The sequence below is a fragment of the Thamnophis sirtalis genome, unplaced genomic scaffold (genome assembly GCF_051295495.1).
Source record: "Thamnophis sirtalis isolate CommonGarterSnake01/CBP01778 unplaced genomic scaffold, rThaSir2_p1.2 scaffold_8, whole genome shotgun sequence".
Taxonomy (NCBI): Eukaryota; Metazoa; Chordata; class Lepidosauria; order Squamata; family Natricidae; genus Thamnophis; species Thamnophis sirtalis.
This window is the reverse complement of record NW_028261388.1, coordinates 31,172,788-31,233,735: the sequence shown is the minus strand read 5'-3', so window position 1 is coordinate 31,233,735 and position 60,948 is coordinate 31,172,788. Positions and strand designations below refer to the sequence as shown.

The window sequence follows — 60,948 nt, the reverse complement described above, 5'->3', positions numbered from 1 at the left end:
TGTATTAAAAAATAACTGATATAAAGATATGATCCCAGTGCAAAGAACAAGAGGATTTCCAGATGTTGCTGAACAATTCCTAGTACCATTAGGTAACATTGTTAGTATTAAGTAATATAACCTAAGTATTCTAACCTAGCAAAATCTAGAGGTTCTCTGTAACTGGACTTGTATATTGTAAAGTGTATTCTCGGTGTTTTTTTCCTGTCTTAAAACATTTTACTTCTTAAGCAACCAATTGATTACATATCTTGTTCCCCACTTTAAATTGTAATTTAGTAAACAATCTAATGTTTCAATTTAGTAATAAATTTAATGTTAATGTTCAATTTAGTTAATGTTAATTTTTAACTAAAATGAAAGATAAAAAGGGACTAGTCCACCCTTCATAAAGGGGAACAATAAAATATGTGCAATTTTTCCAATTATTTACATGGAACTGTAGGAAGTTAGCACCCACCCCTCTCCTAGAAAAATGAAATATCCTAGGAAATATTGAAAAGGCAGAATATTATATTTCGCTGGATAAGAAATGGAGAAACATGTTTTTAGGCAGGAAACAGACTCACTCTTAATAGCCCTCATCTTTGTCAATGGCCCATTAAAATGCCTGAGCCAGTCTATTCTACATAACAAATATCTGCCCCTTCAGCTCCAGGGTGATGGGATTAAGGCATGATAGTATTAGCGCTTTACCCATCTCACCACAGGGCACCAAACTTGGACTCAAAACACATGGCCCCATGGGAGTCTGACAACCAACCAGAATTCATTTCTTACACAAGAACAGGAAACAGAGAGGTGGTGGCTGAACAGAGTATAAAAAACTCAGGAACTCTCAGCAAGCCCCTTCTTTTTCTTCTTCACTCAACATCTTGAAGCATGTGAGCCTTTTTCCCCAGGACCTCAAACCATGTGGTCCTGTGCATCATTAAAACCATCTTTCCAAGCAGCCTCCATGTTTCAAGTGTCTTTTCCCCCACTTGGAACTGAACCCAGAAGGACATTTCTTCCAACACAACAGGACTGTACCGATTGAATTCCTGCTATTGTAATTGTTTCTAAGTGATGAATGGTTCAAGAAAGTTGAGAAGATTATTTGTCCACTTTTTAAAAAAGACACAGAAACCAATTTTTCCATTCTCTTAAGAAAAAAAAAAAACCCAAATCTTTTCAAACCCTTATATGACTTATTATCTACAGAAGGTATCATTAAAGCTCGTTTTAACGTTAGGGATGCATATAGATTACACTCTTGATTTCAGCACTAGATAACGCAGGGTTTGGTCCCCTATCATTTCTGAAGTTTCCCCCCCTTTTTAAGTTTAATTTTTCTTTCTTTCTGGGTTTTGATGACCACAGACCAGCAACGCTTTCCTCTTACAATATCTGACAGAAAACGTACTGGAGAAATAACCTAATTGCCCTTTCGCTGCATAGATGCTTGCAGTTTTTCCTGCGGAGAGGCCTTAATTATTTCAATGCCCTGCAACAAGTACAATAAGGGGGAAAAACTGATGAATTCTTTTGAGTCAACTTTTAAACACGTGTTCCGCTCCTGAAAAGCCGCCCCTACAGAGACCAGGAACCGGAAGGCGAGTTTCTGAAGCCTTTTCATTTCAAACGGAGGCCTGAAAACCCGGCAGCGGAAGCGGCATGCTTGACTGGGGCGGTACCGCTGCTGCTGCTGCTGCTGCGTGTGGAAGAGGCGCTTGAGGTCGTTTGTTTGCGAGGTTCCTATCCGGGGCTTTATTCTTGTCATTTGCCGAAGGAAGCTTTCCCGTCTCTATGCTGGCCGCCTTGGGATTGACGCCGCCATTATGATGCCCGTCTTCAAAAGCAGCCGTCGCGACTTTGCCTTCGGGCCGTGGAAGCTAACGGCCGCTCGGACCCACATCATCAAGTCGGCCGATGCCGAGAGGTGCGATTGGGCGTGACTATTGGGGGTGGGGAGGGGGAGGTGGCGGCCCCTGTAAGAGAAAGGGGTGGGCGGTGGGCGCTTGCCTTGTGCTCGGCAAGCGTCACAAGAAAGCCGCTTGCTGCTTTTAGCCTGGTACAGATAGTCCTCGATTTACAACAGTTCTCTTCGTGACCGTCCAAAGTTGCAACAGGGCACTGAAAAAAGTGACTTATGGCCGTTTTTCACGACCGTTGGAGCCTCCCCATGGACACGTCATCAAAATTTCACATGCTTGGCTACTGATTCACATTTATGACAGTTGCGGTATCCCTGGGTTATGGGGTTGCCCCCTTTTGCAACCTTCTGACAAACAAAGTCAATGAGGAAACCAGATTCACTTAACAACTGCGGTGTTTCACCTAACAATTCTGCAAGAAAAGTTGTAAAATGGAACAAAACTCAGCAAGTTTCTCACTTAGCAACATAAATTTTCTGGCTCTGTGCTGTCAGTTAAGGGTGCTGAAGTTTGGAATTGTGCAGTCCAGGTTTGTAGTCATAGTTGCAGGAATAGTTTGGGTTGTTAAAGTAGCAGCTTCCCAAATATGAGGTGTACCATCCTTAGGGAGGTATAGGCAGAGTGCAGGGGAGCTGTGAAGAACCTTTGAGTTTCATAAATCTACCTCTGTCAAGATGTCATTGCTTCCCCCCCTCCACTTATTATTCATCTGTGTATATTTTGGTCTTTGATTTTTAGGGGAAGTGTGTACCTTAAGATTATACAAAAAAGAAGTGTGATGGTAAAATGTTGAAGAATCCCTGCTACAAATGCATGACAATTCCCCTCCCCCATTGTAATTCTGCCAAAGATTTGTAATAATATGCAGTAAATGGAAAGTTGAGACATGGCGAGTGCAGTCTACCACTAAGATATTGATCCCCCCCCCTGCTTCTTATCTACAGAGTTAGCAGTGAAGTATTTAGTTTAGTATGATTAGTGGTTTCTTTGTAGAATACTTTTCAGACTTTTAAAATTAAGCTGTTTTGTTAGACAATTCTATAAAATCACAGTTTCTCTTAACTGATATCCCCATATCAATCTATTTTCAATATACTGTACTTTTCACTCTGTAGCGATGCTCTTTCTAAATATATGAATAACTTTGTATATATGTTTTTGTGTCTATTTCCTCTTGTATTTGACAAACCGTATTAGATTGCTGTTTTGATTTTATATTTGTTATTAGAATTACGTACTAAATACACAGAATTTTTACCTTCCATCATCCCTAAGAGTGACTCACAGCTGTCTAGGATTTGGGGAGAAAAGAGGGAAGCCATCCATCTGCTAATTTCAAATATGTAATAAATGTATACTAAAATAGTCTATGGTAAAATAGACATCTTTATTTTAAATTATAAAATTAAATTATAAAATCAGCTCCAAAATAATCTAATCTTGTGTCTGTGTAGGTTAGCTGAAGAACTGCACATGCCATGCGTTCCAGAAATGATGTTTGGTGACAATATCCTAAGAATTCAGCATGAACTGCTCTTTGGCATAGAGTTCAATGCAACTGATGCTTTAAAATGTGTAAATAACACCCAAGGAATGGTTAAAGTTGCTTGTGCAGAAGAGTGGCAAGAAAGCAGGTAATAGCATATTTATTTGTGGGTTTTTTTAAATAGTATAGCTTGATGGGCACTAAGGAATGATTTTGGAAGCTGTGTAATCCTTCAGATCTGATTCTCCAAACTGCTTCAGTTCTTATACTTATCTGAAATTCTTTTAAAGCAATTATTTGTATTTATGTTGTCCATTTGATATGTGATCTTGACAGTTATTTAGCCTTCCTTTTTTCCTATGTATTCTATGAATGGTACTTGTACTTTTAAAAATTAATCTTTTATCTTTACCTTTAAATATTTTGAAATTATGGTTAATCTGTTAACTCTGAAGCACATGTGGTCTTGCACAAATATAATTGTATAAATATATCAGATTGTCTGATGAAGAATCCTGATGAAATATCCAATATTTTGCTTCATCTTTGAACAGCTACCATATGATCCTATACATGTTATTTCTGGGTGATTGAAACTGAATTTACTTCCAGGTCACAATGCACATAATTATAAGAATAAGCATAAAAGCAGGAAGAAGTGAAGGGGGCTACGTTGCTTCTGTAGTAAAGATTTTTTTTTAATAGTATTAAAAAATACTGCAATGTCTTTACCACATTTTCTCTCTTAGCACATTAAATCTATCAGTTTACAGATGCATATTGATTTATAGAATCATCTTTGATGTATTTTGTAAAATAGATGTGTAGCAATACTTTTTGCCTGGTCCTGTATCTAATATGCTATATTTGTCTTTTCCTGTAGGTCGGAGCCCGAACACACAAAGGAAATTGTTAAACCATATGATTGGACTTACACAACAGACTATAAAGGAACTCTGCTTGGTGAAACACTAAAGTTAAAAGTATGATTGTGATGGTCAACTATTTGCAAGAATGAATTTGTTGAACAGTTGGCGAATCAATTATATAAGAAAGAACATTTAATTTTTACTGTATTGTTCTAGGTTTCTTCCACAACAGAACATATAGATACAGAAAAGTTAAAAGCCAAAGAACAGATAATGTTTTTTGAAGAAGTGCTCTTGTTTGAAGATGAACTTCACGATCATGGGGTTTCAAGTCTGAGTGTCAAAATTGTGAGTCCAGTAATCTTTTACATGCTTCTTCCATAATTGTATAAAATGCAGAAAAATACAGAATTGAGAGATTCACAAAGTTAATATTCCTTAAATTTGTTTCTTTGGGCCGTTTTCCTGTTTAAATTTCAAATAATCTTTTATTTACTTGGAATTATATAATTAAATAATTAATTAAATGATATGAGGATATAAATGAGTCATTGCCAACATGCAAAATATTGATTTTAAGATGATGCAGGAAACACTTTCTATACAAAAATTTATATAATACACACACTACCTGTATACTAAAAGTAATATCATCGTTGCTGACATTTTCCCAGACTTATAAAAATACAAAACTGATAAATTTTCCTGATCATGTATTTATGCCTGCAGGAAATTAAGATCTATTAAGATTATCTTCTTAAAAGTTATTGGAAATGTAATACTATTGACTAATGTAGGCTTTTAAGACATTTATCATGTTTTTAATTACCTGTTAGAGTAATCTATTTTAAATGTGTGCAAGTGCAAATTATTCTTGCTATGTTTGACAGAGAGTAATGCCTTCCAGTTTTTTTGTGCTGTTGAGGTTTTTCCTGCGAGTTGATGGAGTTCTTATTAGGATGAATGATACAAGAGTTTATCATGAGGTAAGAAAATCTTAATGTGAACATTTGGTTGAAAAATTCATAAAAACGGGGTATACCTTGATGTGAACTGACATTTTATTTGCTAATAAACGTACACTATTGTCTCTAATTTTAGAAATATGATAGTTGCAGCTTTGTTAGCCGTTTTTTGTATAACCAGTTGAATAGACTTCTATAAATCCCAAAGATCTCTCTGCCTTGTTCTCTGTACCTGGCTTTTGTTGAGTAGGCCTAAAAATATTAGGAATGAGATATGCCGCTATTAGTTTTTTAATTTATATAGTGTCTGTAGTACAATTATTGTAATACTGTGTACATTCCATCTGTACAGTATATTTTAAAATACAAATATTCAGTATATAGAAATATACTACCCAAGTACATCCTGTATGGATCTTACCAGATTTAAGATGGCATGTGGATCCACATATGTTATTTCCAGCATGAATGTAGTTGGCTTATTAGTATCTGTAAATAATACTAGATTTACAGCATCTTTATTGGATATCATAACAGGATTCTTTGTTAGTGTTGCAATAGACAACTTTTGTACTACAGAAATTTCATTTTATTTGAAACAATATGTACATATTAAATCTGTTTCACTGTTATGAAAATACAATTTATCTGCTTTCTTTTTAATAGGCCAACAAATCATACATATTGCGGGAATATACTTCTAGGGAAAGCAAAGTATCAAATCTAAAGGTATTAATATTTTTGAAAAATAGAAATATATATTCTACCTGATATCTTAAAACTTCTAGTTATATTCTATTGAGATTACTGAGTGGGTCCATTTGTATGACTTGAACAATTCAACCATTTCCTCTTCTAGTTTGTTTGCTTTTGTGTAGCAACTGGCATGCCACATGGCCTCCTGCCCCGTTGTGGCTGCGAGCAAGCAGAAGTGGGTCTCCTGTACATGAAAGAAAAATAAGGCATCCCCCCCCCAATAAACCTTACTGCTTATTTTGGAGTAAAATATATATAAGACCGGGTCTTATTTTTGGGGAAACACTGGTAGTAGCTCTTCATTCTTGTGACCACTCAAGTGTATTTGTGTGTGCAGGGCTAGTATTTATTCAAAAGATTCAACTTTATTTCCTGTTGTAATTATTTATTCCATTATTTAATCTCAGGCACACAGCTGAACCTCTAAAATTATATAACATGGGAAAAGATTTGGTAAACAAATTCTTACAATTCATATGATTCTGTTTCTAGTCAGTGGTGTATATTGCTATTGTGACATTAATACTAAATGTCTATTGCCATCACTATTCCTTCGGTCTACTGGCTGTGGAACAGTGCATGCTAGGCATTGAGGCTCATTTCTGCTCTCAATCACCTCACAAAATTCCAGAAATTCCTGTTCTAGCACACCACTATCCGTAGTGTAATAATTTGTTATGTAGCACAATTTCATTCCGAGTTGTAAATGCAAATTGGGAGACCATATAAATAAGTAAGCAATTTCATTTCACTTTTCTGTAGCTGTCCGGTTTTCAGAATAGAAGAGGAGGAAACATTGGAAAGCAAAAATCTGTAATTAAAAGAATATTTGCCAAACATGTTAATGTAACATTAACCTACATTTATATTTAGATATACTTTCTCTTTTGTTGCTCTCTAAATACTGATCTCTCTCCTATTTCAAGCACATTCCCCCAACACTGTTCACGGATCCTAATGAGATTGCCCAGTATTTGCCTGTCCAGGAACATATTTGTGAGAAGCTGGAATTTCCTGAGAACTCATGCCATGAATCTGCAGCTGCACCAGAAGGCACTTAATGAGATCGGCATAATCTGATGAACTTGATATAGATCCTGTTCTTATCTTCTTGGCCCTTAGCAGTGAAGATGATGGGTAAAGAGGCCTGGCTAAAATGTCTGTAGCCTTGGAAGTTTTTCCTGTACCTTCATTGTGTCTCTGTTTTGAAAATGCTCTGATGTAATAGGAAACTGCTGTTTCTGATATTGGAGATTAAGATCCCAAATCAGGATCACTTATATTAAAGTATGCAACATTTCAAGAAACTGCAGAGATGTTCAAAAATCAAAACAACACAATAGTCCTTCATAAGCGCAGTAACTTTTAAGGATGTTGTTTTAACATAGTCTTTTGTTATAAAAGGACTTGTGTTTCATATAGTGTGAAAGAAAATAATTATGTTTCTTCTCTAGGTTAAATTTGATTACTTTGTTGAAGATCATTGATGCTTGAAATTTCAGTTCATTACATTTAATGTATATTGAATGGTATTCTTAATAATCCTCATTTGCTTGCTGCCTGTCTTATCAGATATGAGCTTTGTTACATTCTAAACAAAGCTAAATCATTCATTAATTGTAAAACAAACAAGCTACATAATAAGTTGACTAAGTACAGATAACAATAGGATCCATTTTTGCCTGATTCCTACCATTTGGTCATAAATTAGATGTTAATATGGTATCATAGATTAAAATTGTTAATGCTCCTTCTTGTCAACCTGAAGTTACCTCCTTTTAAAAAAATTGCAAGTTTATATTGATTACATTGTTAACAAAAAGTAAACTCATAATATTTGTAACAATATAAAATACTAGTATTGGCTATTGCAACTCTGACAGACATGCATACTTTCAGTTATCAGTATTTTTGATAAAAATTATTGCACATATATTTATAAAATAGTTATCAAACTGCACCATTCATATATTTCTTATAGAAGATAAACTGAACTGTTGTAGAGAAGTTGTTTCATCAGTTTATTTCTAAAACTTATTTTCAATTCCTACATTTTGGTATATCCATCCTCTTATATTTGACACAGGGAAAATAATATTTGAGATTTGGTAATAACAGAATAATAAATTTTAGGTTTGTTTTCATATATTATAGTCTCATACAAATTCTCAGTCTGATACAGTGTAAATACATACATTTCTCTGATATGATTTTTCTTATCTATTGCCTCAAGAGAGAAGAATTTGAAAATCAATAAGACTGCTTGTTTCATCCTTTTTTATTCTGTGTTTCAATTTTCTTACTTGAAAAAGCCAAATAACTAACCCTTTCAGAAGTACTAATATAAGGCAGTCTAATTCAGTGTCCATTAAATTAGCAACAAATTGCATTGGGCCTTATGTAGTCAGTGTGTTAAGATATTGGTTAGCTTCTAGGTTTTTAAACTTTACTAAGCCTTACCTGAAACAACATTGGATGTTCACTACTTTAACATAGATGCATAGCTAAGAAATCAGCCAGGCAGGGATTTGTTTTGTTTTGAAAAAGAGTATTTTTCCCAAATACATATGTTGACTACATAATTTATTAAGAAAAATACATCAATCCTATATTTTGAGAGAGCTTTAACTGTTTATACTTCATAGCTAGTTATGCTTGTAGTCATATAACAAAACAGAACTGATGATTAGACTACAAAAGTGATTGGGATAAAATAGAAGAAGAAACAAGCAAAAAGATTTCAAAAACAAGGGCAAACAACACTTAACAAATATAAAATTAGTCATATTTTAAAAAATTTCAAGAAGCTAAATTTATTCTATTTGTCCTACAACAATAGTTGCATATAACAGACCAGAAAGGGAGAGAAAACTGGATCCTTATCCCTGGATCCTTATCATGCATGTTCTACTTGACATTTAACAGTAGTGAAATCTCCTGTGTGGGATTTGTTCTTGTAAACATTTCTTTGTGAAATTAACCAAATTCATACCTTCAAAAGGTACAATATACCATCAATATTTACAACTTTAAAGTTAATGGAAGCTATATTGTATATCCCTTCATTTCAATAGCACTTGTGCAGAACTATTGGCTAAAGTTGTACTCTTGTAAGCATGAAAAAGGCTTATATTGTTTAGTCAGAAACATGTAATGGGTTTGTGTTCAGTCACAAAATAAAAAAGTTGCATTTAGCATCTCACTTTCATTTTAGATATTACCATAAGAAAGGGGTTTTTTAACTTAAAAAAATATTTTCTTCAAGTTGATTTTCTTCAGATTTGTTGGCATGTAATTCCTGTAATAGAGAATCAGTTTGGTGTAATGGTTAAAGTATCAGGCTAGAAATTGGGAGACATGAATTCTGGTTCCAGCTGGGTGACCTTAAGCTGGTCACTTTCTGTCCATGCTAGGAAGGAAGCAATGGTAAACCACTTTTGAAAAACTGCCAAGGAAGCTACAGGGACATGTCCAGCCAGTCTCTGAGAATTGGACACAATGGAATGGAAGAAAAAATTTGTTTTAAGAGTCAGGTTGATCTTTAAGCTTTAATTGACTTGCTCCTTGGCTGTCCATGGAGAAGAAACTTTTAACTCACGAACTTCTAAGTGAGTTAAGATGATCAATATTCTTTTGCTTACTGGATGTTCTCAACAAGCCTAGACAACTTGGTGAAGAGTCATTGATGGGGAAGGCCTTACGTTACTGCCAACCATACCTTAATTCCAGAATGGTATTCCATTCCCTGGTTTGTCATCATTTTACCCTGCTGGCTAGAGTAGAATTGAGTTTAATATCCTCTGGAGAACTCTTGCTTAATTGTAGCTAACCTAGTTCTACAATATTCAAATAGTTATTGATAAGAATTTATGCAATATGTGAAGGTAGGTTACACTAAGTATGGAAAATCACCATACTTGTTTCTCCCATACACGTCATTAATATATAATTATGCTAGAACTATTGATTACATCAAGAGGAAAACTCACACCATCATTGATGGGTGTTGAAGAGACTCAATGGGATTTCAGCTACAGTGTTGCATTTGAACATTGAAAGTACTGAATGTTTTTCCGGTAGGACTGGTCTATCAGGGCAGCCTGATCTACCCAATTATGGGGCGGAGCATACTGCTTCAGCTTTCACCTTTCAGCCCCAATCCAGAAGCCTTCACAGGCAGTCGCTTTCGCGCTAAACTATTTTTGTGTTGAATTTAAGTTTACCGACAAACATTTCGGTTCGCATCCCAGAAGGGTACACAGCTAGCTGATGATAGCTAAAAAGCTTGAAATAGTTCTATACTAGTCACCCTTTATTTCTTTGTCAGTAAACATAAATTCAACATTGAAAGTACTGCACACATTTTATCTATTTTCCTTGGACTCTGCTTCAATTTTCAGATAAAATTGAAGATAAAAACATTAAAAATATGAAGGGACTCCATAGGAAAAATCCATTCAGCGTGGGAATAGAGTATTACAGTATATTAAAGCTAAGCATGGCTTAGTAACCCTGTGTTCTTACTTTCCTTCAGTATGACATAATAAATCATGAATATGTAAAATGAACAATAATTTTGTCTTGGAGTATAACCTTATTGATAATTTGTTGGATAATCCATTATTGTGATTGTCACCAATGGAGAAAAATTTTATATTACAGCAGTAATGGTGTAAATTTTTGATGCTAGTAGTCTCACTAAAGAATATAGAGGTGTCCATCACATTATTCCCTTCAGGGTAAATAATTTTAAGCAAAGCACAGAAAAAGGTAAAAAAATAGCAAGTTTCTGTAGTCCTCTCCCCTAATGTTCTATCCCATTGCCTCTCCAGCAGTATCTGCTGCCAAACCTAGAAGAAAAGCTCTTTTCCATATACCTGCTGACGTATTTTTAATACTGTACTTTAATTCCACCAAATCTATGTAACAGCTTGCTTATGATTCTTTAAGGAGTTCAAACTTTTTATTTTTTGCTGTAATTGTCTATATGCCTAAACTGAGCATGTAGTCAGACCATCAAGAAGAAAAGCATCCTTGACTTTTTGCACATAAAAATCTCATGTCACTTTGTCCTTCCACAATGTAGTAAGAAAAACAAGTTAACACTAGGTTATACGAACATATGGTTTTGAACAATGCAGAGTCCTCTTGAATAAAAGAGTTTATAAATTCATAAATATCACTTCGTAAATGTTTTATTTTTACAGATCCTTATTTTATCATAGCTGCTTCTACCATAACTTAATCACTGTTTATTGTTTCAAATCTAATGGAATATTGAAAATAAATGATATACAGTAAAGTACATTTGGAACTCTGTCAGTGGGGTAAGTCTCCCAAAACAGAATGGGAGCAAATTTGGTTCAGGGGGAGAAACTGATAAAAAGTATGAATATGAATATATCCCAATAAATAATGCAACATACAGAAATAATACATCAACCTTTTGCTCTCATTTCATAACATTCCAAGTCAAAATCAGTGTAATAATTGAAACCTAAAACCAATGTTTCATTTTCTTAAATTTTGAGAAAAGTCAAAAAAAGTTTCTAACTAGAAATAAAAACTAAAACAGTCAATTTTGCCATCCCTCCTAACTCCATCACCTTTACCATCCATTGTGAGAAGTGTGTCTCTCTTCATTTTTGTAGTAATATAAGATTCTTCCTGCTCTAAAAATAGATAATAACAACATTCCAAATTTCCTTTCTAGTTGTTTATCCATCAAATAAAAAAGGAAATCTGGGCTCACCTTTATATTTATTTATTTCTTCTGAATTAAAGATTCAGTAACAGATTCAGTATAACAGTATTGAATGGGACCTTGAAGATCTAGTCCAACCTCATACTCAACCCTATACCATTCCAAACAAATGGCTTTCCAATCTCATTAAAAAAAAATCCAGTGATGGAGCATCCACAACTTTTGGAGGCAGGTGCTAAAAAATTGATCCCAGGATATTTTTAGTTTATCACAAGTCTATCAGAGATTATCAAATCTATTCTTTTTACTGTTGTACTTCCAATATTCCCTTATACATTTTTGACAATTTATTCTTCCATATATAGCTCTCACAGCATTCTGCAATTAACCTTCAATTCATATAAAACATTAATCTTATTCTCTTTATCATAAACTTTGTCTAACCAAAGCAGTCAAAATAAATGCGCTCAATTATAGTCCAGAACATATACAGTACAGTGTACCCATTTCCTCTTACAAGCAAAGCCGCGTCAGACAAACCAGTGTTTGTCAACCTCAGCAACTTTAAAGTGCAGATTCCGGCACTTAAAATTCACCTGTTAGCATGCTGGGAGTTGAAGTCCACACATCTTACAGTTGCTGACGTTGAGAAACACCGCGCTAAACGTCTGAAGAAAAGAGCATTGTCTTCAGGACTAAAACTTCTACGTGCATAAGTGGGAAACACCCCAACTACATTTCCCGACCTGCATCGCAGCGGCGGGACGGGATGAGTAGCTCTGAAAGGCACCGGGCGGAAGACGGAAGCTTAAGGAATATCTGAACGTTCTGTCTGCTGGGAGCTGTAGTCTTGCGAAGCTGGAGAAGGTGGTTTGGTGTGCGTAGAATCGACATCGGAACTGGCGAAACTCGGGAGTGCCTGGATCAGGAAGAATGGATAAATTAAAGCGAGTTCTCGGTGGACAGGACGCGGAGGACCCGGGACCTCTGGCAGAGGTAAGCTTCTCTTTATTTCAACAGGTTAAGGCGATGCCAAGTTACCACCTGAGTCGTCGTCCTCTTCCGTTTAGGTTGTGTTGTCTTTTGGACTGCCTCCTTTGTCTGTTTCATCGTGTTTTGCTGCTTCTGCCCACCGCCAGTGCTCCGTGTAGTCTCCCAAGTGAACTCTTTCTTTCCGTCCGCCTCCTCCTTTACTTTTCCCAGAGCTTTTTCTGAGTCTGTTTCTTACTGCTTGATACTGACAGCTTTTCTAACTAGGCTGGCAGGATATATGATTTACATTATTCCAGCTGATATGGTGAAAGTTGTAATCGAAAACCTATTTGCAGGTGTCATTCTCTTCCTTCTGAAAGTTCTCATGCTTTTAATTCTAGTGTGATCATCCTAATTTTAAATAAAGCCATTGTGCACCCACGCATCATGGGTGTATTAGCAAGATGTATTTGAACCCTCAATAGTCCACCTTTTAGCCTAGCATGCTGAGTAAACACTTCCTCCAGTTAGTTTAAGGTACTGTATTTCCAGAAAAAATGTGAAGAGATAGTGATTAGGGTAAACATGGGTGGGTCGTATATGCACACATTTCTGTCAATGCTTGAGTATTTTACTTGTTTCTTTATTACACTTCCAACGTTTTTAGTTTTTCACATTACAGTATAGGTATTTTTTTAAAAAAGACAAGAATTGTTGCTCCTTAGTCTTAGAAAATATGCCATTTCTCCTTTAGTACTTTATTTTGGTGAAGTGAGTGTCTTTATAATTTCACAAGCACTGAAAAAGTGCAAAGTCCCATTTTGATAGATATGACTAGAGAATTAAAAAAGGGTTTTTAATTTTTACCAAATTTAAACTATGTCTCTGGTATACTGAAGACGTATCTGAAGCACTGAAAACAGGATAGGATCTCAGGGGAAGAAATTATGAAAAGGTTGTACCAGTAACAAGCAAATCACTCTGAGCAGTATTTGCAAAGCACAAGCACATAGGAACAAACAAACAACGAAAGCCTTCACAACTTAAATTGATTATGAAAGTTATGGCTAAATTTGTGGTTTAATTACTCAGGGGAGTTGTTTAAAAATTAGAGCCTATGTATAGCAATGATTAACCAGTTTGACTAGCATCTGGAAAACCCAGATTTGAATTAGCTTTCAGCTTTGGAAGCATAATGGCTTTGGTCAGTCTTATATGATGGGCCACAGATCTTTTCATGCCAGGAATTAGAAATGAATAGTATTAAAACACACACACACACACACACACCAACCTTACTTTGGACTACTTTAAATACTGTACATTTATTTACTACATTGTTAGATTTATATCCTACCTTTATTTGTACAATTCAAAGTGGTGTACACTGCTGCCTCATGTTTTCCCCATTGCTCTATCTGGAAGATATTTTATTTTTCCAATTAAAAATTAGAAACTCCAAAAACATATTTAGCAGGTAGCTTCTAGCATTATAAAAAGCATTATTTTAAATTTAAGCTAAACATTAAAACCAGCAGTGGTTGGGCATAGTATATAAGCAGTAAAATAGCAGAAAGAGAGTAATTTAATTAATATTGGTAGTATGTAAGTGTTAAAGTGTTAATCTTATTAGCCTAGCGGGAAAGAAAATCCAGGCAACAATTGAGAGTATTTTAGAACTGAGAAAGTCACTAGTAAAACAACTCAGTCCAGTGTTACTACCCCTTAGCATGGATGGAACTTAAAATGGAACCATTTTATTTTTAAAACTTTTTAAAGATGTTTGATACTTCCTTCTGTTACTAAACTGCTAGGAAGAAAAGAGAAAGCAACAGCTACTGTGTTGCTTGACACTGATCTTTGCTTATTACAAAACTAAACAGAATCTCCTTGGTAATGCATGGGAGACCTAGGACACTTGGCTATACTGGGAAATTGAAAAACAATCCTGGAAGAAGACAGTGGCAAAACTCTGCCAAGAAAGTTTCATAGATGCATTCATCAAGAACTGAATTGATTTTTTATCATCGTTATTTTACCTTGTAATATTTCCAGATAGCTGATGCCACTTCCTTAAGCTGGAGTACCAGACTGAAAGCCTTCATAGCTTGTTTTGCAATAGGAGTTGTGTGTTCTATTCTGGTAAGTATTTGATTTCTTCTATTCTTATCATAAAATTCTGCTCTTTTGGGATATTTGTCACATGCAGTGCAAAATATTGTGCTGACACTTATTCTCAACTGCTTGTTACTGTACATCATGGGTGTCAAACTTGCGACATGTTGTCATCACATGAGGTATCATAACTTTTCCCCCTTTGCTAAAATGGGGGAGGGCATGGCCAGCGCATGATGCATTTGGCCCGCGAGTTTGACACCCCTGCTGTACATGGATATACCCTAACTGAAGTAACACCTGTGTTTTGGTGAGTGAGTTTTGATTTATTCCCCATATAATTTTATATTAGTTAAACAGTTGCAAACTTATGCATGTACATTGAGAATTGATATATTTTCAACTTTTATAATTTAACTCAGAATAGCACAATTTCCAGGTTTAGGACTACCTGCAATCTCTTAAAGTAAGAATTCATCGAAAGGGTGCTGTGAAATCAGTTTATAATCTAACAAAAGATAAAAATAAGGATTGGATAACATTGATACACAGACCCTACACACACACACACACACACACACACACACACACTCCTATAACTTTTAGCCTTTTTTAAAATTCATCCTGCACCCTAGCTTCTATGCATTTATTCACGAGTTCCACTCTACAAAAGCAGACCACATCAAATATATCCTTGATGTTTTTCTTATTTTTAATGCCAAATATCTTTTTTCTTTCTTTTCACATTCTTTTTACTATTTTCTACATTCTAAACTGCAATTACCATATAAAATAGTCCAAATAAAACTTGCTTATTGAACATTAAAAGACTTTAAAGTTTAATGCCCTGGAATTAGGATTCTCTGTACTGAAGGGACGATAAAGCGCATGCTATGCTTATTTGTTGTGTACTGAAAGGTCAACAAACAAAAAAATTATAAGCAAACAAAAAATAAATTGTATTTCAGTGAGTGCACTCCCAAGTAAGTATACTCTGCAGTATATCATCTTAGCATATTTTTTCCTAGCCAAACCATACCTCTTTGTTTCTTGAAGAAAACTAAATTAATTGCCAAATAATTAACTGAAGGCATGAATCAGAGGTGCCTGCAGAATACTTTTTTTCAGCCTTCTAGAGACTCTTTTCTATTAACTCCCTGTTTGTGATTGCTGATCAGGGCATCTTCGGTGTCCACGAGGTGTAATTAAAACCAAGTTCCCTCTCCACCCACTTGTACATGGATTATGCTATTTTGGCTAACCAAGGATTAGCATTCAACAAGTTTGAGTTTGTTATTATATGAAAACAAGACTGTGCATTATACATAGTAATGTTGTCTTAAGTTGCTTTATTTGAATATTTAGTGCTATAACAAACAGACTCTGATAATTAATAAGAGAATCTGAATTTAATAGCCCCTTATACTTTTATCTACAGGACAATATATACATTTTTTACAGGCTCCTTATTTCGTTTTCTCTTTTTTAGGGTTCATGTCTACTATGGGTTCCCAGGAAAGGAGCTATCTTGTTTGGAGTATTTTACACCCTGGGAAATATCTCCTCCCTTGGAAGGTAAAAGATTCTTATTTTGAACTTGTAGATGATAAAAGACTTTCAAATGTGTTAATGAGATTAGCATTAGTAATACTTGAAATACATAACTCTGTTAATTTCTGCTGCTATGTGATTAAGTCAAAATATTTTTATTCTATATATTTGTGGAAGGTTATGTTACTCCTTTTCTTCTTCTGTAGTACTGTCTTTCTTATGGGACCAATGAAACAGTTAAAAAGAATGTTTGAACCCACTCGTTTGATAGCTACAATTGTTATGCTTGTAAGTCATTTCTCTTTTTTATTTCTTAATGACTAATAAGAATGTTCAGTTCAATATTGTTTGTACAGAGGGGTATATATGGCTTCAAAGCTAATTTTTTCTGGTCTTTAAAATCTCCATTTCCAATAGCACTGCATAAATTAAAAATTTAAAAAAAGAAGAGCTTTTGCAGAAAAAAATATCAAAATTGTAGTATTCAGTCTTTAAGAGGTTTATATATTTGGCATATCATTTCCTTAAAATGACAGAAAATCCCACCACCCTATGATGCCAGCACCATAGTTCTCAGAGCCAGGTTTTTTTTTAAGTTCATCTCTTTGCCCAAAAAGTTGTCCCACATTTTTTAAAAGAAGTTTAGATAAACACCATTTTGCTTTTTAAAAATTGCTTTTGCTCATAACTATAAATGGATATAGATTATTGTAATTGTCTATGGTTCTTCAGGGTTTTATAATACATGAGGCTTAATATAGGAAACTGTCTTTTTCGTTGTTGTTGTTTGAAAGAAATATACAAGATTTAGATACAGAATACACTCTAAACCATGGGAATCCAGTTATTAAGAATAATTGGGATCTTTTATTTAGAAGCTGAATTTGGGAAAAACAATCTCCTTTTAGTTCCATCTAGATTTCAGATGAAAAGTTATTCTAAGAACAAGTGGGGGCAGTATCAAATCTTTTACCTGGGGGAACAACCAGGAATGGGCTTCAAAAATTTCAGCAATGGGTTTCCAGCCTCCAAGTAGCAGTGTTATTGTTGTACCGTAATTTTCTTTGTTCCTTTTTGTATCTTTTTTGTATTTCAAGTTAAAAAAAAGTCCGATTCTTGAATGAGTTAGAAGAATACCCACAGTAATGAAAGAGGAGAATTTTAGTCCATAGGTTACAAAGAATAATAAAAGAAAAGATAGAAGAAAACTTAATCTATTCATTTTAAAAGGCTTGCATAAAATCCATCCACAAAGATAGCATTTAAAAAGTAAGATAACCCACTGTCCAAAACCATTCCAAACTTAATTCGTCCACTTATTTCTTCTGTTCTCCAATTTAAATTAATTTTAAGTTTTTTATAGGTAGTCTCTTTTAAAACGGTAAAAATTCATCACCAGCTGGAAACACTTTCTCTTTTCATATCCTTCCATTTTGGAGCCGCCCCGACTTAATCAGACTAATGGTTGGATTTTATTGTTGCCAGCTTGAAGAACTTTTCTTGGATCGATCAGGGACTTTGCGATGTCCCTGAGATCAGCAAGACATATTCTTCCTGTTCACCGTCTCTGCAGGACGGTTTAGGTCCGATTGGACCACCAAGCGTCAAAAGTATCGGCTGTGGTCTCGGAGCATCGAGACCGCACGTGCGTATCATCGCAACGTTGGCTCCTCCTGAACCCGGGCGAACCCATAGCAACCCACCCTTGGGAACAACTATATCAATACACTTTAGGACCATGGAAAGAGGAGGAATATATATTTTATTACAATGATTTATATGACTACTAAATTCAAATAATGTGACTCTTGAGTAACATACATCAAAATTAGACAACCTGTAAGAAAAAAAGGAATCAAAACTATAGAGCTTTAAAAAATAACCCATATATTACATAGCTAACAATACACTTCCTCTAAAGAACAAAGAAATTTAATTTTGCCACCTATGTTTTAGCAAGCAGCATGCATGTTTTAGCATGCAGCAGCTGCTATGAAGCAAATAGGGAATCTGCAAATAAGATATGTACTATATCAAAACATTACAGAAGAACATAGTTGAAAGGGACATTGGAGGTCTTCTAGCCCAACCCTTTGCTCAGACAGGAACCCCTAGAGCCATGAGAAGGCCTAGAAAACCTCCAGAAAAAAAACCATTTTTTCTGTATTTCCCATTTGGGGACAAAAATGGAAAAAACCCCTATTTTCCCCCAATTTTTCTGAATTTTTTTCCAGGCGTTTACATCTCTATTAATGGGAATAGAATCAAGATCATGTGAAGTATTAATACCACTTTATAATGACTTGCTAAGACCACACCAATGCTGCATCCAACTTTGGTCACTACAATGTAAAAAAGACTTTTAGACTCTAGAAAGAGTGCAGAGAAGAGTAACAAAGATGATTAGTAAACTGGAGGCTAAAATATATGAAGAATGGTTGATGGAATTGGGTATGTCTAGTTCAGGGGTGTGAAACTAGATTTCATTGAGGGCTGCATCAGGGTTGTGTTTGATCTCAGGTTGGGTGGGTTTATCCAGGGTAGGCATGGCCAGCTTGGTGTCACTCGTGTTGGGGCCCCTTTGGTGACCTGAGTGCTCTGCCAGCAAAAACGAGCTCCTGAACTCAATTTCTGGCTATGATGGCCTCCTGCATCCTTCTGCCAGGGAAAATAGAGCCTGGGAGGGCAGTATGTGGCCCTCCCAAGCTCCATTTTCCCTGGCAGGGGCACCGTAGGATGGTCCGCTGTTTCCAGGGCAGCCCCACAGGCCAGATCTAAGCACCCCATGGGCTGGATCCAGCCCCTTGGCCTTGAGTTTGACACTCAAGTTTAATGAAAAAAAGGACTATGAGTGACATGATAGCAGTGTTCCAATATCTTGGGTTGCCATGAAGAAGAGGGGGTCAACCTATTTTCTAAAGCATTTTCAGGCAAATGGGAGGTTTTAGGTTAACCCTAATTAATTTAGAACTTAGAAAGAACGTATTTGCAAAAAAGAAAAGTTAGATTTGGCCTGATCCAGAGACTTTTATGTTGTATGGGGGTAAAGAACAATTACAAACACACCTGCTTTGTAATTGTTTACTTCAAAATTAACTATTACTATTAAAGCAATGCTTATACACTTCCTTAAATAAATTAAATTTATTTAGCCCATTTATTTATTTCCAACTATTAGGTTAGATAGCATTTCTTATTCAAAGACTTTCTCTCTGTATATTTTTTTTTAGTTATGCCTCATATTAACTCTGTGTGCAGCTTTCTGGGTAAGTAAACAAATTTACAATGTCACTGATATGTCTTAATAAAATCATTTGTAAATAATTATTGTCTAAGTCTATTTTTTTCTTTTCAGTGGCATAATAAGGGGCTTACCATCCTCTTTTGCCTTTTACAATTCTTTGCCTTGGCATGGTATGTATACCTCATTTTTCTTGGCTTGTTTTTCATAGATCTTTGGCAATAATTCGAAGTTCTTGTGCATATGGGAAGAAAAGCCTTTCTTATATCTTCATAGACATTGAATCCTTTTCACATAAAGGATATTATAATGAAGCCAAATTATTTTCTCCTAATCGCTAGGAATTTTGAAGGCATTGCCCTAAGTAGCTGTTTTCATTGGATTTCACATGAGAAACCATGCCCACATTTGCATATAATGCAAAATGATTTGCAGGATAGCATGAACATTTGATCTCTTACCTGATGAGATATGACTCATTCTACATGTGAACTCCTGGTTATTCCGGGCATATGAACCTTAGTTCTAAAGTTTTATTAAAGAGTCAGTTTGTGGCAATACTTGTGCTCAATCCCGATAAGACTGAGTGGCTTTGGATGTTGCTCCCGAAGGACTGCTTGGACAGTCCATCCTTAACCCTGGGGGGTGAAAATTTACGCCCCTCAGAGAGAGCTCGGAATTTGGGAGTCCTCCTGGATTCACAGCTGAAACTGGAATATCATCTGTTGGCTGTGACCAGGGGGGGCCTTTGCCCAAGTTCATCTGGTGCACCAATTGCGGCCCTATTTGGATCGGGAGGCACTTCAAACGCACTTGTCACCTCGAGGCTGGATTATTGCAACGCGCTCTACATGGGGCTACCCTTGAAAAGCGTTCGGAGACTGCAGTTAGTTCAAAATGCGGCTGCGCGAGCGATATTGGGTGTGCCGTTACATCTGTCCTCCGTGAGCTGCACTGGCTACCAATTGGTCTCCGGACTCAATTCAAGGTGTTGGTTATCACTTTTAAAGCCCTACATGGCTTAGGGTCAGGGTACCTTCGAGACTGCCTGCTGCCACATACCTCCCAGCGGCCAGTAAGATCCCACAGATTGGGCCTCCTTCAGATGCCATCAGCCAAACAGAGTCAGCTGGCGGGCCCTCGGAGGAGTGCCTTCTCTGTGGCTGTTCCGACTCTCTGGAACCAGCTACCCCCGGAGATCCGGACCATACCCACTCTCATGGCCTTCAGGAAAGCTGTAAAAACTTGGCTGTTCCAGCAGGCCTGGGGCTGTTGACCTCACTGTTGAGGTCCAGCCCGGATTAGAATGAATGTATGAGGGTGTTGCTGTTTTTAAACTGTTTTCTTTCATCGTTATGTGTTTTTTTTTTCTTATATTTTTTGTAAGCCGCCCGGAGTCCTTCGGGATTGGGCGGCATATAAATATATTTAATAAAATAAATAAAAAATAAAAATTTAAATGCAACAGCTTAGAAACTAGAAGACTACTCAGCCTTAGTTATAAAACCAGCTGGGTGACTTTGGGAAAGTCACTCTCTCTGTCATTCTCTACAACCCTAGAAAAAAGGCACTTCCAGAATCTTGAAGGGGAAAAACCCCTACATGGATTAGACCATAGTTTATTAATTTAAAATCTTTAGTGTTTTCCAGTAAAACAAATAGTTTGTGGGATTCAGAAGGGGAAAAACTGAATAGTAAAGCAGATTTCAAATAAATATATAAGCCATTTCCAAATACTTCTTGTAGTAGTTAAAAAGGCAATAACCTAGTTTAAGGTACTAAACCCATTTGCGCCTATGTTCATTAAAAAAAATCTGTTATAATCTTTACGTTACACTCATCCAAAGTATGAGTTTTTCTTGTAAACAGGTCTCAGAATTAAACTTCTACCCTAAATCCTCCAAATATGTTTAGTAGACTACTAGGATAAAAGGAACTCAGTCCTAGCTAAAAGAGAAATCAAAATCCAACCAAGATTTTATGAAGATCAAATAATTTTTCTATTATAGTCAAAACTTTTTTATTTAAAAAACCACTTGAATACTAAAACTATTCCCAGTGATAGCAATGAAAATCCAGGAGATTAAAATTTCCTTTTTCATATGAAGATGGTAATTTAGTTAAAGAAAACAGTGAATCTTCTAATCCCATTAAAACTTTCTCAATGGCTTATCAAGCTTCTTAAAAAACTGAAAATGAATTAACATTGGATTTCATATACCTGCATATGCATGTATGAAAATCAGTTTAGAGGCTGCATTCATTTTAACATTTTTCTTTTCTGTAAACTCATTAGGATATGCAGCCATCCATACAAATATGATGACTCAAACATTTAATAATGTTCAGCTCACCAAAGCAGTTTTTATTAGAATTAATATTTGAATATATTTAAGAACATATGAATAATAAATCAATTCTTATAGATTTCCTAAAACAATTTGGATTTGAATGAAAACATATTACTTATTTCTTTGAATAACCTACTAATTTAGCAATGTTGAACCAAATATACATTAGTAATCTGTGTTTAATTCCAGTCACATTGATATCCCAGATCTTCTTTGATTATCTAATAAATAGGCCATGGTTCCACTATCAAATTTTATGTGAATGGAGATGAATTACTTTCTTGGGATAGTTTCTCATTTCCACTCACTCTCTTCATCCAATATAATGAAAAATTCACATCATCTCTATAGAATGAAAATCTATGGAAGAAATAGTTGCGTATAACACTTACATTTCTGCTTACATATCTTCCCACTTGCAGTGATATATGATATTACAAATGTTCTGACCAAGTTCATTTCTTGAATGCACAACATTTATCTTGTTGATCAGCCATGGCCAAAGTGACACAGAAAAAGTTATGTTGCCCTTGTTCCCTGGAACTTCATTTCCCCTGTCCCTGTGGTCAGTCATTGCTACCCTAGAAGTCATCCATATGTAAATTGATTTTAAAATTTTTGATTTTGATTTGATTTTATTGACATTTGTAGGCCGCCCTTTTCCCTGAGGGGACTCAGGGCGGCTCACATAAAATCAGGGAGGGGGAAATGCAAACAGTAACATAGACACATATAATAAAACAGTAAGCAACATACATTCATCATTCATCATCAAAATTAAAGCAATGCTTAGTCTAAGTCTAAGTTTATTTCAGCATGGCCTAACTTGGCGCAATACAGTGTGTGCGTGTGTGTGTGTGTGTGTATCTGCTGCCCGGCATCTGTGTTTAGCCATGTCTAATGTAGAGTGTTAACAATGTTGAATTGTGAGAGGAAAGTGATTTTGTTTGTTCTTGCTAATAAAGGAATTTGTGCTATTCCTTTTCTAGGTACAGCATTTCCTACATACCATTTGCAAGGTAATCTTGATTGCCCGCATTTTGTTCATGGGACGAACACATTTCCTCCGTGATCCATATGGGTTGGAAAGTCAAACTAATCTTAATGAAAGCCTGTTCTGTGTGCCAGAAATCCAAAAATTACTTATAAAAACTATATACTTTCTGGCAGGAATGACAGGCACATGATTGTTTTAGTGAAATACTGCCATCAGTATAGAGAGTTGCTTTACAAGTGAATGCTGAGAAGTTTTAATGTGAATGCCAAAAAGTTTTAATCTATATTATGACAAGGGAAGATGAAGAAAGGAAAGAATATTGAGACCTATAGATATGTGATTGGTACGTATAGGTAGCATTGGACAATTCTAGTTTGAATAAGAAAAGAATTAACAAATATAGAGTTATGATACTGATGACTTTCGGGATAATAAATATCAAGATAGCTTCTTGTCAGGATTTCATGGAAGAGTTTTGAGATATGATTAAAAGGAAATATAGAGAGAGTTTGTTTAGTGTGGTTGGCTTAAATGATGCAGTTCCTAGGTTCATATACTGCCTTAAGTCATAATATGGATCATTGTGCTTAGCATAACCCTATCAGTTGTGACTTTGCTAATAAACTGTGTCTAAATATTTTGGTCTTGTCTAAATCTAGTCACTCTTAGCTTCATCAGCATTTCTTTCCACAGGGATGCTGTGAAAAAATGTTTTGCTGCATGCCTCACATAACAGGTAAACAAACAACTAATAACATCCAGAAAATACAGTGACTGGTATGTTAGAGTAAAATGGTTATATCCTTATTTTTAGCTGTGTTCATCTTCATTTATAGTAAAGAAAAGGACTCTACAAACATTTGGAAGGGCCTTGGAGAGATGTTTTGACATAACATGCAGCATTTTTAAGGTAGTTTGAAGATGTTATGGAAAATTCAGAAGTACAGAACAAAACCATATGTATTGCAATACCCTAGGCAGTGATGGCTAAGCTTTTCTGGACCGAGTGCCCAAAGCACATGCCCAAACCCCCAAAATTCAATGTGCGCGTCCCTCCTTGCATGTGCTCTGCCTGCCCGCACCCATCCCCCTGCACATGTGCCCCCTGCATGCATGTGTGACTCTTGCATGCCCCCCACACATATGTGGCAGAGACCCCAAGACCAGCTCGCCAGCAGGAGGAATGCACACATGCCCTGTGAGCTGAACTGGGATGACGCCCCACATGCCATCAGAAAGGGCACTACGTGCCATGTCTGGCACACGTGTCATAGGTTCACCTTTGATACGTGTCATAGGGATCTGATTTGCTGTCCAGGTTGGGGAAGATGGGAAAGTCCTCATCAATGTTCCTTGGATAAGTTCTATTAGGCAAAGTGGTCCTTTCAGGAGAGCAGCAGATTTGGGGAAGTCCATTGTAAAGGAGATAGAATATTGAAGTCATCAGCTAGTAAGCAGATGGAAGGTTGAGGTGTTTCAGTTTCTTACTATGTTATGTTCCTTTATTAGGACTGGTCTTGGGCTGTTCTGTTAGCTGGCAAGGAGACTTCTGCCCTCTGTTTTAGGTGGGAGCTTTGGGGCCAGGGAGGGTCAATTTGGGTCTGATGGAATTAGGCAAAGAGAGGAGCTGGATTTGAATCTGGTAATGTTCAATTTCAGGAATTTAAAGGATGCATCCTCCATTTTGTTAGTTATATTTTCTCCACTCCAGAGAACCTGCAGTTTAGGATATGTTTTAAAAAAAAAGTTGGGAAATAGTCCCCAATTCACTGTGAGGCTTAAGATGATATCCTGATTCAAAACAGGTTTATTAAGGTTTAAATCCCTTTAATTAATCTCTACATAAAATAAGCCAGTTTTACAGATGTTATAATACCTATCTAAATGTTCCCATTTTCTTCATTTAATGCTATGGAATAAGCAATTGTAGATATGACGTGGATATTTTACACTCATATTATGGGGGACAGTAATAGCTAAGATATTTCTAGTTAGTAAACTTTTTTTTCATTTTCAAAAGCTTTTCTACACGTGACTTGTATCAGCAGCTGAATTACAAACTAAAGAACAGATTGTTGGAGGGATGCATTTAAAAAAAAAAAAAAGAATATGCATTTCTGCTTATTCCCAAAGAGAATGCCTTCTGTTACTGCAATTAACATATTCTACCACCAACAGTATTCCCATTTGAAACTGCAATATACTTTTAATAAAAACAATTTTCTGCCTTTCATAAGATAAACCAGATAATTAATGGAGAAATTACTTACAAAACTTTTGGTTTGGTTACTTTTTGCAGGCTAAGTTGGCTATCTTCTTACACTGAGGACTACAACACCTGCACAACCAAATGATTCTTGAAACAGCACACAGCTGCCTAAGAACAAAGCATTAACGTGTTAGGTTAACATGTGACTCAGAAGACAAAGCTACCATATATTCTCCTGAAGATAACACATTTTATGAAAATTTCAAGATAAATTATGTTTCGTCTTCACTTGCAAAACTAATACTTAATGTATGCCACAAAAAAAATCTTTTTTTCAGATGATTTTATTTTGGAAGTAAAATTGATATTCTAGTAGGGATGGGATTTCTATTAACAGGTTTCTATCAAAAAGTCCATAGGACAGATTATATTTTTGGAAATATTTGCTAAGCATATAGTAAATTCTTTCATTCTTTTAGTTACTTGCTACCAAAAGACCATTTCTAAATGTCTCTTTTTCCATTCTAAAAATCATGATTGCAAATTGTATGAGGAAAGTTCCTGGAATTAATTTGTTGTCTTAACAGGATACCAATTATAATTCCTTTCTTTAAATTACATGATTTAGTGTCTGATAAGCAAGAGAATCAGTAACTGGAGAAAAGTAGGAATCATAAAATTAGATAAGATGATTTCTCCAAGCATTTCTATTTATGGACTTCTACTCATGTGGCCTTGGAATGAAATAAAATCTAGACTTCTGCCTTTATTGGTAACTTATATTCTGAAAAAAATTCTCCTTATTGATGCCACTGCAGTGCCTCTCTCATTTTTATTTTCATGTTGGTCAGATATGGCTTGAATAACTCAAAAGTGTACCACAATCTAACTGGGGAGACAAACATCTAAGATTTTGAGTATCTTCTTTTCTCATCCTATCTTTTCTTTCAATATGTTTCCTTGTATAATCACTGTGTATAATCTTATTATGTTTCATGCTTTGATTTCCCAATTTACGGATGGTAGCATATTGGCATTTTTTGTTGCATTCCTTTTTTCTCCTATTTGCATTGGCATATTCCTTGGTTATTTTTCATAAGAAGTAAAATTAGTGTGTGTACATGTTAAGAATTATTTGAGAGTTTTTGCAGTTGGTTATCTTGATATTGTGCTATGCTTATTTAAAAAAAAATCCAATAATTTTGCCTTTGGTGGAATTCATGAACTGTAAGCACTTATTGCTAAAAGAAAAAATATTTACTATCTATGTTCATTATACTGCCTGTTCTGCTCTCTTTTGCCTTTTGAAAGAGACTAATACAGGATATCAGAGCACAGAAATTTTCCAGTGAGAAGTAGCCAAATTAACTCTTATTTTTTACACAATGGAACCAATGTTTGTATCTAACTAGTTTAGTATAGCTTCTTTGATAAATATTGTTGGTTGTTTTACTCCAGAGATCTTGGAAAGTTAATTGTATTGCACTGCTTACCAAACAAACATATTTATAGATTTGTAAACTTGGCATTTGTGAAATAATTCACTTTTATTATAACTCTCATTATGAATGAAGCACAGAATTGTATACACTGATTTTAAATGAATACAGGTCAGAGAACTCTAAGTAATGTATTAAAATTAGGTCTGCAAGACCTTGGTTTTAAGAAATGAACAGATATGATTTTTTCCTACATCTGCTTTTTGAGGGAGCATTTAAAATTATCACTGCTTAAAATATAAAACTGCCCAGATTATAAATTTTGAATATATTCTATAGATATTTAAGTATATATATATATTTAATAGGTTTTTATAGTGAAGCAATGTGTAGTGCTTAATGATAGTGGTAATTGCAGACTCTCTCTTATAGTAGACAGTTGTGACACAAGGAGGCTCCTGAAATACAAAAGTCAAAATTTTAAACTTGATGGCGTCTCTTCCTGATGCATTTCTGAAGCATTGAAAAAGACAGTGGGGACAACATTCTAAAAGATACAAATCTCTTACTTGTTTCTGGCATAAATTGTGACGAAAAATTTAAATATAAGCATCATACATTCTGTCTTAGTTTTAAAGTCACTTGAATATAAAGTGGTGAGAAATTATTGTATAAACTTAAAGGATTTGGTGAAGCTTCCTTGATTCCCCCCTTGTGCTCCCCCCTCCGATTTCCTAACTATGTGACTTCTTTCTTTTGAATACCAGCTGAGATAATCTTACAATTTTCCTTGTTGATGTCTTCAGAGAATTGAGTTTAAGGTAACATGCATTGCTGCTACTGATGTGCAATCCATCTTACGTCTATTTCTGTTAGAGTAACAGAAGGGTAATTATATAAATGCTGGAAGATGCAGACATCCACATTAAGAAATTTATAACTCTGTGCCAACTACTGAATTGAATCCCACTGAGTCATACAGCTCTCAGTTCCTGCCTTTACATCTTGCTGCTTCATGTTAGCCTTTTCCAACTTGATGGTCTCCAAGTTGAAACAAAATTTCCTAAGTTCTTAATCAGCATAAGGTCCTCATGGAGTTGTCAAATTGGGAAACAGTGCTTAAGAAATGTAGCAAATGAGAAACCCAGCTTTTTAAATCTTGGAAGAAATAACCTTTTGTTACAATATGTCTGTCTGAAGTAGGAGGCTTATTTTGGGGAGAGACTAAAATAATTCTCACAAATTCCAGTTGCAATTATCTCCTTGCTTACAGAATGTGAACCCTGCTAGGCCAATAGTAAGATCTTGCATTTTAGACAAACAAATGTTCTATCTTGTCTGACTCTTAAATTATTACAGTACATATCCAACACTAATTGAGTAACTTCCAAGTTTTGATCTTGTTGAATTCTTGTTAGGGATATTTTTTATGTTTAATAAATGAGCCGAGGTGGCGCAGTGGTTAGGGTGCAGTACTGCAGGCCACTTTAGCTGACTGTTATCTGCAGTTCAGCGGTTCTAATCTCACCGGCTCAAGGTTGACTCAGCCTTCCATCCTTCCGAGGTGGGTGAAATGAGGACCCAGACTGTGGGGGCGATATGCTGACTCTGTAAACCGCTTAGAGAGGGCTGAAAGCCCTATGAAGCGGTATATAAGTCTAACTGCTATTGCTATTGCTATTAATATAATATTATTAAAACTATTGAATGTCTTGTAAGAATATCATCTCTGAGTTATTGTTTTTCCCTGCTAACGTGTATTAAGGAAGCTGTCTTGATATGGTTATATGGCCTTTCAATAACTTTTTCTCTGAGCCAATGTTCAGCCTTTATGTTGTGGCAAATATAGAATAAGATAGCTTTTCTTGTAATTTTTCCCACCTCCTCACGTTGTCAGTTTGTTAAATCACTTATCTCTGTGCATTATTTCTGTACTCTTATGATAAACTCTGCCTTAATTGCAAGTGTGCTATTGCATCCTCTGAAGTATTTCCACCACTAAATATAAATAATGTGAATTGTTTGAGATATATGTTTATTTGAGTGGGCATGGGAAATGAAGTGCCTATCTCTATAGACTGACCCAGTCATGTTAGCAGGGATTTCCATAATAGAGTTGTGCAAAGTGTTCAAAAGAGTTACTTTTGAAGAGTGCACAGAATGCAGAAGAGTGCAAATGAGTCACCCTCTTCAAACTATTAAACCAGTTTGTGCAAAGCTTAAAGACAGAACTTTAAAAAAAACTCTTTGACTTGAAGCAGTCATAGAAGACTTGTTAAAGATACGACTACTTTAATAAGCCAAAAACTGGTTCTTATTTGTGTAACAGCAGATAAAACACATTTCTGTGTTTTGCAGAACCCTTGTAATAAGCTATTGATTTTTTTGTTTGAAAAAACATTCCATTTTTGTACACTGGCTTTTGTAACCTTTTCTCTGTGCTGGAAATGTGGTTTGCCTTAGAAGAAAATATCTTTTGAAAGGAACTCTTTTTCAGTACTATGTCTCCTGTAATAAAAGTGTTTTCACAATGCATGTCTGTATTGTGTTTTTCCTAAAGTCAGTGTTCAGAGTTGTGAAACTGGAGCCATATCTTCTGAGAACACATTGCTGTTGTCAATATACTGTCATAGAGATTATAAACATTCTTTGAATTCAACATCTATTTTGAAGCTGAAGCTTTGAATTTCTCTTTTGAATTTGAAGCTAAGAAATGAAATGTAGAATCTAGAATCAAGGAAAAAAACACCAAATAGTAGAAAAGATTAACCAAATGATTGGCATCACTGTACATTATGTGTTTTATTTAATATTATAACATACAATTTTCCAATTGTGAAAATTGAGGTAAAGTGTTTTAGAGTCTCTTGGAAATAAGGATACATTTTATGAAAATTCTTATTTTGTCCCTAGAGAAAAGAGAAACTTGTCAAAAATAATGATGTTGATGTTGATGTTGATGTTGATTTTATTTATATGCCGCCCTTTTCCCCAAAGGGGACTCAGGGCGGCTCACAACTCAACCAGGGAAGGGGGATACAAACAAGAATTTAAACGACATAAAAAACAATACATAATTAAAACACAACAGTCATACCAATTCGAGGCGGGGGCAACAGTTCTTTAGCCCCAGGCCTGTCGGAACAGCCAGGTTTTAAGGGCTTTGCGGAAGGCCTGGAGGGTGGTGAGGGTTCAAATCTCCACGGGGAGTTCGTTCCAGAGGGTCGGAGCAGCCACAGAGAAGGCTCTCTTCCGAGTAGTCGCCAGTCGACATTGGGCGGCGGATGGAATTCGGAGGAGGCCTAATCTGTGGGATCTAATCGGTCTAGTGGAGGTAATTGGCAGCAGGCGGTCTCTCAAGTACCCAGGTCCAATACCATGAAGGGCTTTATAAGTGACGACTAGCGCCTTGAAGCGTATCCGGAGACCAATAGGCAGCCAGTGCAGCTCGCGGAGGATAGGTGTTACGTGGGTGAACCGAGGCGCACCCACGATCGCTCAGGCGGCTGCATTCTGGACAAGCTGTAGTCGCCGAATGCTCTTCAAGGGCTGCCCCATGTAGAGCACGTTGCAGTAATCCAGTCTAGAGGTCACAAGGGCACGAGTGACTGTTGTGAGAGCCTCCCGGTTCAGGTAGGGACGCAACTGGTGCACCAGGCGAACCTGTGCAAATGCCCCCCTGGTCACAGCCAACAAGTGGTGTTCAAAAGTCAGCTGTGGGTCCAGGAGGACTCCCAAATTGCGAACCCTGTCTGAGTGGTGTACTGTTTGACCCCCCAGCCTGAGAGATGGAACACTTGGCCAATTAGTAGGAGGGAAGCACACCAGCCACTTGGTCTTATCTGGGTTGAGTACAAGCTTGTTAACCCCCATCCAGTCCCTAACAGCTTCGAGGCCCTGGCACATCACGTCAACCGCGTTGGATTACATGTGTTTACGAGATCAGCTCCAGCCTCATGTTGACTTTCATGTTTATGAGTTGGAATATGAATAGTTGAAATTATCCTGAAATTCCTGGTTCATAAAGAGTATTATGTGTGAAAATAGATCCATTAAAGCCCTCTGGATTTTGATTATATTAAAAAATGATATACAAGTATGTATGTATGTGTGTGTGTGTATATATATATATGTGTGTATATATGTGTATATATGTGTATATATGTGTATATATGTATATATGTGTATATATGTATATATATGTATATATATGTATATATATATATGTATATATGTATGTATATATATATGTATGTATGTATGTATGTATGTATGTATGTATATACACAGTGTTAAAACTTTATATAAAACCTTTTCAAAATAAAACTTCATAGTTTAACAATATTTCAAATCAACATTACTAATTTTGATCGCATATAAACTAGGTATAAATGAGGGAATTAAATGATGAATTAAACTGAAATCTAAGTTGTTGCTATATAAAATTAAACTTAAAACAATTGGACAACAATTGGTTATAATGCAAATTTGTCAGTAAAGCCTAATGCTTCTGTGAAAGTAATTTAATTTCTACATAATACTTAGTTAACTTAATGCTTAATGCAGATATGTGTTAACTGCCAGTAACAATCTTTAAAAGCCTGTGACCTAAATTTAAAAAGTGGATTTTAATTTTTTTTAAAAATATTTAACCCGAAGCTGAGTTCTGTTTCTACATAATTGCTACTCCATGCGATAGCCAATTTGGTGTAATGGTTAAGGCATCACAGTAGAAACTGGAAAACTGTGAGTTCTAGTCCTGCCTTCGACATGAAACTGAGTGACCTTGGACTAGTCACTTTCTATCAGTCCGAGGAAGGAGGCAATGGGAAACTACTCCCAAAAACTTTGCCAAAAAAATTGAGAGATTTTTCTAGGCAGACTCTGACAATTGAAAACAATTGAAAGGAAGAAAAAAAATGAACATGTTCTGAACAAATAGGTCTCTTAATAGTTTACACTTTGAATACAAGAATTCCATCTTGATGTTCAGTTCATCCTAGGCAAAAGTGAGTGAGGTTTATGTAAAATACTGGAAAATCAAACCCAACCTCTGGCACTTTTATATACATGGCATTGACCATGTAATTTATTTATTTTTTGCTAACTATACAGAAAGGATTTGCCACTGCCTCATTCTGGGATGCTTTTCAATTTTCTAGTACGCTTTGGACCATTGATTTTCTCTGCTGTTTTGGCAAATGCTAACGAAGTTTACCCTGCTTACCTAGCTGGTTGCACCAATGCTCTGTAATTTATTATTATAATAGGATGAGAATACAAAAAGTGTGTATCCAGGATACATCTTGTCTTAGTCATCCAAATTATGTGTCTGATAAGATCTAAGCAGAGATCTAATTTGCAGAGGATTTTCCCCTATTAGATTTGTTCAACTATTTGTCACTCATATAGTTATAGCACAAACCTGATATATGGAGTTTTATAAGTAGATTGAGGCAGAGAAACATTTTCGGACATGTGTTCGGCTTGGTTCAGCAGAACCAAGAAATAATCAACAAATCAATCTGAAACTCTTTGATGCTAACAGCTGCTTACAGGGAAAAAAATCGTAAATGACATGTTTCCTCTTTAACTGATATTTAACAGCTGTACTTTCCTACAAGTCTTTCTACTGACTATAATAATATAATATAAAATTCTTGGTCAAATGAAATCCATGAGAAGCTAACTCATTCTTTCCATCTCCTGTCCCGTTTGAATGGATTCTCTTCCCTGAACATTCAGTTCCAGAAGCTAGGAAACTAAATATCTATCTAGCCATGACATCCAATGCCGAGTCATAATTACAAAGGACAAAAAGACAGCAGGTTTTCTGGTGTTCTTTAATCAAGGTTTGACACCATCAGTAATTATTGGACTGGAAGTGATTTAGAAAAGATTAGTCTTTTCATTACTTTAGCAGACATATTCAGAAAAAGGATCAATTAACTTCTGCTGGTGGCCGAGATTCACAGACAGCAGGGCTTATGTATAGCAATAATGTATAGGTAAATGTTAACAGCATATAGAAAATTCTATTTTCACAAATTTCAGAGAAGTTGACAGAGTCTGGATGAACCATCAATCCACTTATTTGCATAAAATCTGGAAAGTTTGAGTCTTGCCAAATACTTACTTTTGATTCATTCTGTTGTTAAGGAATACTTTATCCACTGAGCTCTAGAAATTAAAGGCTATTAGGTATCATGCTGATAAGCCTAATTTAAGACATCCCATTAATAATGACAGGTGTTGCAGAGTCCAACCAGTGGCAGCATCTTGCCAGCCTTGCTGATTTCAAGAAGCTTAGCAGGATTACAACTGATTAGTACTTGGATGGTAAAACCATCAGGAACATGAGGTCAGTAGGCTTTATCAGGAAGTTGAGGAATCATCTTGAAAAAAGACTGTAGAACATCGTTTTCACATTGTTCTAAGACACCTACATCATTATAGCATCACTATTATGAGCATAGTCTATTGCTATTTTCAGGAAAAATTATTTCTAGATAGGTTCAGCAAATATTGATTCTAAGTCTCCCCTCAATAAAATGTATGAAGAATCAGTAAATCCAGTTGTTAGTACCAATATTTGATGCCTCTTTAGAAAATAGCTGTCCTACTCATTAAAATAATAATTGGTAGGCTTTCTTAGTATTTTTGGTTTAGTTTAGTTTGTGATGTAATGATCAGAGCAGTATTGGGTGCAAAATTATTTCTTTTACATGGAGAGCATGATTTCCATACAACACCCTTGTGAGCATTGGGTAAAGTTTTAGGAACAGAAACAGTTTATGTGAGGTAGATAAAAATATGTTGCAAACAGCATTCAGTCTAGAATCAAAGGTTCTTAATCCAACAGACTTATCAATTCATTTTCCTTAAGACTTGTTCACTTGAAGTGGTTTATCATATTCACTTCGTATATTAGATTCATATATTTCCCCCTGCTTGCTACTACACCAAGCAGCCAGAAGCAGCATATTTAGTTAATGCCCAGATATTCAATAGAAGAAATCCAGGTATCAATTTTGAATGATACGTAGCATGAACAAGAAACATTAGAATATATCATCCTCTCTTCTCTCATTTTGTGGTTGCAGTCTCAATGCCACATGTGGTCTAAGATCACTTTCTTTTGCTCTCACCGTGGTATTTTTCTTCTGATATAACTCTGTTAGCAATCCAGATCTCTTGGTGAGTGGCAGCTGTACTGTATATACTGAATAAGTAAAATATTAAATTTGCAAAAGCTTAAAATTCTCATCACTTTAGATGGGAAATAAATGAAAACTGCGGTGTAAATCAATAAAAAAGAGTTTTACATTTTTAAAAACATAGTAATAAGTTGGAATTCCTGCTAACACAGAAAAAAACAGTATGGTGGTCTATTGTATGGCAATATCCTATTTGTTTTCTTCCAAATACTGTTCATAGTATCCCTTACATTTCCCAAAGTACATAAATTGGTCATTGCCACCCTAGAATTTGGGAATCTGGCTTGTAAATAGGAAGCTCCTATGAATTGTTCTCCAGCATATAAATATAGTTTGGTGAGGAACATAAATGTTTTTCTTGACAGTGATATAATGAAACGGGAATATACACTTGCCTCAAGAAAGGCTAATATTGTATATCATACAGTTTGCTTTTCAGTGCCATTTGTATCTCCCTTTTCAGTTTGATTTTGCAAATCTGCACAGATTTGCTTTCCATTCATTGTTTCATTTGAGACATTAAACCATTTTCATTAATGGGAATATAGTTCTTGAGCAGAATAATTAGACCCTTCTCAGAAAGATAAAAGCTTAACAAATTGAATGGAAGATCCGTCTTCAGAAGCAGCCAATTGCCTAATCAGACTGCCTCCCACCTGACTGTTGGTAATTAGGACATGGTTGTGTGTTCATGTTAAAACCTTAACATGCAGGTGTCATCATCGTGTTGGGATGTAGTGGAGGAAAGAACAGGTCTGTGGCAAAAGGCTGAGGTGGGCACTTTTGTTCCATTGTGGCTAATTAATTAGTTTGGGCTTAGGTTCAGAGAGGGGATTGTGAAGGCTTCCCTCTTTCATTTTTTTTTGAAATAACCTGAGAAGTTTCTGACATTAGAGTCACCATGACTGATTTGGGCTGTAAGAAACACAGTGATTGCACCATCTCCAGGCTGCTCAATGTGGTGGAAAATGAACTTCTGGCTGGCAGAGACAAAGGAGACCCTACTGAGAAACAACTCCAGGTTATCTTGGAAGACTCTGCCCTGTGGCAGAGGTTCAGAGAAGTTACAAATGAGATGATTGTCACCAAGAATGGCAGGTGAGTGTTAACTTTCTCTTTTGCTACAGTGAATGGTGAAGTGAATTTACTACATAGAAAAACAACTGTGATTGATTTGCATTTCATTGGAGATGTTCTTGAGAAGATTTGTAGAAATAAATAAAAACTGCATGAGAACAGGGTTAAAGCCTTGCAATTATTCCACTTCTTTCAAGTGAACTTGGATAGTTTGCTGGCGGACTGCACCTGAATATTTTTTTATATATTTGTGTATAAATAGTGAGCCCTTTTGAATATTAGTGGTTGTTGAGAGATGCTTTTATTGGCAGTGTGGAAGCAAGTGAAATATCTTCTTTATGTGTATCCAATGGATGTGGATGCAGAATATTTACATATGCAAGTTTCTTAATAAAAGAAGCAAGGCTTCATCTTTTTTCTGAACCAAATGTTCAAGTTCTTTTCTGAAAGACTGTGTTTTATGAGACGGTGTCAATGGATATCATACATTTCCCGTATGATATAAGAGATTAGTGTTGTGAATGGTAAATACATATTTGCTCTTAAGAAGACTTAAAAGCATTATAAACTTCAAAATGAATGGAAAACCAACATAAATGACATAATGTAAACCAATTAAAATTATTTTACCTGTCACACATGCAGATCATGTAAAGCTCTGATTAGTTTATAATGCATTCTTACAATATTGATATATGATAAAGTTGTTGTGCATGGATTTGTCCAAGCATATTTAACATTGTGTCCCGTTGGGCTGTTTGCAAGTCATTTTTGCTGGAAGACCTTGCACTCTTAATTGGCTTCTCTTCTAACTCTATCTTCTCCATTACTTGTTCCATCACTTTTCTTTCCATAGAAAAAAACTCTTTGGGGTGAAAATATGGAACTATGTCACAATCCATTTTGTACATTTTTTTTCTAATAGTGACTTAAAGCGCAATAGAGCCAACAATTCTGAAATAATATAATGCCTATGCTCATTGCTGTCATGTTGGCCTCAGAATGAATGCCTGTGAATAGAAGATGCTATAAGTCACTAGTGAGTAAATGCTAGATAGTTCTAGAAGTTCCCTATCGAAAAGAATCCAGGAACTATGCTTTTCTAGTAGTTACAATAAGAGAGAAAACATAGATCTCAGTTCCAGTAGTCAGTATCATGTGAAGGCCAAATGTATTCAATATGTATCATCATCATGGAGACAATCTATGTACATGATCAGTAGAAGTTGATGGCTTGATTGTACATAATCCATCAATCAATACAATTTGTATAGTTTTGCTTATGTAAACAGTAAACCCAGTCACCTGTATAGCTTTAGGAATAATAGCACACATAAATACCCTTTTTCCCCCTAATAGTTAAAAGAAAAAATACTCTCTCCTATGATATGTAATTATAGACAGAGTATGAAACTGGAAACTGTCTTCTGTTCGGTCTTCATTGATTCTTGACATCTTTCTTCAACAGACATAAATACTGAAACACCAAATTCAGTGCTATCTTTGATACTTTAGTTTACTGATTCCCAAGTCGATTCCCCCACCCCCTTGTTGATGGTCACATTTTCTTAGATGATCTTTTGTGGTCTTTATGTTGGGAGATGGAGACAGGGCTATGTACAAATGGGAACTCATGTAAAAAATGACAAGATCAGTCATATAGTAAAGGATTATTTTTTTGCATTGTCACATTTTAAAGGGAAAATTGAGTAGAATCTGTAACATATCAGAAAAGGTGCTAAAGAGAATATAACAATTATGCAAAGGAAACTTAAGGAATAATGTGTATCTGTGTGGGAGGTCTAAGAATTTCTTTAAACTGCTAAACTGTAACTTGTTGTATTTTGATTATATAAAGTTCTGATTGGGTTTGCTAACAGTTGCATTTCAGCAAAATCAAGCGTTTACCTTCCAAAGTACAGGATTAAATATTAGCACAAATTATAAAACGCAAATTCACTCAGATTTTACCCTCAGTTGGTAAATATTTTTTTCTAAGAATATCTCAGTTGACTAAAGGGTTATGAAATATTATGGCTGAGCAAGTATTGATAATATAATGGATAAAAAGAAGAGGGGTCTTCAAGCAGTACAGAAGTCAATTACTTTCACTTCAAAGCCCTGTTGTCATAGCCCATGGGTATGGAATTTAATAGCTCTGATTTGGTTTGTGCTATTGCTCAATGTTGTCTTTCTCTAATTTTACTTCTTTTCTGATTCACCACTATTGCTTTTGCTAACTTGGTTCATTGGCAAAAATATATATGCACAGATGAATTTATGAACACTATGTTCACTAAGTTTTGCATAGCAGCAAAAGTCTTCACAATGTTTTTCCAAGAATTATAAAGAGTTATGTTGAAATAGATACTTTTTTACATCAAGATTTAATACATAGATTGTGTTTTAATTTAAGACAGTCTATAGATTGCATCTGGGTTCAACCAAGCTGTCCCAAGAATATTACATAGAGCCGTGATGGTGCAGTGGTTAGAATGCAGTATTGCAGGCTAATTCTGCTGACTGCCAGATGTTCAGCAATTCAAGACTTACCAACTCAAGATTGACCCAGCCTTCCATCCTTTCGAGATTGGTAAAATGAGGATCCAGATTTTTGGGAACAATATGTTGACTCTGTAAAGCTTAGAGAGGGCTGTAAAGCACTGTGAAGTGGTATATAAGTCTAAGTGCTATTGCTATATGTTATTATTAAAAAGCAACAGCAACCCAACCCAACTCAACGAAATCAAAACAAACTAAGAAAGAGTTTGATGTTTATTTATCTAAGCAGTCTTTCCCAATTTTGAGCTCTTTATAAGTGCTAGGCTACAACTTCTACCATCTCTGACTAATATGATGGAAGATTTAATCTCAAACTAGCACAAGGCTAGGAAAAATGGCCTAAAAAATCTCAAATCTTCTGACATTGAGTACTTTTTATTTATTCTTGAGTTTTATATCACATTTTTCCTCTGAAAACCAAAGGCAACATCCATAGCCCTCTTCAAAATTTCCCCCCAAATAAGAATTCTGTGGGATATATTGCTTTAGGAGAAACAGCAAAACCCCATACAGCCGGTGAGTTTTCATGACTCATGATGGACATGAATCTTCATCCTTGTTTCTTCATCCTCATCCCAGACCTGCTTCCAAGTATGATGTAAATGTTTTAGGTGGAGTAAAAAGAGAAAAGAGAAATTCTCTAAGTAAGTTTATACATAAATCAGACTAAACCTGTTCAGAAATATTTCTAGAAATATTCCCACAAACTTTAATTAGTGAATAATGGAACACAAACAATGCAAAACAATCAATTTGAAGATTACTAGTATAGGATAATCAATGGACTAATAAAAGGGAATTGTCGTTGGCCATATTTATCCTGCCTCTTTCTTCTCCATGCTTATCAATTTCAAGGCATAGAAGGTCCCCCCCCCCATAAACTGGTCCCAGGAAGCATATTGGTCTAAAACAGTGGTTCTCAACCTTCCTAATGCCGCACCCCTTTAATACAGTTCCTCATGTTGTGATGACCCCCAACCATAAAATTATTTTCGTTGCTACTCTATAACTGTAATTTGGCTACTGTTATGAATCGTAATGTAAATATCTGATATGCAGGATATATTTTTATGGTTATAAATTGAACATAATTAAAGCATAGTGATTAATCACAAAAATAATATGTAATTATATATTGTGAAATATTTATTTCTAATTACAAGTAAATGAAATTTTGTCTGGGAAGTTTAAGAGCAGGCTTCCGGCTCTAAGTGGAAAGAGTGCCTTTTTTTAAAAAGAAAAAAAGGAAAGAAAAAACAAAACAGCCACCAATTCTTCCTTTCTTTCTCTTTCTCTCTCTTAATATCTCTCTCTCTGTCTCTCTCTCTCTCTCTCTGTCTCTCTCTCTCTCTCTCTCTCTCTCTCTCTCTCTGTGGCTCTTTGTCTCTCTCATCCCTCCCTCCCTCTCTGTAATTCTCTCTCTGTATCTCTGTCTCTCTCTCCTCCCTCCCCCATCTCTGTCTCTCTGTCCAGGTTGTCTATTTCACTGACTCACTCACTCACTCACTCACTCACTCACTCACTCACTCACTCACTCACTCACTCTTAAAAGTACCTGGCAGTACCCTCGGAGGGCTTCAGAGAGCTTCGGAGAGCTTTGGAGGGCAGCTTTTGCAGAAGCCCGGGCACGTCAGAACAAGTTCCCGCCATTACAAAGTCTCAGAGGCTATAACTGTATGTGGTGTGTGTGCAGACCTATGTTTTCCACAGTGTGGACCAGTGGCGATGCTCTGCGCAGCCGGTGATGACTCCGGAGCCCATTGGTGCGGGATTTTGGGGAACATGAGGGGAAGTCTAAAATTTAGAGTTCCAATGGTCTTAGTGACCCCTGTGAAAAGGTCATTCGACCCCCAAAGGGGTCGCGACCCCAGGTTGAGAACTGCTGGTCTAAAGGCTGGTTGTTTTTGGTAATGCGTTTAATTGAATCTATTTTTTTTCTCTTTTTCTCATTGGCTGTTTAAATAGGTCAACAGATAGGATGTCTTATCCTATATTGTGATACAGCAAGTAAAGCCAATGGAATTGATTTTTATCTCTATTTTTAGCTAACACACATATTCATTTTATAAGTAATGTAAATAAAAACATAAGAAACAATAAATTGGCCAGGACTCTCACCCATGGGAAGAAGAGGAGGAGGAGGAGGAGGAGAAATAGTTTTTCTCCAGACATTATGAAGTTAAGGAAAGGAAAGCAAGTTACTAGGTAATTGGAAATGTAGTTGCAAAAATATTGAAAACTGAAATAAATTGAGATCGACAATAGTTGGAATAGGTTTTGAAAAATGGTTCACATACATAATAGTAAACACAAAGAATATGAAAAGTATAATTCTTTAAGCCTCTAAATGTTGTTGCATTACAACTATCACCATTGAGAGAAAAACTGAGAACTACATACATTATTTCAAAATCTAGACAGTCACAGGATTCCCATGAACAGAGTATAAACAAATAAATGCATGTACAGTATTTTTCCATTTCCAAAATGTTAACACCTATAATTTAAATATTCTGAATACTGTTAAAATTATCTTTTCTTCCTGCCTTCCAGAAACTGCTGCTTAGGAAAACTGTGAAAAAATTATTCCCATCCTTCCTGAAAATAGAAAGTTAGCCTTTCAGTGCTTTAATATTGGTTCTCCTCTTTCTGGCAAACAGAGTGAAAAAAATTAAACTCACTACCAAAACCAACCAGCCTTTAGACCAATTATCATTATGTAGCATATCCTTGAATGTAGTTTTCATTGAAGGGACTATTGGATAATGAGCCAAATATTTGTGATGACAATGTTCCCTAGTCAATTGTTTTAGGAACAGAACATGCTGTCTTGATTGCAAGACCTCATACTTCATAGCGCTATCCATGCAAAACAGAAGAGGAATGAGTGTTATCTGCCTCTCTTACTGAAAAGATGTTGTGTCATTATGTGACTCATTAATATGTTCATGTAGAAAACAAGCAACTAAAACAAATTATTCCCCAAATTTAAAAAGACTTAATTTCACATATAATTGTTTCTTATACAGGCGGATGTTTCCAGTTTTAAAGATCAGTGTTTCAGGATTGGATCCAAATGCTATGTATTCTTTTCTGCTGGATTTTGCTCCAACTGATAGCCACCGCTGGAAGTATGTGAATGGAGAATGGGTTCCTGCTGGAAAGCCAGAGCCATCGAACCACAGCTGTGTCTATATCCATCCAGACTCACCCAACTTTGGAGCACACTGGATGAAGGCAACAGTATCTTTTAGCAAAGTGAAACTTACCAATAAACTAAATGGAAATGGGCAGGTATGGCACCATGTTTTTTTTTTTTTGGTAGGCCTCTTGGCTTGAGTCATTGGCTTCTACCAATCAAGAATGATCAAGGGTGCATTTATGCAATTAGAAGGGCCCTTAGAGGCCTCTTCACCCACAGATGCCAATTATTCCATGGAGTCCAAATGTAAACAGGAATAAACAGGCTTTAATTGGAGCTTTCAGATTTTAATGGACTCCTTGATGTCAAGAGAGACAGAGTGTGCTGTGGTTTAACCATCAGGGATTTTTACCTCCATAGTGTGCCTTGTATGCTGAGTTTTTACATAGGGCTTCAGAGAAGGGAAAATGATTGGGGGGTATTGAGCCTTTGTTTTCTCTCCTTTGCCATTTGGTGTGTAAGTGGGATGTTGGCAATAGTCAGGTACTCAAATAAAAGGCTTCGTCTAAATGAAATAATTACTGTGCTTGCTTTTGCCTCATGATAATTATCAATATTCTATTGAATCATCTTTGGCCTTTGGAATAATAATACAAAGTATGTACCTGTACGAGAAAATAAGTGCCATTCTCTCTGAAGGCCCTTAAAAATGAAAGAGGAAAGTTGGCTTTGTTGGCTTGTTTGTTTAATATGCATCTAGGACTACAGTGATGAACATTTTCTTTGATTTATTTTGGAATGCAGGATTAAATCTGAAAGCAAATCCATTAGCAAGCAAAGAACGAATTTCCAGCTTTGCATATTATTTACATCCATCCTGACCTGTTTATGGCCATTTCTATACTTATCTGGGGCCCTCCAGAATTTACATGAAGAAATAAAACTGGGAAAGCATGGGCAGCAGGAACTTTGATTTTTATATGTAGCAATTGTTTAATACAGATTTTCAAAGAAAGATGCTTCACAACAACAACAACAACAACAACAACAAAGCATTTAGATAGTGCCTAGATTTCTGTTTCATTCCCAAACTGGAACACTGTAATTTTACTACAAAAACAATATGTATCTTCCCTACATTTCAAAGTCCAGAACATTCTAATTATTGCTTAACTATTAGTTCACATTAAAGAAGCATCCTCAACCAATCACCTGAGTTGTTAACATTTAAGATACCTAGGAAAGGGTTTAGGGTGTCATTGTGACCATAACTGAATCGTTTTCCCCCCCAGTTCATATGCATACAGTTTCTCCTGTAGGAAGCCTAAAAACTGTAAAAGATTATCTTCAAGTTATCTTTTTGTTCTGACCCAGATCTTTAAAAAAAATGAAAGGTTAGATTTCATTGCTTCAATTATGAGTAAGTGCAATGCAATTAATACAATGCAAGATTTCATTGTTTTAACACTAAATCAAACTGGAGGGTCATTTCCTCTACCATTCAAAAGGTATCAGCTATTTCTTCTGTCTTCCTTAACAAATTTTCTCTAGGAAAATAAAAGGTGGAAGAAGTGGCCTGAAAAGGCAGGAGGATTTGAAGGATGTTGATCTCTGGAGGCTTCATAAAATCCTGAGAATAAGACAGGGTAATCATGTATTAAACACCTAACCTGGAATCCTTCTTATGAGTTATGGACCATTTCTAGTCAACCTGGTTTCCATCTCTCAATCCTTCTAATTCTAAAATAAAATGTATTCAAAATAGACTCAGTTGGCTGTTACTGTTTGCAGACCTGTTCTCTGTTTTATCTACTTTGCAGCTGTTTGTGCACCTACAGTCTTCCAATTAAAGTGACTAGAGATGAAATTGATCATAGTTCATTAGCAATAAACCAACTATTGCTGTTATTAGTAATTTATTTTCACTCTCTCCCTTTTTGAGAGTGGTGTGGTAGAGAAAGATGACTGGTCATATCCATATAGCAATAGGCCTTAAAATGAAAGGTGCCTGACCTTGGAAATAATGGGAGTATATCAAAATGTTTGTTTAATTGCAATACTTGGCAATTATTTCAATACCAGGGGTCTCATCTTGCATCGAAACAAAAGTTACTACAACTTTGCGTAAAAACCTCCATCTATCACATGTTTTTGTAGAATGCAAAACAATATCTCTTCAATTATTTTCTCTCCCTTTTTCTCATTCTAGATTATGTTGAATTCCCTACATAAATATGAGCCTCAAGTTCATATTGTTCGAGTAGGAGGCCCACATAGGATGGTAATGAATTGTTCTTTCCCTGAAACTCAGTTCATTGCTGTGACTGCCTACCAGAACGAAGAGGTAAGTGGCTATAGTACAAAAGGAATGTATTTATTAGTTGTGTGAATTTCTTTAAACAGTCCAGATGAGCACAGGTAAAGTTTGTGATCCGGTGTCCTTTTTAAAGTATTGTTTGATCTTATCAAAAAGGATGTGTTTCTTGTATGCTTGCTATTCAATAACCATGGAAGAGGCATTCATACAACACCAGAAGTTATCCTGCTGGATTTGAAAGTTAGTTTCTTTCAGCTGCAAAATCGAAGGTTCTGCTTAAGAGAGAAATTGGCTAGGCTGCCACAAGACAACTGAATGCCCATAGCAAGCAAAGCTTATGCAATAACTCCAACCAAATTGTGTTCCTCAGTATATTGCTTCTGATAGTGAGGGATAATACAAAATTATGATGTGATTGATTGCTTTCTCTCTTTGAGAAAATTGCTTAATATTCTTTTAAAGTTATCCAAATTAATGTCATATACTAAATAAAATAAAGGTAAAGGTTCCCTTGCACATATGTGCTAGTTTTTCCCGGATCTAGGGGGCGGTGTTCATCTCTTTCAAAGCCGAAGAGCCTGCTCTGTCTGAAGACATCTATGTGGTCATGTATCCCAAATGACTAAACACCAAAGGCGCTGTTACCTTCTCACCAGTTGCAGGATTGCAGGCGGTACGCCCCACTACGGGTATACTGGTGCTTGCCCGGAGAACCGGGTACCATTCTAGTACGGTGCTCTGGGGGGCCCAACAGCCCGCCCGAGCTCCTTACCTGTATTTGAGCTCTTCGGTGCTTCTGCAAATGTGCAAAGAGCACACAGCGCCTGCGCCATGCTCCACTGAGCAGCTGGAGTATCGCGGAGGCTCACGGAGGCATCGCAAGAGTAAGGATGCATTTATATGCTGCACATGTGTGCATGCGTGCTGCACATGTTCATGTAGTGGACACCGGGCCCTGTTGCAACTGTACAGTTGCAAAAGGATCCGGAACCCACCACTGCTTCTCACAAAAAGTGGTTCCTATTTTTCTACTTGCATTTTTACATGCTTTCGAACTGCTAGGTTGGCAGAACTGAGACAAGTAACAGGAGCTCACTCCGTTATGCGTCACTAGGGATTTGAACTGCTGACCTTTCTGATTGACAAACTCAGCATCTAGCCACTGAGCCACTGCGTCCCTCTCATATACTAAATAGTATTCAACTATTCAACTATGAAATAGTTTTAAATCTTTCTTTTAACTTCCTTAAAAAGTACCAAAAGTTCCTCTTCACACCATGCGTTGTTTAATAAATATCAGAGCTCTACTAAATTATCTATAGTATGAAGAAAACTTTATGTCTTTTACATTTTGTGCCTTGCCCTTGTACAACTTCTTGGTATAATATATTTGAATGTGAATTGTCTGTGGCTAATTAAAACCCATTGAACCTTATGTGGGTAAATGATTGACCGTCACCTTTAAAAGACTTAACAGAACCTTTCTTTCTTGAACCTCAAGATTACAGCTCTCAAAATCAAATACAACCCTTTTGCCAAGGCATTTCTGGATGCAAAAGAAAGGTAAGTTCAGTTCTTCATCAAATGTATGAAACTTGTTAGTGATAGAGGAATAGCAGCTAGTTTACTCTTTTTCATTCTTAGTTTGTTCTCTGCATTAGAAATATAAACACTAATCTAATGTGTGCATTATGACTACATTATGCAACTTAGAACTGAGGAGAAATTTCCTCACAGTTAGAACAATTAATCAGTGGAACAGCTTGCCTCCAGAAGTTGTGAATGCCCCAACACTGGAAGTCTTTAAGAAGATGTTGGATAGTCATTTGTGTGGAATGGTATAGGGTTTCCTGCCTAGGCAGGGGGTTGGACTAGAAGACCTCCAAGGTCCTTCCAACTCTGCTATTGTATTGTATTGTATTAAAAGAGATCATAATAATTCTTTGGCAGATTTTAATGACAAAAAATGTAAGAGAGCTTTGTGAAGTTGATTAGACTTGTAAATAATAATTAACCTACAGAACTTCATGATGGAATAAAGAAAAGTCATTGGAAGAATAATTTTACCGGAATCAATGAAACCTTAATCTCATTATCCCTCAGAAACCAGTCCAAGGACGCTCCAGATATTGTCTCTGAAAGTCAACACATGACATATTCTCACTGTAAGTTATATAATAGCTTGTGGCTTATTTTAAATTGATAACATGAGTTTACTGGTGATTATTGCTTTAGTAACATCTGTCAGTGCACAGTATTGGATGGTTCACAGATGGAAAAGTATTTTGAATAATAGGCAATAGTATGAAACAATATTTTTTTTCTAGTTTCCTGCGGCTGTGATTAGAGTTTTACTCAAATGTCCTCATTTCCACTTCTCTCCATGGACATATTATTATGAGCATCTTATTTCACAGGAAGGCAAACTTTAGAACTAGTACATACATTGTTTTGAATAATCTTATAATATCACTGCCATGTTGAACCTGCCTATGTACAAATTGCTACCATGATGGTCATGGCCAATAATAAAACACCTACTTAGAGAAAGCCAACTGTGGTAATATTGCCTCATTGTCGCTCCTTGCATGCATTCCTTTTTTATTTTCTCACTTCACATTTATCTTTTTTTCTGGCCAAGATAGGCTTCCTTCCAGTGATGACACAAACAACACAAATCTCTATGGGAAAACCTTGTTCCTCTTTAAAATTTAAATGTCCATTGATGTCTTTTTACATGTGCAGTGTAGATGCTTAATTTTACAAAAGAAAGCTGTAATTCAACACTGACTTTTTCTCAAAGATAAAATTATTACAAAATGTACATTAGTCCAATAACAATAATAAGAAATATTGTATAGCAATAACGAAAATTTCTTAAAAGCAAAAATACTTAATTTCTCTTTTAGAAAAGTTCATTTATTCTTACTCATTGTTAAAAGATAAGTTCACTTTGAATCAAACTCAACTACTGATAATTTTGTGAGTGGGCCATGCAGTTTTCTTGGCAACATAATGGGAATAGTGTATCATTGTATTCTTCCATAGTATAGTTCTAGTATTCCTTGGTAATTCCCCATTCAAATATTAACCAAGCAACCCTCCTGATTAACCTTTGGGCCTACTTGGCAACGTTTTGGCGAGGTCTCACTCGCCATCTTCAGGCTGGGTTTGGGGCTTTAGCTAAAGCCTAAACCCAGCCTGAAGATGGCGAGTTAGATCTCTACGGGAAAAGACCCGAATATAACAAGACCAGCATATATATATATATATATATATATATATATATATATATATATATATATATATATATATATATATATATATATGTGTGTGTGTGTGTGTGTGTGTGTGTGTGTGTGTGTGTGTGTGTGTGTGTGTGTGTGTGTGTGTGGTTTTTATCTTACTTTTATTATTTTATAAGTAACAAGGTGGCCAACAAACACAATACCTCCATCTACTGAGGTAGGTTGTACTGAGAGAGTAACTGGCCCAAAGTCACCCAGCCAGCTTTCATGCCTAAACCAGGACTAGAACTCTCAATATCCTAGTTTGCAGGTCAGCATCTTAACCACTAGACCAAACTGGCTCTCTGTATCAACCTCCAAGGGATTGCTATTTTAATCTGGTGAGGGAACTCAGTCATTTAAATGATTCTCATAATGATGCCCCAAGAAGCTTGCACTCCTAAAAGTGCTTAAGCCCCTTGCGAGTAAGATCATGCGAGAGCTAAAGGAAAGGCCAACTGATAACAGATATAGGGCTCTATAGGCATGAGAAAAGCCAAGCCATCTAGACAAAGGATTTCCAAATTCAAACCCAGAAGAATGCCAATGGCAAACAATTCCAACAATGTTGCCAAGAAAGCTATGGAAAAGCTGAAACATTAGGACAATCTAAATAATAGTACTAAATAATTTGACACACACACAAAGTTACAGGCACTTTAATTGCTGAGGAAGAGTATTCATTTTTATGAACAGATTCTGAAGTGATAAAATAGATAAACCTCAAGGAAGCTTGATCACTGATTGAAAAATAAATTCATTATTTTACAAGGATGCATACAATTAAGATTTAAATTAGTTTATTTGCCTGTCATAGGTAAAAGTGAACTTAAACATATAAATTATGGATCCCAATGATCTATTAGTCCTACAGGTGGATTTCTCGATGAGAAAATGCTTGCTTAGCAGGGACTAGAAGTACATAATTATACTGCTGATAGAAAATAGTTTCCCTTCCAGTCTTCTAATATCAATGTTTTAGCTATCAAAGAAGTCCATTTGTTTCTGCTAATTTCCAAGTTGTTGGTATATTATGCATGGAATGAAAAAAATCTACAAAATAATTGCATCTTTCAGAATAAAATTAATTTGTGAAAATTTGATCACCATATCTATGTCTAATTAACTGAACCATTAACAGTAATTTTACTGATAATAAAATATGTGACATTTATTTTAGAAATTTTAATTTAAGTAGTCAAACAACCATTCATAAATAATTAGTATATGGCTATTACTTTGTAAAAAAAAAACATGTTAAATGCTCAAGTACTTGAGTGGATGGGGACTATTGATACCTTCCTTGATAATTTTGATAAATCAAAGCTACTCATTTCACATTTAGGTTTATTAATAATGTATTCAGAGTAGATAATGTACTGCAGGCTATTGATTTTATATATTTTAATATAGAAATGCCAATATCATATACAACTTTATGATCCTTACCTCTATATACCAAACAATGAACTTCACTGCTGTGCCTAATTGCCCAAGGAGAGCAACCATCCCAGTAAAACGGATTTAGATTAGATGGTTCTTATTTCCATTCTTTTTCTTTGAGTTGCAAAGAGTAGTTATCCTATGTTTTTTGAGTATTTTAGTCTGCATGACAGACTAAAAGATGTGTGCGTGTGTCCGTGTGCGCATTTCTGTTTCCCTATTTCACCTTTTTTTAAAAAAAACTCAATTCTCAATATTTCTGCAGTGGGTGGTTGGTTGATATCCAATCCTGATGCTGTCTGTGCAGCAGGAACTTCCAATTATCCATACACGGGGAGTTTTTCTCTGCCTGCTCCACATTCTCATCATGGCTGTGAACATTATTCAGCTCTACGAGGTCACAGAGCCGTTCCATATCCTGCTTCGTACATGCAAAAAAATAATTATCCAGGCAAGTTCTTGCATTTAATTTATTTATCAAAAGCAAATGCCAAATGACAATCACATGAAATGATTAGCAAGTGAATCACAGCAAAAAGATTTTGAAAGGGTAAATGAAGATGTATAACTATTCTAGATGTCAGTCAATAAATGCTCCTTTTTTAAAAAATGAATAAAATATATTGAATAACCACAGAAGGGGAAAAATTATTAATACACAGAATGTTCTTCTTTTCTGTATTATTTTCTTTCACAGCTGAGAAACAGATAGTGGATCTTGGCTGATTTTGTTCTAAAAAAATAAGAAGGATTAGATTTCATTAGTACTGTGTTTCCCTGAAAATAAGACAGGGTCTTATTTTCTTTTGACCCCCCCAAATGTTGCTTGGGCCTTATTATGGGGGGGAGGCTTATTGGTTTGGGGTTGCTGGGTGACTGCTCTCTTGCAAGCAGGCGCCCGAAGAGCCGGGCATAGCCTCAGGGGCAAACGGCTGTGTTGCGCTGTTGCAGCAGCGCAACAAAGCCGCCATGAGGTGACTACGCCCATGAGCAGCTGCCCAGCAACCCCCCTTTCTAGCCGGGCAGAGTGCCACTCACCAACCCAGTAATATCCCAAAGGCACTAAGCCGCATGGTGCTCTGCCTGGCTGGGAAGAGAGGTTGCGTGAGTACTTTTCCTGCCTCCAGCATGCCTCCCAGCCTCACCATGCCCAGCTTTCCCTGCAGGGCCAGGCTAGGGCACCGCCACCATGGTCCTGCTGCTGCCGCTGGCGCAGCCCCACTGCCGCCACCATGCTCTGAGCATAACTGGCTTCTAAACTCCGGAGATCCGCTGCTGCTCTGGGACTATGCCCTATGGTTGTGGGCTGGCACTGCCGGAAGACTCGGCAGCAGATCTCCAGAGTTTGGAAGCCGGTTATGCTTGGACCATGGCAGTGGTGGTGGCAGCAGGGCTGTGATGGCGGCAGCGGGGCCACGGCAGCGCCCCGGCCTGGCCCTGCAGGGAGAGCTGGGCATGGTGAGGCTGGGAGGCACGCGAGCTGGAGGCAGAACAAGTGCTTGCGCAACCTCTCTTTCCAGCCGGGCAGAGCGCCATGCGGCTTAGTGCCTTTGGGATATTACTGGGTCTGTGAGTGGCGCTCTGCCTGCCTGGAAAGGGGCATTGCTGGGCGGCTGCTCGTGACAGCAGCTGCCGGGCAACCCCCCACTCCAGCTGGGCACAGCACTACCCACCAACCTAGCGGTATCCTGAAGGCGTCAAGCAATGTTAGCAGCTTTGCCCCCCCTCCCCTGGCTCCTGCTTGTGCCTCTGGGATATCGCTAGGTTGGTGAGTGGTACTCTGCCTGGCTAGAGGGGGGGTTTGTCCAGGGGGCTTATTATTGGGGGAGAGCGTATATTTTTGCCCACAGGAAAAATATGGCATGGCCTTATTGTCAGGACATGTCGTAATTTCAGGGAAACATGATGTTTTGATGGGAAATACCACCAAGAAATACTAGGACTGTAAATTAAGCTGTGAAATTAAACAGACAAACATAGAGAATAGAAACTATGTCTGTATTTTGCCAAGAAAATTACACCAATGATATCTCCAGGTGTCAAACCAGATTCCAAGGAGACTTAATTTTTCGGCAAAATTAATCAGTGAAGCTTCTGCTTGGAAAGATAGAGCACATTTCCAGGAAATGCTTTACTTCGCTCTTGCTTACCCATGAGGCTTCCAGAGAAGCAGCTCTTTAATGGCAGAAAAGAATTGAGTAGTTTTCCTTTTCTTTGACAAATTATTATAATATTTTTGGGTAAAAAGATTAAAAAGAGTAGAAAAACATGAAGCAAGATTTGATACTATCAGGAACCTCATAAATTTATATGAAGAGAGAAAGCCATATAGTAATATAAGCCTCATTTCTAGGATGCTGACCATGATACAAGCAAAGTATGTACACTAGAACAGAACTATAATTCCTTCCTCTCAAGAAATACTGGAATATAATTGGACAGCAAGAACATAATAGTCCAACTGTCTTCTCCCAGTGATGCTCCATTTAAAAGTAATAGCACTTAGAATTATATACCATATTATATACCATATATATTCAGAGTGCTTTACAACCCTCTCTAAGCAGTTTACAAAATCAGCATATTGCCCCCCAACAATCTGGGTCCTCATTTTACTGACCTTGGAATGGTGGAAGGCTGAGTCAACACTGAGCTGTGAGAATCGAACTGCAAGACTGCTGACAGTTGGTAGAAGTAACCTGCAGTACTGCATTCTAACCACTGCACCACCACAGCTCTTTAAAGGTCTCTTCTTATGTCCCAGTTAACAGGAAGCAGATAGAATAAACCAGGAATTGGCAATGCACAGGCTGAGGTCCCTTGACAGACAGCATTGCAAAATCTTAAATTGAATTGTACTACAACATTACATAGAAATATAGTTGCCGTACACTAAATGAAAATAAATTTAATTTAATTAATTTAATTTAATTTATTAGATTTATAGGCCGCCCAATCCCGGAGGACTCCGGGATTCTTGAATGAGATGTCATAGATGAGACTGCTGATATCATACAAGATCCTGGGTGTTTTTAATATTTTGTTTGTTTATTTCATTACGGGCCCCAAACCAGTGGTGGGTTCCTATTAGTTTGGACCGGTTCAGCCAAACTGGTAGTGGTTTGGCGACCTGAGTTGCTGGAACTGGCAGAGACCCAGGCCTGCCATGCCTGAACTGGTTCTCCAGGGGGTGCCATAGGCACCGCCATCTTGTTTTTTGCTTCTGCGCATGTGCAGAGCAATTTTTATTGCACTGTGCATGTGTGCGCAAAGTGCGCGTGAGGCACGGCCACAAGTGAACTGGCAGTAGTGACTGCTGGAACCCATCCCCGCCCCAAATCATAATTGCTGGATAGTTCAACAATTACTGAAAAGAGTCATATTCTCAGCCAAACTGAAAAGACAAACTGCACCTTGTGAAGTTTGGAGGAGTGAAAGAATAAAGACTGTCCATTCAGCTCAAGTTTCTGCCTTTTTCTGGTTTTCTTTAATACTCAGCCTGATTTGGTAATGTAAACATAATCTTGCAATGGTGCTGAATCCTTTGTGTTTTCTATTCTAAAGTGAATCTGACAGAAAATGCCAACAGTGATTTCCAAGTGTCCCCAAGCCATGAAGGTTGGCCTACAGGACCCTCCAGCCACCACAGCAACCTGCTCCCAGTGCCACACAATAGTGGTACTACCGCTCCAGGGCCCAGGTAAGCAAGCATCTCTTCAGTGTGTACGTCGTCCTAGCAGCAATGCCTCAGCAGTCCCAGCAGCCCTTCTTGTATATAACAAGGAAAAAAAATAGGTCAGATTTTACTATATACCACCTTTAAAGACAAGTAAAATAAAACAGTTATGTTAACTTCCTATATGACAAGAGATGACTTTAATTAGGAAGAACGATTACATTTTGCTGATATAAATATCAGGTGATGTATGTAAGTATTATTACAATTCAGGCAGCAGCCAAACCAGTATTTAAGACTGGTTTGTCTCTGAGGGTGGAATTTAAAACTTGGTCTCAGCTCAAAAGCAAAACAGGCTCTGGTTAGTACTTGGATGGAAAACCACAAGAAAATAGAGGTGCTGTAGACTAGCCTTGGAAATTGGGGGAAAAATATTGTGGAAGATGATAGCAACATTTTGACTAGATTCAAAATACACTCTAATTGTTGCAAGAAGTGTTTTACTGTGAGGATTGATTTATCATACAGCTGTGCTGTAAATTGTAGCCCAATCAGACCATTTGTTCTCAAATCCAACAAAGGGAGGGTTTGGTTTAAGTTCTTAGATAAGAAGAAATATGGATAAAACAAAATGAAACAAGTTAAAGTTTTGAATGTTATATTCCTTTATATCAAGTGCAGACTATCATGTTAAAGGCTTCATGTGGTTTCTAATTTTTTTAAAAAAAATTATCTTGAATCTTGGAGCTTTACTAAATTGTTTCACCACAATAGCACCTAAAGCTGCAAGAAATTTTCCCCAACCTTGCCCTGTTAGAAAAAAAATGAAAAATGGGCGCTATATACTTGCATAAAATCATAATTGTGGAGCCCTATTTCTTTGCAAGACAAATAATGCATTGAATAAAGAAATACAATTTTCAGCCAAAAAAATGATTATCTGTTCCTGTCGTACGTCAAGCAATGATAACGGTAGCTGCAAATTTCAGTTGTGGTTTTTGTGTCTGTTGCTTTGTTGCAGTCACTATCCTTGCCTCTGGACTGTCAGTAACAATGCTGTCAACGTTTCTAATCTGGCAAGTGATGTAAGCAGCAGTTCCCCATTTCTGCGAAGCAGCATTGCGTTGCCTGCCACATCCTCATCTGGTTTATCAGGCACAGTTGCCAGCAACATGGACACACAATTGGAACCTGCTTTCTCCAGATTAACTGATTCAACCTGGACACCTGCCACCTCTCGTTCTTTCTAGTGGGCTGTGGGAAGGAGCACATGATCACCCGACAACAGAACTGGAGGCTGCCATAGCATAGGAAAAAGCCACATCTAATAAGAAATTCTGGTTTTGCACTATCTGTTCTTTTTGTTAATGAAGGAATTAATCAATTATTATAACATTATTCCTCAAGAATGCATAGTAATAGATAAAGCAAGCATGACTTGGTGAAGTCTTCACGTTCATTTCACCCCTTATAATACCGTATAGAAAAAAAATATTCTTTGTGGCACAACATGTTGCTTTGAGATTAAGAGTGGCAAAAGATCATTTATGTTCCAGATGAAATTGGAAAACCAGCAGAGACTGATAGCCCTATTTGTTATAGCAGATATACTAAGAGTAACCAAAGAAAAGCAAGTACAGCCATCTTTCTGATTCTAACCCAGCCACTTCTGTCTTGACGTATCTTTTTTTTTCTAGGGGTGAATGAAATTCCATAAGGCAAGAATTTAATCCCCAAATGCTTGCTTGCCCCTGCACACATTCAATTTGTCATGTCAATGAAAAGAGGGAAAGACACAGGGATGCTATTGATGTCAACTTATTGCAGGATGCAACAATTTTGTTGAATTGGGTTATTGTTCAGGACAGAGAAGATATTATATCTCAGTAATTTTCTTAAATCTTCATGAGGAAATTATCTTTATTCAGAACGTTCATGGTAAATTATAAGAGTGCCCAAAGTAGTAACAATATTTTTCTTTGAACTAATTCATTGGTGAAAAGCTATCCAATCCAGCATCATCTTTTTTTGCCCTTCCATTGTAGACTGTCAGTCCTTTAGTAGTGCTGATAACTCTAAACTCTATTGGCATTCAATAAATGTGTAGGAATAATCATTAAAAAAGGAATATTGTATTTTTGTTGCATTTTCACTGATATCCAATAAGACTTCATTTGATCTATTTGCTGGCTAGGAATTCTTGTTGTTTCACATTCTTGGTAAACATTTTATGCTGTAGTTTTTCTGTGCCATTTTGGCTTACTTGAACATTATATAGACAATTGTGTATGTGACCCCAGAATGCCAATTGACATTTCTGTGAGTCTATCATTTCTCAGAAAAATAAACAGAAAAAGTCAGCAACCACATAATTGCATTATTAATGGATGAATAAAATTAATCATATGGATTACATGTGTGATTCTTTTAATATGTTCTCATAAAAAAAGGAAAATGTGTGACTTAGATTCTTCTTCAATGTTACTTTGTTTTCTCTGTAATCTTTATTAAAAGTACCATCCATAAAATTACTACACCACTATAAGGAGTGCACTTCAACACCAAACACTCCATTCGGATTTGCCCGGGCAAGTCTCTCCGGCACAGCAGGCAATGGGATGCATGTACGCGGCCGGCGCGAAGAAAAGAGAGCCGATGGCAGCGGCTTTTTTGGTGTGTTCAAGACCTGCAGTAGTTTTCGGTGGCCTCCAACCAGCCGCCACTGATGGGAAGAGGCTGGCAAAGAGGTGGCAGCTGGGAGGCTTCTTGCAGTCACACCAAAAAAGAGACCTTGCCTTCTGGAGTCTGGACCAGCAGCTGAGGAAGGAAGGTAAGCCCAAAGAAAAAGGCAGTCATGGGGGAGAAAAAGGGTATCTTAAAACAAGGGGGTGAGATGCAGGCTGGTGGGGAACCCAGCGGTGATGGTTCACCCCTAGCTTGACTTCCCTTCTGCCACCAGCCACAGGACAGGAGGATTAAGATAAGCCCGCGGGGAGATTAAGTAAGGGCCATAGCCTTTGAAAGAGGGGAAACGGGACAACGGGACATGGTGAGGGGAGAGTGGGAAGCATGCAGAGGCGGTCCCGGGAAGGCCATAGCCAGGAAATGATGCATTCCCCAACCTAGACAAGGTGAATGGCAAGCAGGTGGTGGCTCCGTGGCCTCAGGGAATGGTGCATCCCTGGGCCTTGTCCCTTGATCCAAGGTGAAGGGCAAGCAGGTGACATGCTTACCTTTGGTGAGCTGATCAGAGCGGGTGAGGTGCGGAGGCGACTAGTGAGGTGATTAGCTGGACCGCGTGGTGAAGGCAACATATATAGGGCTGGAATGGGTGGTGTGAGCATCGAGTGGGCAGTCAGGATGAGCGAGTGTTGAGTGGATGGGCGGGGCGAGCAAGCATTGAGCGAGTGGGCAGGGCAAGTGAGTGGTGACTGGGTTACTGGGCAAGCTAGGGCGGGGCCAGCCAGAGGTTGCTACCGGTCAGCGAACCAGGTCAAATTTCTCCTACTGGTTCACCCGAAGTGGTGTGAGCCAGATGAATACCACCTCTGAACAATACTGAAATACAGACAGTATCACACAGAATAATTATAAATAACACCAAGCTATTGAACTGAGGGAGATGAACTCCTTGTGTCCTGCAGAGAGGATCAAAGTAACTTAATTAAACATGCATCTTATTTCTAAACCTTAGTACAGCATATATTTCAGTAATCCTACTCCCCTTTACAAAAATGGTCACAGGAACAGCTATTTCTGCAGCTTTCCTGCCCCCCACCCTTTGCAGTTCCTTACTTTATCATTCAGTTCCTTACTTCATCATTCAGGGATGAACCTAGTCCCATCTGGCCGAATGACTCCAATTTGCTTCCTCTCCTCTCAGTTCCTCCAATCTTTGAAACCAACCTAAAACTATATTATGATGCAGTGGTGCTATCTGTAATTAGTGATTGGATTCATTTAACTAATGATAGGATATTGAATATTGAGGGATACGATCTGGTATATGGCATGCCTACCTGTTATTCAACAAAAAATTGGACAAGAATTTTAAAAGTCATATTTTAAGAAATGCTTTACTGCGGGTCTGGAAAAAATACCAATATAAACTAAATGACAAGATACCCATGTGGGCAATTCCTAGACATGCAATTGAAAATATGAATATAGCACAAAAACAGGATAGAATTACTTACAGACAGCTTCTCATTTTGGAAAGGGGGGTACTACAACTAAAATCCTTAGAGGTATTAAAAGAGGAGAAGGTAGTTCAAACATGGTTCCAGTATGGGCAATTACAGGCCAGGTGGAAAATAGATCAAAAAATTGGTTTTATCCAAGTTGAGGATAATCTGTTTAAACAAATAAGAGATCAAAGCTTAATGCATATAAAGAGGATATATAATATATTAATACAGAAGCATTCGGAAACAGAATTAGTTAAAGATTGCATGATAAAGTGGGCTCAAAATATTGAAGAACCAATAATGTTGGATACATGGGAAAGAATCTGGGTAAGAAATGTGAAATTTACACAAGCTCAAAACCTGAGAGAAAATTTTTATAAGATGTTCTATAGATGGCATTTAGATCCTAAAAAGCTGGCTTCTATGTATCCGAATTTACAACCTAAATGTTGGAGATGTGGTTCTCTCGATGCTACATATTTTTATATATGGTGGACTTGCCGAAAGGTTAAGGCATTTTGGATAAAAATATGGTGGATTATGCAAAATATCTTTAAAAGAAGGATAAAGTTTACTCCTCAGTTATTTTTGCTAGGTATAAGTACTGACTTTACAGTGGTAGAGACTAACTTGATTCTGCACTTAATAACGGCAGCAAGACTGTTGGTGGCGCAATACTGGAAGAAGGAAGACTTGCCTACAACTCAAGAATGGACATTGAAAGTTACAAATTTAGCCGAGATGGCTAAAATATTGGCATATCTTAAAGATTATTCAAATGAGAGATATAAACGAGACTGGAAAAAATGGATTGACTATATACAAAATAAATACGGGACTAAGAAATTCCAGATAGCCTATGCTTAAGATCAGGAATGAATTAAAAGTTAGCTTAGCAAGAAGAAGCTAAGATCAATGTAGAGATGTTATTAACTTTTTTTTTACTTCTTTTTCTCAATATATTTTAGACTGTGTTTGTTAAAAATCTATACCGTGTACGGGTTCTGGGAAGTCGGGGGGGGGAGGAGGTGGGGGATCAGGGGGAGGGTGGGGGGAGGGAGGGATATATACCAGGTTAGACACGATGTGTTAGATCTCAATGTAATGTGACTTCACATGTATACTGTTTTTCTTTAATTTCTCTGTAAAAATAGGATAAGTTAAGTACATTGACATATAGTGGAAATACTCCAAGGGGAGGAGGAGTGGGAAAGAAGAAAGATGGGTAGAGAGGGATGGGAGAGAGGGTGGGAGGGAAGGTGAAAAGGAAGGGAGGGAGTGGATCGGGAGAGAGGAGAGGTAGAGGGGGAGGGGAAGTAGGGTAGAGGGGGATGATGGAGGGAAGATAGAAAGTTGGAGGGTGGTGGAAGAAAGAGGTGTATGGAGAGTGGAAGAGGTATATTGGGTTTCTATTTTCTGGGGTATTGTTGACAAGAGAAATTGCTGCGATTATTGTTTAATGCTGTATGGTGTTGGCTATGCACAGTATATATGTGAGTGTATGAAAATGAAAATGAAAAAAAGAAAAGAAAGAAAGAAACCGACCCCACCCCTGGCCCCATTCAAATGTTGATGTCTTTATACTGATTCCATGTAGTCTACCAGCATCCCTTTTATTGCCCCTAATTTCTTATGGGCCTTCATGAGGCTCTTCCATCCTATCAACCTTACAAACCAAGGTCATCTCAACAGGTGCTGGTCAGAGATTGAGGGGAGTTGCCAAAGAGATGACCAGACCACCTAATTGGACAATGTGACCTATGACCACAAGGGAGGAAATTATCTATTCTTTAATTATACTGAAACCGCGGGAAATATTTAGAACTGGTTTTGTTTTCATTCATGCCAAAATGATGTACTCAATAAAACAGCTCTTTGAGAAAGCTGAAAGTATCAGAATGCTGAATTGCTTGGGTTCATTAGTTGGAACCTTGACACTGGGTGAGTGTGTGGGCTGTTGTTCATTAAACATGCTTTTCTAATTTGCTCTAGTTTCCTCTGCTGATGAGGATATCCAGGGTATTGTTTTCTTCATCCGCTGTGAATTTCCTTTGATGATGTTGTTGATTGTTTTAAGTGTTTTCTCTAGAGCAGTGTTTCTCAACCTTGCTATGCTGGCTGGGGAATTCTGGGAGTTGAAGTCCACAGGACTTAAAGTCACCAAGGTTGAGAAACACTGCTCTAGAGCATGGCGCTGGTATGTAAATGATACTTAGTCGTAAAAAAGAAACAACAGCTGAAGCCACAGTAAAGGCAAAATACACCAGAGCTGGCAGCAACTGGGGGGAAAAAACGTCACCAGGCTGTTAAATCCACTTATAAGAAGCAGTGTTTGAGATAAAGAAATATAAGAACTCAACCTAGTGCTCACTGTGAGGGAAGACATAAAAAGAAGCAAAAGCAAAAGGGACAGACACATATCTTTTGGAGAGGGTCATAATAAGAATGAGAAAAATTCAATATAGATATTGAAGTGAAAGATAAAAAAAAATACTAATAAAACAATAAAATTATTGAAATTGTAGGTAATTAGAAGAATTGCTATAGTAAATCAGTATGGAAATATAATTAATCATATACATACATAGATATTTATTTAAATATAAAATATATACTCAGCTGTATAGAGCAAGATTTGCATAAATTTTGATAGTGTATTTATAAACATAAGCATTAAAACAGGTTCAAGGAAAGGCAACAAGTATTTGCTTTTTACCAAGTACTGGTTCTATTGATATAGGAATTGTAAAATGGAAGTTCTTTGTAATTTGGGGCCTAGTCTTGCTCTACCCTACTGGTATTTCAGTTCAAAGAGTTTTAAGGAGTATTTTCACATTTTATTGTAACATTTTCGACACTAGATGGCAGCCTTGGTCTAAAAAAAAACCCAAGAACAGTGCTCTCATTTAGTTAATACATTTTTTTCTACACATGCCTTGACAATAGGTTCCTTTGGAGAATTAATAATAACTGATTTTAAAAATCTGTACAATCACTGGACATATATTATCTAGTTTTTCCTCAGTCAGGAAAACAGATTGGTTATCTTTTGGACTGACCTCAATATTTGCTGTATTTTGAAATGTTTTCTGTTGCTCTCGTATTTAACAGCAGGCATTTATTTTATTTTTAAATGATTTGGCTGAAAGTTGTCTTCACTGGTTAATTTTTTGGATGTCCTTTGTTCCAGATGTAGAAAGGGTAGGCCAGAATAACATGCAATAATGGTATGGGGGAATTACCTTGAGAGGCAGGTGGAAAAGCTGCAGACTAGAATAACGGTCTGGAAAACAAAATTTGACTCCACAGAAGGAATGTGAGCATAACAATCTTCTCAGAAAGAGCTGTAAAGGTGAAGGAGGGGACAGAGATATTTTCAGACTTGCAAGGTTAATGTCAATATTGTGAGGTAAACCAGACAAGAAGAACACCCAGGGGTGCTAGCTCTACTTTATTATAGGGTTTATTAGCAGAATTTGAATATGAAAGTACCTCTTTTCTCTACCACTTTTACAAACTCTTCTGGGATGGGAGATGTTTGCCATGCCTTCCTTCCTTCTGCAGACTCAGTTTCATTTATCAGATGTTGTCCAGGCTGCGGCTCCTTCATCAAAGACATTTTCACATACCATGACACAGCAGAGTGAGATGAGAAAAGTCAAACCAAGAGGTTGCGATATAAGGGAAGGCACCATAGAAGGAAGGAAGGTGGGCATGGCAAACATCTTTCTACATTTGCATAGACTCAAAGTTAGGGTGGAAGGCAAAAATCACAAAACTGTGTCTCATTTACTTTTGCCATGTCATGTGGGGGAATTCACTGGATAAAGCTGGGGGTGGGATCCTACCGGTTTAACAACTGGTTTGCTGAGTGCATGCGTTGTGCTCTGCTCCACCGATCAGCTGGGCTTTGGAAAAGGAAATATAGGTAAGTATAGCACAAGGGTGGGTGGGCCCACTTCAAAGTCAGAGTGAACCGATTTGCTCCCAGCTGATAGTCGTAGCTACCAGTTCGCCTCAACCAGTCCGAACCGGTAGAATCCCATCACTGGATAAAGCAATTATATTTGGAAGAGTTAATGGTAAAAGGAAACCAGGCCATCAAAGAACCTAGTGAATGGACACCATCAAAGCTGACATCAGCAATAGCATAGAATAACTCCAGGAAGTAGTGCAAGATCAGAAGATGTAAAAAGACCTGGCCCATAGAATTGCCAAGAGTTGGACATGATTGAATGGATAACATCAATATCACCACCATCATCACCACCATTGAAAGGTGGAGAATGATTCTATACCTGTCATCTCCCTTGTTGCACAATTATAAAATGCCCAGAGTCTTGTATCTTGCTCAACATGTTCACTTATGCCCACATTTATGCCAGAATGGTATACTTCTTAGGTCGATTACATGGGGGCCATTTTCTCCGAAATTTGTATCATTCTTTCTTGCTATCCAACTCTTCTTGGAGAATCCAATAACATTGCTTCTAGCACAGGATGTCTCTTTTTAGATTAAAATTTAACTTGAAGACACATGATGAGTATCAGGACAATATGTCTGGAGATTAATTTCTTACCTCCCTCTATCTTCTACCCCACACAATATGGGGGCAATTTAGGATAATAAGCAATAGTTTAGCATCACAAATAAAATCATTAAGTCTAAAACTTTATGCTTTTTCTCAAAGGGTTGATGTACCAATGAAAGCATGCAGTATCTCTTTGGATCCATAGACCATTAATTCTAAGAAGTGGTTAGCAAGGATGAAACCATTATATGAACCATGCGCCAGCAAAGTGAGCACACAGCAGTATAATCAATGGCCAATAGATAAGAGCTGAAAGATCTTAAAAGGACCACTAGATAGAAACAAAGAAATACTGCAGTCCATCTTTAGGTTGTTATCTACTGATCACTTAGAATATTGCAGTCCAAATCTAATAGCCATTCCCAAGTACAAATTTGTTGTTAGCATACTGTACTCTACAATTATAATAACATGTATTTTGCAACTCTATCCAATAGGTCAATAAATTCCCTAACTATGAGATATAGACATACATACATACAGACAGACAGAGAGATGATAGAAATAACAAGAGTATCTATTATATTCTTACTGGCTTTTATTAATGCAAATTAAATAAGCGAAAGAAATAATTAGCCAATCCTGCAGGATAACTCTAAGTTCAAGGAAGAAATATGCTATCAAAGGCATTGTGGCTGCCAGAGAAACCAAAATTATGCTAACTCTGGGCCATGGCATAACAGGAAATGCTCCATAAAGGTTGATTCCAAATAGAAGAGCTCTGACAGTTTAAATCAATTGGAATTTACTTCTGGATAAACATTTCTTGATATCTTAATGCTTGTGTTGTGTGATATTAAAGGGGAGTAAAGTGCCATATTTAACACTGCATGAGATGATAAAATTAAGCCTCTGTCTGGGTTTATGCTGATGAACA

General features: G+C 36.8%; 3 protein-coding genes across 6 annotated transcripts; all 3 read left to right on the top strand.

Moving 5' to 3' along the window:
• Positions 1–1,664: 1,664 nt before the first annotated feature.
• TIPRL (TOR signaling pathway regulator) lies at positions 1,665–9,186 on the top strand. Its single transcript, XM_014069307.2, has 7 exons — positions 1,665–1,921; positions 3,371–3,550; positions 4,286–4,385; positions 4,488–4,619; positions 5,162–5,257; positions 5,903–5,965; positions 6,919–9,186. Exons 1-7 carry the CDS (start codon positions 1,821–1,823, stop codon positions 7,051–7,053), a joined length of 807 nt encoding a protein of 268 aa, XP_013924782.2. The 5' UTR covers positions 1,665–1,820; the 3' UTR covers positions 7,054–9,186.
• A 3,307-nt stretch (positions 9,187–12,493) lies between these two features.
• SFT2D2 (SFT2 domain containing 2) lies at positions 12,494–25,909 on the top strand. 4 transcript variants are annotated; one of them, XR_015697473.1, is made up of 10 exons: positions 12,499–12,692; positions 14,724–14,810; positions 16,273–16,358; positions 16,541–16,622; positions 19,565–19,600; positions 19,690–19,748; positions 22,916–22,945; positions 23,617–23,659; positions 23,760–23,833; positions 25,223–25,909. XR_015697473.1 is itself a non-coding variant. In XM_087721366.1 (9 exons), exons 1-8 carry the CDS (start codon positions 12,630–12,632, stop codon positions 23,654–23,656), a joined length of 483 nt encoding a protein of 160 aa, XP_087577492.1. In that variant the 5' UTR covers positions 12,500–12,629; the 3' UTR covers positions 23,657–23,659; positions 25,223–25,909. The 4 variants fall into 4 exon arrangements, 3 of the variants coding, with proteins under 3 accessions (XP_087577494.1, XP_087577493.1, XP_087577492.1); XM_087721366.1 differs by lacking the exon at positions 23,760–23,833 and having other exon boundaries at positions 12,500–12,692; XM_087721367.1 differs by lacking the exons at positions 19,565–19,600; positions 23,760–23,833 and having other exon boundaries at positions 12,495–12,692.
• Positions 25,910–34,689: 8,780 nt separating this feature from the next.
• On the top strand, positions 34,690–48,342 carry TBX19 (T-box transcription factor 19). The gene is made up of 7 exons (XM_087722042.1): positions 34,690–34,886; positions 40,457–40,721; positions 42,779–42,913; positions 44,388–44,449; positions 44,990–45,051; positions 47,882–48,067; positions 48,314–48,342. The coding sequence occupies exons 1-7, from the start codon at positions 34,690–34,692 to the stop codon at positions 48,340–48,342; spliced, it is 936 nt and encodes a 311-aa protein (XP_087578168.1).
• The last annotated feature ends 12,606 nt before the right edge of the window (positions 48,343–60,948 follow it).

Coding starts and splice junctions, on each gene's coding strand:
- TIPRL (XM_014069307.2), top strand. CDS start 1,821: ATGATGCCCGTCTTCAAAAGCAGCCGTCGCGACTTTGCCTTCGGGCCG. Junction 1,922..3,370: donor AAGTCGGCCGATGCCGAGAG/GTGCGATTGGGC, acceptor GTGTCTGTGTAG/GTTAGCTGAAGAACTGCACA. Junction 4,620..5,161: donor CAAGTCTGAGTGTCAAAATT/GTGAGTCCAGTA, acceptor TATGTTTGACAG/AGAGTAATGCCTTCCAGTTT.
- SFT2D2 (XM_087721366.1), top strand. CDS start 12,630: ATGGATAAATTAAAGCGAGTTCTCGGTGGACAGGACGCGGAGGACCCG. Junction 19,601..19,689: donor CTCTGTGTGCAGCTTTCTGG/GTAAGTAAACAA, acceptor TTTTCTTTTCAG/TGGCATAATAAGGGGCTTAC. Junction 19,749..22,915: donor CAATTCTTTGCCTTGGCATG/GTATGTATACCT, acceptor TTCCTTTTCTAG/GTACAGCATTTCCTACATAC.
- TBX19 (XM_087722042.1), top strand. CDS start 34,690: ATGACTGATTTGGGCTGTAAGAAACACAGTGATTGCACCATCTCCAGG. Junction 44,450..44,989: donor TTTCTGGATGCAAAAGAAAG/GTAAGTTCAGTT, acceptor ATTATCCCTCAG/AAACCAGTCCAAGGACGCTC. Junction 45,052..47,881: donor ACACATGACATATTCTCACT/GTAAGTTATATA, acceptor ATATTTCTGCAG/TGGGTGGTTGGTTGATATCC.